Below are 72089 nucleotides of genomic sequence, written 5' to 3' on the forward strand. Positions count from 1 at the left end.
GATAGTTATATAGATAGATAGATAGATAGATAGATAGATAGATAGATAGATAGATAGATAGATAGATAGATAGATAGATAGATAGATAGATAGATAGATAGATAGATAGATAGATAGATAGATAGATAGATAGATAGATAGATAGATAGATAGATAGATAGATAGATAGATAGATAGATAGATAGATAGATAGATAGATAGATGATAGATAGATAGATAGGTAGATAGATAAATGGTTGAGGGGGTTTTAAGCAATCGTTATGATGTGATGCTGTTAAATATATCAGAGTTGTTTGGCAAATTTATCACCCAAACGATAACATTAGGTTCCTTCAATGACCTTGCGCATTTTTTCCTCAACATTTTGCCCAAACCAAGCTTCAGATAAGCAGAGAGAAATGTTCTGCTTATGGTAATTTGCGTCCTTCCTATCTGTTCTGTAGTGGATTCTGAATCATTAAAATGCATGCATTTGGCGAGTGACAGGTCATTTAAGATGTGACGTTGGTGATAGGCAGTACACGTGCGCAATAAAAGCCAGACACAGGCAGGATTGCTGAAGCCTTCTTCATCTTTCTGCCCCAAGGCACACCCGACACACAGCGACACAACTTCCATCACTGGTAGCACAAGCGGCAGGCCCCAATTCCACCCCAGCCAGAACCCCGTGCTGTCAGCTCCAATCTGATCCAAACCAGTCATCTAGCCAACTGGCCGCCAATGAATCCGAGTTGCAGTATTACATGTATGTTGTAGCCTGGTGCTACGGGGATGGATGATAGAGGCTTTAATTTCATTCCATCTCATGGCTGACTAGGAATCTCTCTCACTCTTATTGCCTGTCATTGGCGCAAGTTGTAAAGATTGAGCAGTTAATCCTGAACTTGGCTGGCCGCGTTTCCTTGGCCATCAAGTTCTGGAGTGGGGCTTGAACCCAGCTGAGAGGCAGGGAAGGTACCCAATGCCCCAGCAGACCTCCTACATCTACAGTACGGAAAGGGGAATGAAAAAAAGAGTATTCAACACTACACTTCATCCAGCACCATTAAGCTCCTGTTGTCGCCCGGGAAGGCATCAAGGCGGGCCGAGTGTGCATGCACAAACCATCCTGACGCATTTCCGGTGGGCGGCGGGCGTTCCAGTGAAACGCAAAGTACAAGGAGCACCCAGCTGGCTTGTTAGTATCTGTGAAGTGAGAAGAAGATTGAACGTTTCTGATCGTGCCCCTTGATCAGGGCTAGAAAAAAGAGAGGGATGCCACAAATATTATGCAAGCACCTAGGTAGACAAAGCTGGGGGATGCGAGAAAAGAATAGAAGGTCATGCCTACGACAGGATGGAGGGCTGGAGATATTAAATGACAGAAGTGGTGATGCTTCAACGCCAAATTTAATGACAATATGACAAATATAGGAGACATAAAGAATGCAATATGCGCCTGGAAGAGGGCTCAATGAGGACGAGAAATCACAGCCAACAGGAGCCGTCTAAAAGTTGAAACATAACAGGCGAAATGCAAAAATAAGCAAAAAAAAATCGAGGCATATCTTACGCTGTAAAATTGATGAATCGACGTTGAAGCCAACAGGAATTAAGGTGCCCAATAGAAAGGGCAGATGCTGCTGTTCGAGTTTGCATTGAACTGCAGTGCAACACTGTAACAGGGTGAAGATAGGAAGGTCAGAGTGGGAATGGGTTGATGAGCTAAAATTTCAGGCGATATGTTACCCAGGGGCAGGTTTGCGACTGCACAACGGCATTCTACAAAGCGGTCAACCAATCTGCATTTTGTGTCCCCAGTGTAAAGGAAGCCGCATTGTGAGCTATATAATAGTATAGTATCAAAAGGGGAAAAGAGTAGAAGCAAATTGTTCTTGCACTTGGAAGGGCCGAGGATGCTAAGTGGGTAGGTTTGTATCTCCCGCGTTTGCCTAGGGAATTGGGCTGGGAAGGGGACCAGTGGTTCTGTGTGACTGAGGATGGAGTAGGGTGTCATGGAACAAAGAATTTACCCAGAATGCGTCAATGGGAGGCGTGGGGGGAAATGGGTTTGGCGGTGGGTTAATACTGGAGCAAATGCTGGGGCAAATGCGGGAGGCTGATACAGTGAAGATAGAGCCCGGTGGGGTCTGAAGGTGAGGGAAGGCCTGTTGGAAAGGGACTGTGCACAGTCGAGAGCCCTGTCCACCGCAGCGCAGTGGAACTATCCGTTGGAGTCAACAGAAGGCATCTGGAAACCGCTGGCATGGAAGGTTGCCTCTTCGGAATAGATGAGGTGAACTGGGAAAAAGGAATGAAGTCATTGCAGGAAACGAGTTCTTAGAAATTGTGGTCGAGATAGCTCTGAGAGTCAGTGAGCTTATAGTAGATAAATGCAAAATATTGCGGATGCTGGAAATGTAGACAAAAACAAAAATACCTGGAAGAAATCAGCAGGTCTGACAGCATCTGCGTAGAGGGACACAGTTGACGTTTCGAGTCCGTATGACGTCACCAGAACTAAGGAAATAGAGAAATGAGGTGAAATATAAGCTGGTAGAGGTGGGTGGGACAGGTAGAATTGGACAGGTGGCCAGTGATAGATGGAGGCAAAGAAGAAATTGCCAAAGATGTCATAGACAAAAGAACAAAGAGGTGTTGTCGGTGGTGATATTATCTAAGGAATATGCTAATGGCGACATTAAGGGTAGCAAGCAGTACAAGTTAGTAATAGATGGCCCTAGTGGGGGTGGTTGGGGGAATGGATCGAAATTGGCTGAGAGGTGGAGATAAAACAATAGATGGTAATAACTTTAAAAATAAGTGGGAAAAGAAAAATGCATTTCTTAAAAAATGATAAATTATTGGAAAAAGAGGGATTGGAAAGGGGGTGAGGATGGAGGAGAGAGTTCATGATTTCGAATTGTTGAACTCAATATTAAGTCCAGAAAGCTGTAACGTGCCTAATCGGAAGATGAGGTGTTGTTCCTTCGATTTGCGTTGAGCTTCACTGGAACATTGCAGCAGGCCAAGGACGGACATGTGGGCATGAAAGCAGGGTGGTATGTTGAAATGGCAAACGACAGGAAGGTCAGGGTCATGCTTGCGGACAGACTGAAGGTGTTCTACGCTTATAGTAGACATTGCCCATCCCTGGAAATGCATAAAGAGAAGGCAGACCTGTCATACGAGGATGGGAAGCGATGAGTTGGAGATGGGTCAATGTAAACATGCACACGTGCAAAAACCATCATATGATTGCATCAGCTCAACACCTCTCAGTTCATATAAGCTCAAAGATGCTGCATTCCCACCACTGCCATTAACTTCCCCAACTCTACCTCAACCTGAGGTTGACCCCCTTCTTCGCATGATCCATTTCTCATCAACCTGTTCCTTTTGCTTAAAAGACAGAACGTGAGAACAGATTTGCAGGAGTAATAATATGAGAACTGAAGGCACGTTGTAAATTGGGATAACAAAGGAGCAGAGGGCAGTGAGTGAAATATTTGTTTATGGGATGATAGGGCTTTGCAGGTAGGAACATTTATTACGGCAGTAAGAAGGTCATATGAAACACTTTCAGAATTCTGGTTTAACTCCAGTTGGAGCCTTGTATTTCAAATTTGGCACCACACTTTTGAAAGAGATATCTATTTTTGGATAGGGTAGAGCGGAGGCTTATGAGGGAGAGTATTTATAAATTGAAGACAATGGCACGCAGTTAGAGTGTGAATAATACAGAAATGCGCTCGGCAGTTGAGATTGCTGCCAAAAGGCATGAAGAGTGAGACAGATTTAACGTTGTAAGTTGTCCAATGAAGATCATTATATATTTATTTAGATAGAAATAAAGAAACGAGGGCTCACAGCTCAGCCTTCACTGCATCAGAATTTTATTTCTGAGGGTGTTGGGTTCAGTTCCCGGTGTGGAAAGTCCTTTAGAATGAAGATGATCAGTTCCTATGAACACGTATTGAAAATAAAATACTACAGAAGCTTGAAATCTGAAATAAAAACTGAAAATGCTGGAAATTCCCAGCTGTTTATGCAGCACTTTTGCAGAGAAACAAGAAGTGAAGTCTCAGGTCGATGACCTTTCTTTGGCTCCCCATGGGGTGCTGATGAAGGGTCCACCGACCTGAACCATTAACTCTGCTTCTCTCTCCACAGATTGTGCCTGAAGTGCTGAGCATTTCAACCTTTTAACTGTACCCCCACCCCCCACCCCCGCCCCCCCCCCCCATTATGCTTCCATCATTTAACCTCCTGTCATTATTATTTAGTATCTTCCTGTGTTAGTGCTTAATTCACAACCACTTCACTTCTGTGAATGCTAATTTTGAATGATTCCTGTCCTTCGCTCGGACGGGATTTCGGTTTGTCCCCTCTTGCTTGAACAAAAGCCCAACAAACCTCGCTGATATTTCCACCGCGTCTTTAAAACCCTTTAATATATGCAAAAATGAACTGGGTTTGACGGATCAAAGAGGCTGCAGGTAAGGAAGGGGCACTTGAAGGAGTTAGCGGGTGGAGCAGCAGAGCCCAGAGAGAATGTGGAGCCCCAGGGGCCAAATCATAATAGGGACTGAAACGAGGTGAGCACAAGGGGAGGTGCTTATCGGTGAGTCACTGGCGAGTGTTTGGATGTTACGTTTTTTAAATCTTGTTTCTTTTAAGTTTAGTTCGTCCAAAGCATAGAGCCAAAATGGGGCACCACATTTCCGTGGAAAAGGCACTTTTCTTTTCCACGTGAAACTCCAGGGCGCTCCTTGAGTCCTGGATAACAAAATGTTCAGGCTGGGTCACCTGGTGAAAGATTTTGAATCTTGAATTCAGTGATTGCGCGGCATTGACATGGTTCGAAGTTTCGTGGAAAGGACATTTCTAGACGTGCTCATCTCGCAGTTCATGTGTGTGTGTGTGTGTGTGTGTAGGAAGAGGGGGAATGGCTGACGACCAGACAGAACACGCAGGATTAAGGCAGGTAGTGCAGGGCCCCTTGGAGTGCATCTGGCTCTCCAACCTGTTATTCAGTTTCTTAAAACAGGTCAGGGCAATGGTTGCTCTGGTCAGAACTAAGGCTACTGCTCCAGGGGTGGTTCAGCTTATCAGGTGGGGAGTTGGAATGGCAGGAAAAAAATAATAATGATAGGGGGTATGAAACGGGCAAACATTTGTGCGGCTACAGGCTTGACTACAGGGTGCTTCCCTGTGTGCCACGGTCACGGATGCCACTGAACATCTGCAGAATATTCTGAGAGAGGAATGTGAATGTGAGCAGCCAGGCGCCACGGTCTATGTATCATCATCTGCCGAAAGATGACGTATTCAGGGAGCTGGGATATGAATTAAAACAACTACAACAACGAAAATGGTATCACAAAGCCAGTAATCGCTGGATTACTCCCAGTTCCAGGTGACAGTGCGTACAAGGATACGAGGACAGTGCAGCTGAATGCGTGGCTGCAGCGATGGTGGAGGAGGCGGGGAGAGATTGCTTTAGAGCCCTGAGGAATGGCGACTGGCCTTGGAGTTGGGGAGGCCTGAGAAGGTCTGCTCCTTCAGAGGGCTAAGAGGCTTGCTAGAGATGGTTGTGCGGGGGGATGGGGTGGGGCCTGCGGGGGGAAAGTAGTAGGGCGGAGTTTAAACTATTGGCAGATTGCGGAAGGCAAGAAGCAACGCTGGAAATCAAAGAGTGTGGGGGAGGGAGGTGGAGAAAGATTAATGAGCCAGCATGCAATTCGATAAATCTTTAAAATAGACAAGCAAGGAATTGTCACATACAAACATGCATATATACCATTCAGTAAAATTTATAATTCTAGGTATGTCGAATGGGAGGGGGGTTGGAATTGAAAATAGTTAGGCAAGCGAAGAGGGGGCGTGAAATAAAAGGAGAAATGAATCAAATATATCCAAAGAATTTTAATGATTGCTTAAAGAGCAAAATAATACCGTAAAAGGTAGAGAAAATTAAATACTTCAAAGCAAATCGGCTGTTTATTTAGAAATCGCGGGCTTGGTTCTTAATGAATACTTAGCGTCTGTTTTCTCAACCGCTTATAACGAAGCAGGCCTGGTCGTTCAGGAATTCACTGGCACTCGTAGCTGGAGTACGAGGGGGGACACATGAACCCGAGACGCAATAGGCACCCGAACCCTTTCCGTCACTGGATGAGATCACGGCCGACCAATGACCTCACCCCATATATATTCCCCCACCATAGAAATAGAGAGTTTTGGCAACTTGTGGGGCGCCATTCCACAAGCTCGGGACCAGGCCTGCACCACATGGGGACTGCAGCAGCTAAAGAAGGCAGCTCACCACTCCCTTCTCATGGGCAACTAGGAATGGACAATGAATGCCGGCCTAGCCAACGACGCCCACATCCCATGAACGGGAGAAAAAAGGCACAGCCGGTACGGGGACTGAACGTCAGTCCGCATCACACTCTCGGCATCGAAGCTGAAGTATGCCTTCAGCTACATTAATTAGTTAGAGTCTGCCCAGTTGCAGAAGGGCTAAACACCGGTGGAGATCGATTTGATGTAATTACGCAGCGAATTGTTATGAAGTGGCGTGCACTGCCTGAAAAGGCGTTGGTTGCAGTATAAATAGTAACTCTGGAAAGCAAACTGGATATTTAACTGAACGGGGAAATGTTCGGTGTTAAGGGGTAGTAAAAGAGCTTCTACACGCAGAATGGCCTAAATGCTTTCGTTTTGTGGTATATCTTTCTATGATCCATTCTATACACACTAAAACCATTCAGTGAGTTCCGAAAGGCTGCACCATGGTTATGGCCGACAGCGTCAAGGGATATGATGAATTTCATGGGAGCACGTTCCCGGGAGAAAATTTCACTGCTGCGTCATTGTTCATACCAGACCACCAATGACCGACCTTAGCCTGGTCCTCAATACAGGACCTCATTATAGCCTTGGTCTAAATATGGCCCAAAATGATTCATTCAAGAGGATAAGGCTGCATTGACTGTTCTTAGTATCAAGGCAGCATTGGACTGAGTGTGGCATTAAGGAGCAGTGGTAAACTTGAAATCAATAGGTATCTCCACTAATTGAAGTCATACCTCACACAAAGGAAGATGATTACAGTTGTAACCTTCCCCACACTAGTCCCTGCAGGCAATTGAAATCTCTGGTATAATTGGAGTAAAGCTCCCATTCTGCTGCTTTGAATCCCTTTGCAGCTTGGCATGTTTATTGCGGGCCAACCACTTCAAGCCCAGGAGGTCGCTCGGAAATTGCACAGAGTTCAGTTCAACCAGTGTTCACTTCAATTCGTAACTCGTCAGGTACTAAAACCAAAACAGAAAACGCTGGAGATATTAAACAGGTCAGGCGATGTCTGTGGAAAGAGAAAGGGTGTAAACATTTTTCGTAAACGATTTCCAGATCTCCAGCATCCGATTCTTCTTCTTCTTCTTCTTCTTCTTCTTCTTCTTCTTCTTCTTCTTCTCCTTCTTCTTCTTCTTATTGTTATTATTATTTTGGCTTAGATACTGAAGCAGGCAGTGCCTATTGCATAAAGTCCTGCACCAATTTCAGGATTGCATTGACAATTGGCAAATAACATTTATGCTGCACAAATGCCAGAAAGTGCAAAACTGCAAAAAACTATAATCCAACCTCCTCTCCTTATATAGAAAGTATTACCATCGAAAAATACCATCTACATCCTGCGAGCTCACTATTGACCAGAAATAATAGTTTAGTAGGACATGACTTGAGTATTGCTCAAAAAAAAACATTTTGTCAAAGCTTTTCGCCTTGCACTCATCAGGACAATTACAAGAATACCAATGTCAGGGGAAGCAACAACTTTATAATGTATGAGATGCGAGTGTTCTTTGGTTGGCAAGCGGACTCTTCTTGGTAGAGGTGTTGCCATGGAGAATGCACCAGTTACTGGTGAATGCCTCGACCAATCAGAGTCAAGCTGCCTGGTTTAAAATTTCAAACAATCTTTGGCAGTTAACTGTCAGTTACCATTAACTGGTGGATTCTCAATGGCAACGCCTCTACCAATTAGAGTCAGCTTGACAACCAATCAGCACTCTCTTCCCATGTAGTATAAATTTGTGGCCTCCCCTGACGTTGGTATTCTTGCAATCGTCCTGATGAATAGCAAGACAAAAGGCTTCGACAAAATGTAAATTTTCGGCAATTAAACAGAAACTTAAACAGGATAAACCTGATAAATCCTCTGGCTATCAGAACAGGTCAGTCTGGCTACTCCGTGGTGGACGGCCGAAACGGTTCAACAGTGAGGAAGCACAATTGAGGAATGTGATGAAATATTCTCCAATTGCCTGGATGAGGCTTGATCCACAATAAATACTCAAGGAGTTCGAGAGCGTTCAGGACAAACCATCCCATTGATAGCCAACCCATCCATCACCTTAGAATACTGATCTAGCACAGATGAAACTTACTTTGTTCAGTATTTCCTAGAAACAAGGCGACATGCAGCAACTCTCCAAGGCGTCTTTGACAGCACCTTCCAAACTTACGATCCCTATCATCAAGCAGAACAAGTGCATTGGCTGCTTTCTCCCCACAAGTGATGCCAGATATGCTGGTATTTCCGCTATTCTCCGAAACTCTAAACTTTTCGTGACAGGATGCCTTCTCACTTGTTCCTCACCCAAGTCCCTATCAGAAGGAAGATAATTTATCTGGGATGTGTTTCGATGTAGATCCTACTGAAATGAGTACGAATTGAGCAACTATCCTCACAGTTCTCAACAGACCAAAGAACACTTCACCTCCCAGTTAGGCTGGAGTTGAATCCGGATTTTCGAGTTGAAATGGCAATATTAGACTCCCTTTAGCACACGTATCCTATCAAGGAGTGGACACTTCTTGTTCCCTGTCAGATGAACCATTTAACGTGTTGTTAGAGGTTGTGGGGGTGGCATATCTAATGTCTGAACCATTTATTAGGTCAAAGAATGAAGTAGAGCAGATGGAATCAGTTCGGTTCATCATGTCTGCCCCAGCTCGTTGATAGATCAGTTCGAATAACTCCATTCTCCTATGTCCGTCCACATGGTTAAAACTTGTTCGCCTAATGTATTGATCCAATTCTGTTTTGGAAGCTGCTTTGAACCTGCTTCAACTTCCATTCCGACAGTACATTCCCGATCACAACCACATGCTGTGTAAAAAACATAATAGTAATGATACCCATGTTGTTTCAGATTCTGTTGTCAATCATCTTCGATCTCCGTCGCCTATTTACAAGCATTTCTTTCACTGGAGACCGTTTCTCCTTATTTACAATGTCCAAATCGCTCATGATTTTAACATCTCGTTCAAATTTCCTCTGAGGCTTCTTGGCTCTAATGAGCATGCAAACATAGGAAGAGGAGTAGGACAATTAGCCCCAAGAGCGTGTTATGATGTTCGAAGGGATCGTGCTTGTGCCTGGGCACACTAATGGCTTTTTACAGCCACTCTCTTTAGCTTTTAACACCCCTAGTTTCTCCAATACATCCACATAACCGCAGACCCCAGTTCCATCGGCATCACCCTTGGAACCCTCTCAAAGAAATGTTCCCCAGAGTGTGCTATCTAGAATTGAAAGCTTTATTCCAGCTTGGCCTTAATCTGTATTTTATCGAGGGTTGTTATACTTCATTCTAGTTCACCAACAGAGGACATAGTTACATACCACTTGGGCCTGAGCAGGATTGAACCACGTCACAGAATGAAAAAAAGTCCCTTTCTGTTTTCGAGTGCCAGTGTTTATCCAAGTCTTAATCAAGTCTGTTAGTTGCTGTTTTATGACGCATTTTCTGCAGAGCCCACGAACCACAATCTCCAAAATCAGATAGGGCATTTTCTGCAGACATCCAGAATATCCGGGGGATTTTAATGTTTATTTTCAAATCCTAACTGCACACTGAGTGCAGAAGATAAACGCCCAACTTTTTTAAACTGAATAAATATTGCCATTTACCAAAAACCAGAGAACCAAATACAGCTTATCTTCAGGAAACAGGGGAAGGTGAAAACATGATAATATTAACTTCATAGTGCAAAGCTTAAAAGTCAGTAAATAAGTCCACTTGTTGAAGTTTGTGTATGCTGACGCTTTGCAGCACTCCTCAATAGGGTAAGTTTACATTTAAACTCAGAAGCTTAGCCTGGTTATTGTTTGTAGTGGAAAGTTTATAAAGGCTAATGTTGTAAAAAAAGAAGTGAAAGATTGTCTAATCTGGTACAATTGAACGACAGTGATATTAAATGCATTTTAGCCTCTTGCCTTGCACATGTAATAGAGAATGAAAAAAATAAATAAAAAGAAAATCTTTAAACGGCGAATGGAGAAATATACATATATATATATATATAGGGCAATCGAAATCTTTAGGTACTTTTGAAGCCGTTTACCAATGAGGCGCCATTCAAGGTAATTAAGTATATGATTGATATGGACTTTGGGATACTGGGCTAATTTTCCAAGTTTTCAGGTGATTTTAATTTCGAAAACGGAATGTGCATTCGGGTAGATAGTAAGAGATTTCAGGAGGAGTGGACAGGCTGGTGAAATGGACAAAAACATATCAGCTGGAATTTAACTTCCAAAAATATTGAGTATTGCAAGGAAGAAGGATAACTGGCCACACAAGGTACAATGATGCTAACTTAGATGGGAAGTAGGGGAAACAGGACGCCCCAGGTTGCATGTACGCAAACCGTTAAAGTCGACAGGAAAGTGTGATACATTCGCTTTAAAAAAGTCCTTAAGCTTTATAAATTTAGGCATAGATGACAACGTCAAATAAGTTATGGAGAACATTCAGACATCTCTGGTTAGTCGTCAGCTAGGGCCTTGCTTTCAATTTTGGGTGCCTGACTTTAGCAGGAATGTGAAGCCTTACGTTGTGTTCAGAGAAATTTGTTAAAATGATACCAGGGATGATAGGTTGCCATTATCTGCGAAGCTCGGATCAGATGGATGGAACCCTTCTTGCAGCACGGAGGCTTAAGTGACTATTTAATAAATGTCAGACATTGAAGCCTTTTTTGGTTGCCTAAAGGGGGAGAAACAGTTTCTACTGGCAGGAGGATTGGCAAGCAAGGGACAAAGAGCCAAGAGGATTACCATCGGAGCTAGAGATGGAGAAGACGAGAGTTTAATGCTGTTCTTGTGATTTGCAATGCAATGGCAGACAGGGCGGTTAAAGTAGACTTATTAAAAGCCTTCACGATAGCTTTGGATGAATACTTAAAAGGCAAAAGAATTACCGGGCTATGAGGAAAGAGAACCAGGGTTTGCAACTGATCAAGCACTTTAAACAATCGACACAGGCATGTTTGAATGGCTTCCCGCTTTGTCTAATGACGCTCATCTTTTACAAGATATAATGTTTTACAAGTTTGCAAGTATAGCCGTTTTCAGATAAGGAAACCATAACAGTATATGTTACACCAGATGTTGTGACAGTAAAGGTAGATAGGATTACAGCATACCATCTTTACATTTATACACCTACCCCCTGTGAAATGAGGCGAGAATACTTTTGCTTTCCTCATTGCTTATTGTGCCTGCATGCTAAGTTTATGCAATTTGTTTGCAGCAATATCCAAGTCCCTTTGAATTCAAACATTCAGCGCCGTTTCTTCGACTAAAGTTATAAATTTCACGCTTCAACATTTAACCCGTTCACCTCTTTTTTCCAATCAACTGAATTATCCATCTCCTTTTGCAGATTATTTGCGTCCTGCTCACAGCTGGCCCATCGAGCTTTGTATCATCAGAAGCTTGTAGATATTGCATTGGGTCCACTCATCTTCCTCACAGCCTTCATGCTCGTGTTAGGATGGCGTGTGCCCCTCGGTGTGAGAGAAAAAAGCATCCCCAGGAGTGGCTCAGGGAGCTCCTCCTCTGGCATGGCAGACTTGGCCACTTTTGCTGGTGAAGACAGTGGGTTGAGAAGGTGCAGATTCATTGGCCAGGCATTTTGGGCCCCATTCTCAGCAAAGCAAGTTTTCACTGCCTCCTTTGCCCCGGCTGCTGTCTCCCAGTTGTGGGTGACAAGGCCGTCCATCTTCACATCTCGCGTGAAGATTTCCTTGCTGCTGTGCCATGGACGTCAATCGGGTCGTGACCCACTGGATTGTGCACTGTACAGAAGGTCTTTGGCAATATGGTTATGATACATGACCGAGCCATCAAAGATGTCGTTGGCTTGGTAATGAGTGCATGCCGACAGAATTATGATGCTCCGGGACCTCTGTGATGGTAACGTTGTCCCACCAATAGAAGCATATGCCCCCAGTGCGCCCTTGCACATTAGTGACGCCTGGGCAACATATGCTGGCCCAAAAAAGTGTTAACTTATTTTTTCCCCCTGATCTAAGCTACTGCTGTAGCTTGAAAAGTTCTGTTGCCAATGCACTGTTAGTTATGACACCTCAGTAGTTACACTGCAAAGTCCTGTAAATGAGCTATTTTTTGCGACTCTGTTTTCTGTTCCTTAACCGATCCTCAATCTATCATAATGCATGACCACCCAATTTGAGAGCCCTAATCTGGTGTAGCAACCTCTTTTGTGGCACATTGTCGAAGCCCTTCTGAAAATCCCCAAAAATTATTGAATCCCACTTATCTACACCGTCATTGACATTCTTAAAACGATCTATAGATTTAGCACTCAGCATTTCTTGTCCATAAAAGCATCTTTTCCATGCATAATATTGTTATGATTTTCTAAGCGCTCGGTCAGCACTTTCTAAACAATAAAGATTGACATTTTCCATTCTGCTGATGTCAGACTGACAGGCCTATAATTGCTTGCTGGATCTATCCCTCCTTTTTGAACAGCAACTTTACATTTTCCCACATCCAATTAAACACCCTAGTATGTAGTCCATTAACAGCAGGTACTTTCAGTGCCTGCAATTGCTCCAATATGTTTTCATTGTGAACATCAACAAATTTAAATTTTTCAGACGTTTTGGTCCCGCCAACTCACAAAGTTGACCAGAGAGGGGCACCATAGGGTTGCAACCGCCAGGCCATCAATAATCAATCGATTTAGGAAGTATGCAACGTTGTACACAATGGTGTGTCTGCGGGCATAACGTGTAGGGGCTTCCAGAAAACATTGGGGAAAGGTCTCCACATAGGAGATGGTTAACTCAAATGAGAACACTTGGAATTGTTAAAGGCCTATTGGTTTATGTAAAGATTTGGCTACAGTATCGGAGACATATTGGAGGGACAATGGGTACACATTCAGATATAAAGGATATAAATAGTGGTGTCTCCAGGGGCCTAAGCTTTCGCCTTTTGTTGAACTTGTAAGTGAATTAATAACTCGCCACATGCCTATGTTTGTTGACGATGCTACCTTAGTGGCACAGTAATAGAAGAGCATAAGAAATGGGAGCAGGAGAAAGTCATATGGCTGGTTGAGCCCACTCAATTTATAGGGTCCAGGGAATTTTTGTAAATCAAAGCCAGTGCATTCGTGACCCATTCAGCTATCTTTTTCACAACCCTAGGGCATAGGCCATCAAGCCCTGGGGGATTGGTAGAATTTGGTCTCTTGCATTTCTCCAGTATCTTTACTCTGTTGAAACTAGTTAACTTAATTCCCTCACTTTATATGTCCTCTATTTCTGGTATCTGACCGGTGTCCTCCACTGTGAAGCCAGACATATTAGAATCATTCACTCTCTGTCATTTCCCGACGTAATTTCTCTTGCCTGTGCTTGTAACGGACTAACATATACTTTAGTTATTGTCTCCCCTTTTATATATCTGCAGTACCTTTACGATATGCTTTTTCATGTTTCTAACTAGTTTACTCTCGTATTCCATCGTCCACTTCTTATTAGCTCTTTGGCGGCCCTTTGCTGCTTTCTGACGCATACCCAACCCACAGACTCACTGCGATGATATGCAATACAGATGGGCTCAGAAAGTTACAAAGGGACATTGATAGATTAGCTCAACGAGTAAAGCAATGGCGGGTGGAGTTCAGTGTTTGAAAGAGCAAAGGCAACCACTTTGGGATAAAGAAAGATGGATCGGGGTAACTTCTAATATGCCATTCCCCAGGACCTGTAAATTCGCAAATAGATTTACGATTTCAAGCACACAAATCACGAAAAGCTAGTTGGCACGTACAGAATGGAATTCCAAATGTAAGTGCAATGTCATCCTTTACCTCAATCGGATCTGAGTCTAAAGCCAAGAGGGTGTTAGAATTTTCGGGTGTCGGAGCCAACTAATCCCTTAACTTCGTCACTCTCAATTTTTGAAATTATTCAAAGTGCCTCACTTATTTGTGACAGTAGCTACGTTTTATTTAATACAATCGATACTTGACACACTCCAATGTTTAAACAATATCAAGGCCTGGGCTGACAAGTGGCAAGTAACATTTGTGCCACACAAGTGCCAGACAATGAACATCTCCAACAGAAGAGAATCTAACCATCGCCCCTTGACATTCAAGACATCACCATTGCTGATTTCCGGACTGTCAACATCCTGGGGAAATCAGCATCGACCATAAACTGAACTGGGCGAGCCATATAAATACAGTGGCAACAAGAGCAGGCCCGAGGCTAGAAATGTTACAGAGAGTAACTCGCCTCCTGACTCCCCAAGGCTGCCCACAATTTACTAGGCACAGGTCAGAAGTGTGATAGAATACTCCCCACTTGCCTGGATGAGTGCAGCTCACACAGCGCTCAAGAAGTTTGACACTGTCCAGGACAAAGCAGCCGCTTGATTTGCACCACATCCACAAACATTCACTCCCTCCACCATCGATGCACAGTAGCAACAGGGTGTACCATCTAAAAGATGCACTGCAGGAACCCAGCAAGCCCCCATCAGCATCATTTTCCAAACTCACGACCACTACCACCTAGAAGGACAAGTGTAGCAGCCATATGGTAACTCCACCACCTGGATGTTCCCCTCCAAGCTAATCACCATTCTGAATTGGAAATTTATTGGCTGTTCCTTCACTGTCGCTGGGTCAAAACCCTGGAACTACCTCCCGAACAGCACTGTGTGTGTACATACCCCACAGGAACTGCAGTGGTTCCAGAAGGCAGCACGCCACTACCTTCTCAAGGACAATTAGGGGTGACCAACCAATGCTGGCCTAGCCAGAGGCACGAACATCCCACAAATGAATAAAAAAAATGCTGTATTAAAGTGGAAAAATTACCATTACACACAACGGCTAAGCACAGTCTCTGCCAAACTACTCCACGTTTGTAGTCCAGGTAAGGCTGCATCAGTCAATGTGACACGCGATACCTCTACAACCCTGTTTTTGGGGAATCTCTTCTTTATACTTTCTTGGGACAGCATAGCCGCGGAGGGCGATTTAACATCACTGCTGTTACACAATCATTTCAATGGCTCAATGACGAAAGATGTCACATCAAGGTGGCATTTGACTGAGTGAGGCAACAAGGTGCCCTGAAAGAAACTGGAGTCAATGGGAATCAGGGGGAAAACTCTCCGCTGGCTGGAGTCATGCCTAACACAAAGGAAGATGGTTGTGGTTGTTGGAGGTCAACCACCGCAGCTCCAGGACATCGCTGCAGGAGTTCCTCAGGGTTGCTTGCTGGGCCCAAGCATCCTCAGTTGCTTCATCAATGACCTTCCTTCTGTCATAAACTCAGAAGTGCGGTTGTTCACTGATGATTGCGCAATGTTCCGTGACTCATCAGATACAGAAGCAGCCCGTCTCCAAATGCAGCAAGCCCTGGCCAGTATCCAGGCTTGTGCTGACAAGTGGCAATTAACATTCGTGCGCCACAGAAGTGACAGGCAATGACCATCTCCACTAAGAGAGAATCTAACCATCGCCCCTTCACGTTCACTGGCTTTAACATCAATAAATCCCCCACTAACAACATCCTGGGGGGTCGCCATTGACCAGGAATTGAATTGGAATAGCCGTATAAATATTGTGGCTGCAAGAGCAGGTCGGACAACAGAAATTCTGCGATGATCAACTCATCTCCTGACTCCCTCAAGCCCGTCCTAACTCACCGCTTGACTTTGTAAAGCCCATCGGCCATCTACAAGGCACAAGTCAGGAGTGTGATGTAATACTCCCCACTTTCCTGGGTGAATGCAGCCCCTACAACACTCAAGAAGGTTGACATCATCCAGGACAAAGCAGTCCACTTGATTGGCACCAAATCCAGAAACATACTCTCCCTCCACCACTGATGCACTTTAGCAGCAGTGTGTACCATCTACAAAGTGCACTCCAGGGATTCACCAAGTCTCCTTCGACAGCACCTTCCAAACCCACGACCGCTACCATCTAGAAGGTCAAGGGCCGTACACACATGGGATCACGTCCACCTGGAATTCCAATTCAAGCCACTCACCATCCTAACTTGGAAATATATTGCCATTGCTTCACTGCCACTGGGTCAGTGTCCTGGAAATCTGTCCCCTCCAAACAGAAGTGTGGGTGTACTTACAGCACAGGAACTGCAACAGTTCAAGAAGTCAGCTCACCACCACCTTCTCAAGGGCAACTAGGGATGGGCAATAAATGCTGCCTCAGACAGCGAAGCACACACCCCGTGAATGAATATAAAAAATGTAAGGCTTCATATTCGTGCTAACGTCAGGCGCTGAGAATTGAAAGAAAAACCATAGCTGGCGACTAAGCAGAGATGTCTAAAGGATTTCCATAACTTTTTTGACTTTGTCATCTATGCCAATGCTTATACAGCTCAACATTTACTTTTATTTAACGAATGTAGCAGCGGTTCAATAAGGTTGGCCACGACATTCTCAAGGGCAGCTAGGGATGGGCAATAAATGCTGGCCTAGCGAGCGAAGCCCATATCGCTGAATGAATAAAAATGAGTAAAAAATTGTCCCTCTAAGACAGGCCAGAGTCTCAGGATCTGATAATAACTCTTATTAAATTGTCAACACGCTGATATCAATTTTGAACAAAACAATTAAGCAAGGCGGCCTTGGTACGCAGCCAGTTTCGTCAGACGTATGGATAACTGGGCCTAAGTTTCGACTAAGTTTAGATCTCATTCGGCCTTTCCTCAGCCTCTGCTGTGTTTCTGCTGCCGTTTTCAGACGTTTGGCATCAAAATAAAAAATTTACTATCTAGTCCGTCTCAGCTGCTTTTACCCAGGGTTAATTGCAAGAAGGGTTAAAAAGTGTAGTTCAGAATAACACCAAGCCATATCACATCTCACAGAAAAGTAACAACTAAATTATAAAATCAGCTAGTCGCATTGAGATTCCTGCTGGCAGGCAGGCCATTGCCACCTATTCGTCGAACTACAACAAAGTGACCACGACTGGGAACTGAATGTTCGAGGATATTCGACGTTTATGAAGGACAGATGAGAAGGGAAAGGAGGTGGAGTTGCGCTGACAATAAGGGCTTGGGTCAGTGCATTAGTAAGGGAGGATCTCAGATCGGTAGATCAATGCGTGGAATCTGTTTGGGTGGAGCTAAGAATCAACAGAGGGCAGCAGTCATTGGTTGCAGTTGTTTCTTGGCCACCAAATAGTAATGTTAATGAGTGCACTAATCAGGAGGTGAAGAAAGTATGTAGCATGGACCATACAGTAATCATGGGTGATCTGAATCTGCATATAGACTGGTAAACCATTTGAACACTAATGCTGTGGAAGACGTGTTTCTGGAGGCTGTTTAGGATGATTTTCCAGAGCAGCATGTTGAGGAAACGCCTAGGGGCCAGGCTATTTTAGGTCTAGTATTATGTCATGAAAAAGGGCTAATTTATAAACATGTTGCAAAAGAATTATTAGGGATGAGTGACCATAATATGGTAGAATTTTACATTATGATTGAAAGTGAGGTCACTCATTCTGAAGCAACGTTGTTAAAGTTGAATAAAGGAAATTATGAAGATGTGAGGGTCAAATTAGCTGAGTTGGATGGGGAAAATACGTTAAACGATATTACTGTGTATTGGCAATGTATGGTTTTCGAAAAACTATTGCATAGCTTACAGCACCTTAACATTCCGTTAACGTGCAACACCCCCAAAAAGTCTGTCAACCGTGGCTGACAAAGGAAGTTAAGGATTGTATAAGATGAAGAGAGAAGGCTCATAAAGATGCCAGAATTATAAGCAAGCCTTCCGGTTGGCAGGTTTTTAGAATACAGCAAAGGGAGGCCAAGAAACTGGTAAGAAAGGGAGAACAGAATATGAATGTAATCTAGCATAAATATAAAAAAGGACTGTAGAATCTTCTACAGGTATGTAAAAGGAAGCTTTTGGCCATGACAAACGTGGGTGCAGTGCAGGCAGAGACAGGAGAATTCATGGTGGAAAATAGAGAAATGGCAGATCAGCTAAATGATTACTTTTTGCCTGTCTTCACTGAGCAAGGTACAGGAAAGAGCCCAGTTTTCGAGACCCAAGGGACTAGGGAAAATGAGGAGTCGAAGGAAGTTTGTATGAGTAAGAAGGTTGTATTGGAGAAATTAATAAGAATGAAAGTTGATCGTCCCGGGGACCTGATATTCTGCATCCCAGAGTGTTGAAAGAGGTTGCTATAGATATAATGGATGCACTGGTGATCAACTTCCAAAATTTCACAGATTCTGGAATGGTTCCTGATGATTGGAAAGGAGCAAATGTCACCCCGCTACTTAAGAAGGGAGGGAGGGAGTAAACAGTAAACTACAGAGCTGTTATCCTTACATAAGTAGGAGGGAAATGCTAGAATCTCTTATAAAGCATCTGATAAATGGATACCTGGAAAATGATGCCCTGATTGAGCATAGTCAGCCTGCATTTGCGAATGGGAAATCATACTTGACGAGCTTATTGGAGTTTTATGAGGATGTCCTGATGGGTCGCCATTGACCAGGAATTGAACTGGAATAGCCGTATAAATATTGTGGCTGCAAGCGCAGGTCGGACAACAGAAATTCTGCGATGATCAACTCATCTCCTGATTCCCTCAAGCCCGTCCTAACTCACCGCTTGACTTCGTAAAGTCCATCAGCCATCTACAAGGCACAATTCAGGAGTGTGATGTAATACTCCCCACTTTCCTGGATGTTTGCAGCCCCTACAACACGCAAGAAGGTTCACACCATCCAGGACAAAGCAGTCCATTTGATTGGCACCACATCCAGAAACATTCACTCCGCCCACCACAGATGCACTTCAGCAGCAGTGTGTGTACCATCTACAAGGTGCACTGCAGGGACTCACCAAGTCGCCTTCGACAGCACCTTCCAAACCCACGACCGCTACCATCTAGAAGGTCAAGGGCAGCATACACATGGGAACACGTCCACATGGAATTCCAATTCAAGCCACACACCATCCTGACATGGAAATATCTTGCCAATGCTTCACTGCCACTGGGTCAATGTCCTGGAAATCTGTCCCCTCCTAACAGAAGTGGGGGTGTAACAGTTCAAGAAGTCAGCTCAACACCATCTTCTCAAGGGCAACTAGGGATGGGCAATAAATGCTGCCTCAGACAGCGAAGCACACACCCCGTGAATGAATATAAATAATGTAAGGCTTCATATTCGTGCTTACGTCAGGCACCGAGAACTTAAAGCAAAACCATAGCTGGCGACTAACCAGAGATGTCTAAAAGTTTTCCATAACCTTTTTGACTTTGTCATCTATGCCAATGCTTATACAGCTCAACATTTACTTTTATTTAACGAATGGAGCAGCGGTTCAATAAGGTTGGCCACCACATTCTCAAGGGCAACTAGGGATGGGCAATAAATGCTGGCCTAGCGAGCGAAGCCCTTATCCCTGAATGAATAAAACTAATGAGTAAAAAATTGTCCCTCTAAGACAGGCCAGAGTCTCAGAATCTGTGGCCTTGCATGCTCTTAATAACTCTTATTAACTTGTCAACATGCTGATGTCAATTTTGAACAAAACAATCAAGCAAGGCGGCCTTGGTACGCAGCCGGATTCGTCAGACCTATGGATAACTGGGCCTAAGTTTCGACTAAGTTTAGATCTCATTCAGCCTTTCCTCAGCCTCTGCTGTATTTCCGCTGCGTTTTCAGCCGTTCAGCATCAACATAAATAACTTCCTATCGAGTCCCTTTTACCCAAGGTTAATTGCAAGAAGGGTTAAAAGGTGTAGTTCAGAATAACACCAAGGCATATCACATCTCACAGAAAAACAACAACTAATTTATAAAATCAGCTAGTCGCCTTGAGCTCCCTGCTGGCAGGCAGGCCATTGACACCTATTCTTCGAACTACAGCAAAGTGACCACGACTGGGAACTGAATGTTCGAGGATATTCGACGTTTAGGAAGGACAGATCAGACGGGAAAGGAGGTGGAGTTGCTCTGACAATAAGGGCTTGGGTCAGTGCATTAGTAAAGGAGGATCTTAAATCGGTAGATCAATGCGTGGAATCGGTTTGGGAGGAGCTAAGAATCAACAGAGGCCAGCAGGCATTGGTTGGAGTTGTTTATAGGCCACCAAATAGTAATGTTAATGTGTGCACTAATCAGGAGGTGAAGGAAGTATGTAGCATGGACCATACAGTAATCATGGGTGATCTGAATCTGCATAAAGACTGGTAAACCATTTGAACACTAATGCTGTGGAAGACGAGTTTCTGGAGGCTGTTAAGGTTGATTTTCCAGAGCAGTATGTTGAGGAACCGACTAGGGGACAGTGTATTTTAGATCTAGTATTATGTCATGAAAAAGGGCTAATTTATAATCTTGTTGCAAAAGAATCTTTAGGGATGAGTGACCATAATATGGTAGAATTTTAAATTATCTTTGAAAGTGAGGTCATTCACTCTGAAGCAAGGCTGTTAAAGTTGAATAAAGGAAATTATGCAGATGTGAGGGTCAAATTAGCTGAGTTGGATGGGGAAAATACGTTAAAAGATATGACTGTGCATGGGCAATGTATCGTTTTCGAAGAACTATTGCGTAGCTTACAGCACCTTTACATTCCTTTAACGTGCAACACCCCCAAAAAGTCAGTCAACCGTGGCTGACAAAGGAAGTTAAGGATTGTATACGATTAAGAGAGAAGGCTCATAAAGATGCCAGAAGTAGTAGCAAGCCTTACGGTTGGCAGGTTTTTAGAATACAGCAAAGGGAGGCCAAGAAACTGGTAAGAAAGGGAGAACAGTATATGAATTTAATCTAGCAAAAAATATAAAAACGGACTGTAGAATCTTCTACAGGTATGTAAAAGGAAGCATTTGGCCATGGCAAACGTGGGTCCACTGCAGGCAGAGACAGGAGAATTCATGGTGGGAAATAGAGAAATGGCAGATCAGCTAAATGATTACTTTGTGTCTGTCTTCACTGAGCAAGATACAGGAAAGAGCCCATGTTTAGTGACCCAAGGGACTAGGGAAAATGAGGAGTCGAAGGAAGTTTGTATGAGTATAAAGGTTGTATTGGAGAAATTAATAAGAATGAAAGTTGATCGTCCCAGGGACCTGATATTCTGCATCCCAGTGTGTTGAAAGAGTCTGCTATAGATATAATGGATGCACTGGTGATCAATTTCCAAAATTATACAGATTCTGGAATGGTTCCTGATGATTGGAAAGGAGCAAATGTCACCCCACTATTTAAGAAGGGAGGGTGGGAGTAAACAGTAAACTACAGAGCTGTTAGCCTTACATAAGTAGGAGGAAAATGCTAGAATCTATTATACAGCGTCTGATAAATGGATACCTGGAAAATGATGCCCTGATTGAGCATAGTCAGCCTGCATTTGCGAATGGGAAATCATACTTGACGAGCATACTGGAGTTTTATGAGGATGTCCTGGGGGGTAACCATTGACCAATAATTGAACAGGAATAGCCGTATTAATATTGTGGCTGCAAGAGCAGGTCGGACAACAGAAATTCTGCGATGATCAACTCATCTCCTGACTCCCTCAAGCCCGTCCTAACACACCGCTTGACTTTGTAAAGCCCATCGGCCATCTACAAGGCACAAGTCAGGAGTGTGATGTAATACTCCTCACATTCCTGGGTGAATGCAGCCCCTACAACACTCAAGAAGGTTGACATCATCCAGGACAAAGCAGTCCACTTGATTGGCACCACATGCAGAAACATACTCTCCCTCCACCACTGATGCACTTTAGCAGCAGTGTGTACCATCTCCAAAGTGCACTCCAGGGATTCACCAAGTCTCCTTCGACAGCACCTTCCAAACCCACGACCGCTACCATCTAGAAGATCAAGGGCCGCACACACATGGGAACAGGTCCACCTGGAATTCCAATTCAAGCCACTCACCATCCTGACTTGGAAATATATTGCCATTGCTTCACTGCCACTGGGTCAATGTCCTGGAAATCTGTCCCCTCCTAACAGAAGTGTGGGTGTACTTACAGCACAGGGACTGCAACAGTTCAAGAAGTCAGCTCACCACCACCTTCTCAAGGGTAACTAGGGATGGGCAATAAATGCTGCCTCAGACAGCGAAGCACACACCCCGTGAATGAATATAAAAAATGTAAGGCTTCATATTCGTGCTAACGTCAGGCGCTGAGAATTGAAAGCAAAACCATAGCTGGCGACTAACCAGAGATGTCTAAAGGTTTTCCATAACTTTTTTGAGTTTGTCATCTATACCAATGCTTATACAGCTCAACATTTACTTTTATTTAACGAATGGAGCAGCGGTTCAATAAGGTTGTCCACCACATGCTCAAGGGAAACTAGGGATGGGCAATAAATGCTGGCCTAGCGAGCGAAGCCCCTATTGCTGAATGAATAAAAATAATGAGTAAAAAATTGTCCCTCTCAGACAGGCCAGAGTCTCAGGATCTGATTATAACTCTTATTAACTTGTCAACATGCTGATGTCAATTTTGAACAAAACAATCAAGCAAGGCGGCCTTGGTACGCAGCCGGATTCGTCAGACCTATGGATAACTGGGCCTAAGGTTCGACCAAGTTTAGATCTCATTCAGCCTTTCCTCAGCCTCTGCTGCGTTTCCGCTGCCGTTTTCAGACGTTTGGCATCAAAATAAATAAATTGCTATCGAGTCCGTCTCAGCTGCTTTTACCCAGGGTTAATTGCAAGAAGGGTTAAAAAGTGTAGTTCAGAATAACACCAAGGCATATCACATCTCACAGAAAAATAACGACTAATTTATAAAATCAGCTAGTCGCCTTGAGCTCCCTGCTCGCAGGCAGGCCATTGACACCTATTCGTCGAACTACAGCAAAGTGACCACGACTGCGAACTGAATGTTCGAGGATATTCGACGTTTAGGAAGGACAGATGAGAAGGGAAAGAAGGTGGAGTTGCGCTGACAATAAGGGCTTGGGTCAGTGCATTAGTAAAAGAGGATCTTAAATCGGTAGCTCAATGCGTGGAATCTGTTTGGAAGGAGATAAGAATCAACAGAGGCCAGCAGGCATTGGTTGGAGTTGTTTCTTGGCCACCAAATAGTAATGTTAATGTGTGCACTAATCAGGAGGTGAAGGAAGTATGTAGCATGGACCATACAGTAATCATGGGTGATCTGAATCTGCATATAGACTGGTAAACCATTTGAACACTAATGCTATGGAAGACGAGTTTCTGGAGGCTGTTAAGGATGATTTTCCAGAGCAGTATGTTGAGGAACCGACTAGGGGACAGTGTATTTTAGATCTAGTATTATGTCATGAAAAGGGCTAATTTATAATCTTGTTGCAAAAGAATCTTTAGGGATGAGTGACCATAATATGGTAGAATTTTACATTATGTTTGAAAGTGAGGTCATTCACTCTGAAGCAAGGCTGTTAAAGTTGAATAAAGGAAATTATGCAGATGTGAGGGTCAAATTAGCTGAGTTGGATTAGGAAAATACGTTAAAAGATATGACTGTGCATGGGCAATGTATCGTTTTCGAAGAACTATTGCGTAGCTTACAGCACCTTTACATTCCTTTAACGTGCAACACCCCCAAAAAGTCAGAGAACCGTGGCTGACAAAGGAAGTTAAGGATTGTATATGATTAAGAGAGAAGGTTCATAAAGATGCCAGAAGTAGTAGCAAGCCTTACGGTTGGCAGGTTTTTAGAATACAGCAAAGGGAGGCCAAGAAACTGGTAAGAAAGGGAGAACAGAATATGAATGTAATCTAGCAAGAAATATAAAAACGGACTGTAGAATCTTCTACAGGTATGTAGAAGGAAGCATTTGGCCATGACAAACGTGGGTCCACTGCCGGCAGAGACAGGAGAATTCATGATGGAAAATAGAGAAATGGCAGATCAGCTAAATGATTACTTTGTGTCTGTCTTCACTGAGCAAGATACAGGAAAGAGCCCATGTTTAGAGACCCAAGGGACTAGGGAAAATGAGGAGTCGAAGGAAGTTTGTATGAGTAAGAAATTTGTATTGGAGAAATTAATAAGAATGAAAGTTGATCGTCCCCGCGACCTGATATTCAGCATCCCAGAGTGTTGAAAGAGGTTGCTATAGATATAATGGATGCACTGGTGATAAATTTCCAAAATTTGACAGATTCAGGAATGGTTCCTGATGATTGGAAAGGAGCAAATGTCACCCCACTATTTAAGAAGGGAGGGAGGGAGTAAACAGTAAACTACAGAGCTGTTAGCCTACCATAAGTAGGAGGGAAATGCTAGAATCTATTATAAAGCATCTGATAAATGGATACCCGGAAAATGATGCCCTGATTGAGCATAGTCAGCCTGCATTTGCGAATGGGAAATCATACTTGACGAGCTTATTGGAGTTTTATGAGGCTTTCCTGGGGGGTCGCCATTGACCAGGAATTGAACGGGAATAGTCGCATAAATATTGTGGCTGCAAGAGCAGGTCGGACAACAGAAATTCTGCGATGATCAACTCATCTCCTGATTCCCTCAAGCCCGTCCTTACTCACCGCATGAGTTCGTAAAGTCCATCAGCCATCCCGAAGGCTCAAGTCAGGAGTGTGATGTAATACTCCCCACTTTCCTGGATGAGTGCAGCCCCTACAACACGCAAGAAGGTTGACACCATCCAGGACAAAGCAGTCCATTTGATTGGCACCACATCCAGAAACATACTCTCTCTCCACCACCGATGCACTTTAGCAGCAGTGTGTACCATTTACAAGGTGCACTGCAGGGACTCACCAAGTCGCCTTCGACAGCACCTTCCAAACCCACGACCGCTACCATCTAGAAGGTCAAGGGCCGCATACACTTGGGAACACGTCCACCTGGAATTCCAATTCAAGCCACTCACCATCCTGACTTGGAAATATATTGCCATTGCTTCAGTGCCACTGGGTCAATGTCCTGGAAATCTGTCCCCTCCTAACAGAAGTGGGGGTGTAACAGTTCAAGAAGTCAGCTCACCACCACCTTCTTAAGGGCAACTAGGGATGGGCAATAAATGCTGCCTCAGACAGCGAAGCACACACCCCGTGAATGAAAATAAATAATGTAAGGCTTCATATTTGTGCTAACGTCAGGCAACGAGAACTTAAAGCAAAACCATAGCTGGCGACTAACCAGTGATCGCTAAAGGTTTTCCATAACTTTTTTGACTTTGTCATCTATGCCAATGCTTATACAGCTCAACATTTACTTTTATTTAACGAATGGAGCAGCGGTTCAATAAGGTTGTCCACCACATTCTCAAGGGCAACTAGGGATGGGCAATAAATGCTGGCCTAGCGAGCGAAGCCCATATCCCTGAATGAATAAAACTAATGAGTAAAAAATTGTCCCTCTAAGACAGGCCAGAGTCTGGGGATCTGTGGCCTTGCATACTCTTATTAACTCTTATTAACTTGTCAACATGCTGATGTCAATCTTGAACAAAACAATTATGCAAGACGGCCTTGGTACGCAGCCGTTTTCATCAGACCTTTGCCTATCTGGGCCTAAGGTTCGACTAAGTTTAGATCTCATTCAACCTTTCCTCAGCCTCTGCTGTATTTCTGCTGCCGTTTTCAGACGTTCGGCATCAAAATAAATAACTTCCTATCGAGTCCCTTTTACCCAGGGTTAATTGCAAGAAGGGTTGAATAGCGTAGTTCAGAATAACACCAAGGCATATCACATCTCACAGAAAAACAACAACTAATTTATAAAATCAGCTAGTCGCCTTGAGCTCCCTGCTCGCAGGCAGGCCATTGACACCTATTCGTCGAACTACAGCAAAGTGACCACGACTGGGAACTGAATGTTCGAGGATATTCGACGTTTAGGAAGGACAGATGAGAAGGGAAAGAAGGTGGAGTTGCGCTGACAATAAGGGTTTGGGTCAGTGCATTAGTAAAGGAGGATCTTAAATCGGTAGATCAATGCGTGGAATCTGTTTGGGAGGAGATAAGAATCAACAGAGGCCAGTAGGCATTGGTTGGAGTTGTTTATAGGCCACCAAATAGTAATGTTAATGTGTGCACTAATCAGGAGGTGAAGGAAGTATGTAGCATGGACCATACAGTAATCATGGGTGATCTGAATCTGCATGTAGACTGGTAAGCCATTTGAATACTAATGCTGTGGAAGACGAGTTTCTGGAGGCTGTTAAGGATGATTTTCCAGAGCAGTATGTTGAGGAACCAAGTAGGGGACAGAGTATTTTAGAACTAGTATTATGTCATGAAAAAGGGCTAATTTATAAACTTGTTGCAAAAGAATTTTTAGGGATGAGTGACCATAATATGGTAGAAGTTTACATTATGATTGAAAGTGAGGTCATTCACTCTGAAGAAAGGCTGTTAAAGTTGAATAAAGGAAATTATGAAGATGTGAGGGTCATAGTAGCCGAGTTGGATGGGGAAAATACGTTAAAAGATATGACTGTGCATGGGCAATGTATCGTTTTCGAAGAACTATTGCGTAGCTTACAGCACCTTTACATTCCTTTAACGTGCAACACCCCCAAAAAGTCAGTCAACCGTGGCTGACAAAGGAAGTTAAGGATTGTATACGATTAAGAGAGAAGGCTCATAAAGATGCCAGAAGTAGTAGCAAGCCTTACGGTTGGCAGGTTTTTAGAATACAGCAAAGGGAGGCCAAGAAACTGGTAAGAAAGGGAGAACAGAATATGAATTTAATCTAGCAAAAAATATAAAAACGGACTGTAGAATCTTCTACAGGTATGTAAAAGGAAGCATTTGGCCATGACAAACGTGGGTCCACTGCAGGCAGAGACAGGAGAATTCATGATGGAAAATAGAGAAATGGCAGATCAGCTAAATGATTACTTTGTGTCTGTCTTCACTGAGCAAGATACAGGAAAGAGCCCATGTTTAGTGACCCAAGGGACTAGGGAAAATGAGGAGTCGAGGGAAGTTTGTATGAGTATAAAGGTTGTATTGGAGAAATTAATAAGAATGAAAGTTGATCGTCCCCGCGACCTGATATTCTGCATCCCAGTGTGTTGAAAGAGTCTGCTATAGATATAATGGATGCACTGGTGATCAATTTCCAAAATTATACAGATTCTGGAATGGTTCCTGATGATTGGAAAGGAGCAAATGTCACCCCACTATTTAAGAAGGGAGGGTGGGAGTAAACAGTAAACTACAGAGCTGTTAGCCTTACATAAGTAGGAGGAAAATGCTAGAATCTATTATAAAGCGTCTGATAAATGGATACCTGGAAAATGATGCCCTGATTGAGCATAGTCAGCCTGCATTTGCGAATGGGAAATCATACTTGACGAGCTTATTGGAGTTTTATGAGGATGTCCTGGCGGGTCGCCATTGACCAATAATTGAACAGGAATAGCCGTATTAATATTGTGGCTGCAAGAGCAGGTCGGACAACAGAAATTCTGCGATGATCAACTCATCTCCTGACTCCCTCAAGCCCGTCCTAACACACCGCTTGACTTTGTAAAGCCCATCGGCCATCTACAAGGCACAAGTCAGGAGTGTGATGTAATACTCCTCACATTCCTGGGTGAATGCAGCCCCTACAACACTCAAGAAGGTTGACATCATCCAGGACAAAGCAGTCCACTTGATTGGCACCACATGCAGAAACATACTCTCCCTCCACCACTGATGCACTTTAGCAGCAGTGTGTACCATCTCCAAAGTGCACTCCAGGGATTCACCAAGTCTCCTTCGACAGCACCTTCCAAACCCACGACCGCTACCATATAGAAGTTCAAGGGCCGCACATACATGGGAACAGGTCCACCTGGAATTCCAATTCAAGCCACTCACCATCCTGACTTGGAAATATATTGCCATTGCTTCACTGCCACTGGGTCAATGTCCTGGAAATCTGTCCCCTCCTAACAGAAGTGTGGGTGTACTTACAGCACAGGGACTGCAACAGTTCAAGAAGTCAGCTCACCACCACCTTCTCAAGGGCAACTAGGGATGGGCAATAAATGCTGCCTCAGACAGCGAAGCACACACCCCGTGAATGAATATAAAAAATGTAAGGCTTCATATTCGTGCTAACGTCAGGCGCTGAGAATTGAAAGCAAAACCATAGCTGGCGACTAACCAGAGATGTCTAAAGGTTTTCCATAACTTTTTTGAGTTTGTCATCTATGCCAATGCTTATACAGCTCAACATTTACTTTTATTTAACGAATGGAGCAGCGGTTCAATAAGGTTGTCCACCACATGCTCAAGGGAAACTAGGGATGGGCAATAAATGCTGGCCTAGCGAGCGAAGCCCCTATCGCTGAATGAATAAAAATAATGAGTAAAAAATTGTCCCTCTCAGACAGGCCAGAGTCTCAGGATCTGATTATAACTCTTATTAACTTGTCAACATGCTGATGTCAATTTTGAACAAAACAATCAAGCAAGGCGGCCTTGGTACGCAGCCGGATTCGTCAGACCTATGGATAACTGGGCCTAAGGTTCGACCAAGTTTAGATCTCATTCAGCCTTTCCTCAGCCTCTGCTGCGTTTCCGCTGCCGTTTTCAGACGTTTGGCATCAAAATAAATAAATTGCTATCGAGTCCGTCTCAGCTGCTTTTACCCAGGGTTAATTGCAAGAAGGGTTAAAAAGTGTAGTTCAGAATAACACCAAGGCATATCACATCTCACAGAAAAATAACGACTAATTTATAAAATCAGCTAGTCGCCTTGAGCTCCCTGCTCGCAGGCAGGCCATTGACACCTATTCGTCGAACTACAGCAAAGTGACCACGACTGCGAACTGAATGTTCGAGGATATTCGACGTTTAGGAAGGACAGATGAGAAGGGAAAGAAGGTGGAGTTGCGCTGACAATAAGGGCTTGGGTCAGTGCATTAGTAAAGGAGGATCTTAAATCGGTAGCTCAATGCGTGGAATCTGTTTGGAAGGAGATAAGAATCAACAGAGGCCAGCAGGCATTGGTTGGAGTTGTTTCTTGGCCACCAAATAGTAATGTTAATGTGTGCACTAATCAGGAGGTGAAGGAAGTATGTAGCATGGACCATACAGTAATCATGGGTGATCTGAATCTGCATATAGACTGGTAAACCATTTGAACACTAATGCTATGGAAGACGAGTTTCTGGAGGCTGTTAAGGATGATTTTCCAGAGCAGTATGTTGAGGAACCGACTAGGGGACAGTGTATTTTAGATCTAGTATTATGTCATGAAAAAGGGCTAATTTATAATCTTGTTGCAAAAGAATCTTTAGGGATGAGTGACCATAATATGGTAGAATTTTACATTATGTTTGAAAGTGAGGTCATTCACTCTGAAGCAAGGCTGTTAAAGTTGAATAAAGGAAATTATGAAGATGTGAGGGTCAAATTAGCTGAGTTGGATGGAGAAAATACGTTAAAAGATATGACTGTGCATGGGCAATGTATCGTTTTCGAAGAACTATTGCATAGCTTACAGCACCTTTACATTCCTTTAACGTGCAACACCCCCAAAAAGTTAGTCAACCGTGGCTGACAAAGGAAGTTAAGGATTGTATAAGATTAAGAGAGAAGGCTCATAAAGATGCCAGAAGTAGTAGCAAGCCTTACGGTTGGCAGGTTTTTAGAATACAGCAAAGGGAGGCCAAGAAACTGGTAAGAAAGGGAGAACAGAATATGAATGTAATCTAGCAAAAAATATAAAAACGGACTGTAGAATCTTCTACAGGTATTTTAAAGGAAGCATTTGGCCATGAAAAACGTGGGTCCACTGCCGGCAGAGACAGGAGAATTCATGATGGAAAATAGAGAAATGGCAGATCAGCTCAATGATTACTTTGTGTCTGTCTTCACTGAGCAAGATACAGGAAAGAGCCCATGTTTAGAGACCCAAGGGACTAGGGAAAATGAGGAGTCGAAGGAAGTTTGTATGAGTAAGAAGGTTGTATTGGAGAAATTAATAAGAATGAAAGTTGATCGTCCCCGCGACCTGATATTCTTCATCCCAGAGTGTTGAAAGAGGTTGCTATAGATATAATGGATGCACTGGTGATCAATTTCCAAAATTTTACAGATTCAGGGATGGTTCCTGATGATTGGAAAGGAGCAAATGTCACCCCCCTATTTAAGAAGGGAGGGTGGGAGTAAACAGTAAACTACAGAGCTGTTAGCCTTACATAAGTAGGAGGGAAATGCTAGAATCTATTATAAAGCATCTGATAAATGGATACCTGGAAAATGATGCCCTGATTGAGCATAGTCAGCCTGCATTTGCGAATGGGAAATCATACTTGACGAGCTTATTGGAGTTTTATGAGGCTGCCCTGGGGGGTCGCCATTGACCAGGAATTGAACTGTAATAGCCGTATAAATATTGTGGCTGCAAGAGCAGGTCGGACAACAGAAATTCTGCGATGATCAACTCATCTCCTGATTGCCTCCAGCCGGTCCTAACTCACCGCTTGAGTTCGTAAAGTCCATCAGCCATCCAGAAGGCTCATGTCAGGAGTGTGATGTAATACTCCCCACTTTCCTGGATGAGTGCAGCCCCTACAACACTCAAGAAGGTTGACACCATCCAGGACAAAGCAGTCCATTTGATTGGCACCACACCCAGAAACATACTCTCCCTCCACCACCGATGCACTTTAGCAGCAGTGTGTACCATTTACAAGGTGCACTGCAGTGACTCACCAAGTCGCCTTCGACAGCACCTTCCAAACCCACGACCACTACCATCTAGAAGGTCAAGGGCAGCATACACATGGGAACACGTCCACATGGAATTCCAATTCAAGCCACTCACCATCCTGACATGGAAATATATTGCCATTGCTTCACTGCCACTGGGTCAATGTCCTGGAAATCTGTCCCCTCCTAACAGAAGTGGGGGTGTAACAGTTCAAGAAGTCAGCTCACCACCACCTTCTCAAGGGCAACTAGGGATGGGCAATAAATGCTGCCTCAGACAGCGAAGCACACACCCCGTGAATGAATATAAATAATGCAAGGCTTCATATTCGTGCTAACATCAGGCACCGACAACTTAAAGCAAAACCATAGCTGGCGACTAACCAGAGATGTCTAAAGGTTTTCCATAAGTTTTTTGACTTTGTCATCTATGCCAATGCTTATACAGCTCTACATTTACTTTTATTAAACAAATGGAGCAGCGGTTCGATAAGGTTGTCCACCACATTCTCAAGGGAAACTAGGGATGGGCAATAAATGCTGGCCTAGCGAGCGAAGCACCTATCCCTGAATGAATAAAACTAATGAGTAAAAAATTGTCCCTCTAAGACAGGCCAGAGTCTGGGGATCTGTGGCCTTGCATGCTCTTATTAACTCTTATTAACTTGTCAACATGCTGATGTCAATCTTGAACAAAACAATTATGCAAGACGGACTTGGTACGCAGCTGGTTTCATCAGACCTATGCATATCTGGGCCTAAGGTTCGACTAAGTTTAGATCTCATTCGGCCTTTCCTCAGCCTCTGCTGTATTTCCGCTGCCGTTTTCAGATGTTCGGCATCAAAATAAATAACTTCCTATCGAGTCCCTTTTACCCAGGGTTAATTGCAAGAAGGGTTAAAAAGTGTAGTTCAGAATAACGCTGAGGTATATCACATCTCACAGAAAAATAACAACTAATTTATAAAATCAGCTAGTCGCCTTGAGCTCCCTGCTGGCATGCAGGCCATTGACACCTATTCTTCGAACTACAGCAACGTGACCACGACTGGGAACTGAATGTTCGAGGATATTCGACGTTTAGGAAGGACAGATGAGAAGGGAAAGGAAGTGGAGTTGCGCTGACAATAAGGGCTTGGGTCAGTGCATTAGTAAGGGAGGATCTCAGATCGGTAGATCAATGCGTGGAATCTGTTTGGGTGTTATTAAGAATCAACAGGGGGCAGCAGGCATTGGTTGGAGTGGTTTATAGGCCACCAAATAGTAATGTTAATGTGTGCACTAATCAGGAGGTGAAGGAAGTATGTAGCATGGACCATACAGTAATCATGGGTGATCTGAATCTGCATATAGACTGGTAAACCATTTGAACACTATTGCTGTGGAAGACGAGTTTCTGGAGGCTGTTAAGGATGATTTTCCAGAGCAGTATGTTGAGGAACCAACTAGGGGACAGTGTATTTTAGATCTAGTATTATGTCATGAAAAAGGGCTAATTTATAAACTTGTTGCAAAAGAATCTTTAGGGATGAGTGACCATAATATGGTGGAAGTTTACATTATGATTGAAAGTGAGGTCATTCACTCTGAAGCAAGGCTGTTAAAGTTGAATAAAGGAAATTATGAAGATGTGAGGGTCAAATTAGCTGAGTTGGATGGGGAAAATACGTTAAAAGATATGACTGTGCATGGGCAATGTATCGTTTTCGATGAACTATTGCGTAGCTTACAGTACCTTTACATTCCTTCAACGTGCAACACCCCCAAAAAGTCAGTCAACCGTGGCTGACAAAGGAAATTAAGGATTGTATAAGATTAAGAGAGAAGGCTCATAAAGATGCCAGAAGTAGTAGTAAGCCTGAGGGTTGGCAGGTTTTTAGAATACAGCAAAGGGAGGCCAAGAAGCTGGTAAGAAAGCGAGAACAGAATATGAATGTAACCTAGCAAAAAATATAAAAGCGGACTGTAGAATCTTCTACAGGTATGTAAAAGGGAGCATTTGGCCATGACAAACGTGGTTCCACTCCAGGCAGGGACCGGAGAATTTTTGATGGAAAATAGAGAAATGGCAGATCAGCTAAATGATTACTTTGTGTCTGTCTTCACTGAGCAAGATACAGGAAAGAGCCCAGGTTTCGAGACCCAAGGGACTAGGGAAAATGAGGAGTCGAAGAAAGTTTGTATGAGTAAGAAGGTTGTATTGGAGAAATTAATAAGAATGAAAGTTGATCGTCCCCGGGACCTGATATTCTGCATCCCAGAGTGTTGAAAGAGGTTGCTATAGATATAATGGATGCACTGGTGATCAATTTCCAAAATTATACAGATTCTGGAATGGTTCCTGATGATTGGAAAGGAGCAAATGTCACCCCCCTATTTAAGAAGGGAGGGAGGGAGTAAACAGTAAACTACAGAGCTGTTAGCCTTACATAAATAGGAGGGAAATGCTAGAATCTCTTATAAAGCATCTGATAAATGGATACCTGGAAAATGATGCCCTGATTGAGCATAGTCAGCCTGCATTTGCGAAAGGGAAATCATACTTGACGAGCTTATTGGAGTTTTATGAGGATGTTACTGACAGAATTGATAAAAGGGAGTCGATGGACGTAGTACAGATGGATTTTCAGAAGGCTTTTGATAACCCCCACAGGAGGTTGATTAGCAAAATAAAAACATGTGGGATATGTAACTTGAGAGACCCTGAGCAGAATAACCATGGAAGTCCTAATAGCTGGTTAGCACTGGCTACCATGTAAATATTAGTCTAGAATAGGGACGGGGTAGAGAAGTACACATCATATTAATGCTCTGTTGTTTGGATAAGTAAATAGTTTGTGCTTCATTTCATATTTGTCTCTGTGTATTTCCATATATTGTAATCGACTCACCCGTTGACAGATAAGCATGTAACCGGCTCTTGGGTAAAGCGAACCATAGTCAAAAATAGCAGGACAGGAAGCAATATACTGGCATGGGTTAAGGATTGGTTAACTGGAAGAAAACAAAGTAGGAATAAACGGGTCATTCTCGAATTGGCCTGCTGTGGCTAGTGGGGTACCGCAAGGATCAATACTTAGGCTCCAACTGTTCACTGTATATATCAATGATTTGGATGTGGAGTCCAAATGTAATGTTTTCAACTTCGTGGGTGATACAAAGCTCGGCGGAAATGTGTGTTGTGAGGAAGATGTGAAACGGCGAATTTCTTAGAATTGGGAACGAAGTTACAACGATGACAACTCTCGGTAAACCCCATCCAGAATAGTGCAGTCAGTTCTGGATAACACACTGGAGGATGGATGCGAATTCAATTGACATAATGGCTCAACTTGTGAAATTCTCTTGAATCGAGAAGGCTAAGCGGGTGATCTAATTGACGAAGGTTTTAAGATGATCAATTTGTTGATGGTTTAGCCGCTAACAGGAGAATTTGGAGACACTTAGTGAGTGGGCAAGAACATGGCAGGCAGAACATAGTGTGGAAAATATAAGGTTATCCGCTTTGGTAGAAGGGGCAGATGTGCAAGGTATTTCCTAAATGGTGAGAGGTTATAAAGTGTAGATGTAAAAAGGGACCTGGGTGTCCTTGTCCATAAGTCATTGAAACCTCACATACAGGTGCAGGGGGCAATTAGGAAGGCTAATGGAATGGTAACCTTCATTGCAAGATGATTAGAGTACAGGAGTAGTGAAGTCTTGCTTCAAAGGTATTGAAGCTTGGTTAGACCGCAACTGGAGCACTGTGTGCAGTTTTGGTCCCCTTACCTCAGAAAGGGTATGATTCCCATAGAGGGAATGCAACGAAGTTTCACCAGACATGTTTCAGGGATGGCGGCGCTCTCCAATGGAGAGAGATTGGGGAAACTGGGCCTGCATTCTCTCGAGTTTCGAAGAGTGAGAGGTGATCTCAATGAAACTAACAGAACACTTAAAGGAATAGACAGGGTAGATGCAGGTCATCTGCTTCACCTGGTTGGCGAATCAATAACCAAGGGGCAAAATTTCAACATAAGGAGGAAGACATTTCGGACTGAGATGAGGAGGAATTTATTTACACAGAGGGCTGTGCATTTTGGGAATTCTCTACCCCAGAGGGTCGTGGGAGATCAGTCATTGATTATCTTTAAGGCAGAGATTGATAGATCTCTGATTGCCAATAACATAAAGGGCTATGGGGATTTTTTGGTTAAAAGACATTGGAGTGTTCAATCAACCATTATCGTATTGAATGGTGGAGCAGGCTCGAAAGACTGAATAGCTTTCTCCTGTTCTGAAGCACCTAAAGCACCATTTTGTTTGAATGCCGGTAGGACGAGGAGGTAGGCCCCAAGCTTACCTCAGCCCAGAATGGGCTCAAAGCACCTGCAGATGGCACTGATCTGATTCCCACGCTTGTTGTCTAGCCAAATGAGATAACCGAGAGCCCTGTACCCCAGTTAGCTCTCGCTAATTTGCTCTACAATCCACTGCCCGGGTTTTCCGTGATTCTTAGAATTGGGAACGAAGTTACAACGATGACAACTCTAGGTTGTCATTCAGAATAGTGCAGTCAGTTCTGGATACCACACTGGAGGATGGATGCGAATTCAAATGACATAATGGCTCAACTTGTGAAATTCCCTTGAATCTAGAAGGTTAAGCGGGTGATCTAATTGACGAAAGTTTTAAGATGATCAATTTGTTGATGGTTTAGAAGCAGGCAATTTATTTACTCTGGCGTGGGAGTCTAAAGCAAGGGAGTAAAATCTTATATTTAGATCAAGGACATTCAGGCTGATGTCCAGAAGCACTTTACACCTAAATTGTTAATGGAAATCTTGAACCCTCACTACAAATGGTTGTTGAGGCTGGGGCTTCCAAATGGAGATGAAGGTCCTTAGAATGACTAGGCCAGCATGAATATAGCGTTGTTCCTCGCAAGTATTAACGTGCAGAGAAGCATTGTGGGTAATTTCAGATGGAGGTCACCCATGATCCAATTGGATGGGGTAAACGGTTGTCGGCTGAAAGGCCCATTTTTGTTCGTAAGTGCATGTGTGCATGTTTTTGGAAATAAGGCAAAGTTACTGCTCCTAATTGGTATTACGTCAATATCTGCTTGTCTTGGCCCATGAAAAAAAAATAGCCAGTTTAAATTGAATGCCAGATCCTGGCATTTCAGATCATCTTCCAGTCGCTTATAGGCTCCACATTCTCATAAACCTCTCCTGGATGTTTGACCAGGATGGTGCCTAGCTGCAGAATGGTCAGAAAGAAGACACTTTTTTGGGCGGAGACTATTCTATTTTGTACCTTTACCATCAGTATGTTTGGGAATGTAGAGGTCATCATAGTGGTCTAGACAGCTCCGATGGAGGTTGATAATCATAAGCCAGCCGCCAACCTCACGGCCTTGGTCGCCGTGGGAATTCAACCCCTTGGCTGAAAATATAAAATTGTGTGGCGCAGTTAACCTATCAGCGAGGTGAATCTTCCCTGATGGCATTTGTACCTGCAGGACCCGATGGTTCAATAACTGAGTCATTAGAGGAATCGCGTGGAACACTTTGCAGGTCGTACAAGGTGCACCTGAATCGATGCATCAATTAAGCCTTGCACGGATCTCTGTCCAAAATACGTAATCTATTGGTGTGTGGCACAGTGCGCTAGAGCATCTGACTGTTTAATTCTGCATAGCACTTATTATTATATATCTCAACTCATGTATGCTGCTACCTCCATGAGCAGCCTTGGCCACTTCACCACTGCAAGGGGCCTACGGCAGGGAATCTTTTGCAAAACCCTTTGTGTGAGCAGAGGCCATCGTCAAGTTAAAAAGCTGCATTAGTTTGAGAGTGCTTTGACCAAAAGTTTCACACTGGGGAAAAGGTGGGAGGGGAAGGGTAGCACGAAATATTCAATCGCCTGCACAATTGTGAGGGGGAGGGAGGGGAAAGTTAATAATAGAGAGAGAGAGAAGGGGGGTGGTGGGGTAGGGGGGGGGGGGGCGGTGGGGTGGTAGTGGTGGGGGGGAGGGGATAGAGAGGAAGAAGGAGGGAGAGAAAGAGGAGAAATGCGGAGGGAGAGAGAGGGAGCAACGGGGAGAAAGAATCAAAGAGAAAATGAAAAACGGACAGGGAGAAACATAGAGAGAAAAAGGGTCAGAGACTGGAGTGAGAAAATAGAAGGAAGAGAAACGAGGTAGTGAGGGAGAAAGAAAAGGAGGTGCGGGGACTCGGGGTGGGTGAGAACGTGAGGGGTATAATGAACGAGGCAGAAAACTACTCATGAGGGAGAGAGAGAGAGAGATAAGGGACTTATCGGGCAAGAGAACTGATGAAGAAAACAACGAATGACATCCGGGGAGAAAGTAAATTTTAAAAAAGCCAGGGGAGGCGAGAGTTGGGAAAAGGAGAGCTAATCAGTTTCCCTTAATTGAAACAGACTTCCGAAAGCTAAAATCAGCAATCGCTTCACTGTTCCAGTTTGTTTAATTTCGGAGGCGACACATGTTGTGCTGCTCTCTGTGACGTCTACTAAGGTGCAGATTTTCCAGTGTCAAAAGACAGCGTTTGTGAGACCGCTGTGTGTGTGTGTTAGTGTGTGTGTGTGGGTGTGTTTTGTATGTTTGTGAGACGAGGAGGGGAAGTGTGTTGGGGGGTGGAGTTGTGGGTGGTGATAGGGGGAGCGTGTTGTGTCACAGATTCTAGAGGATGATAACAGGGGAATCGATCACTCCACCAGTTGTTTGGGACTAGGCTAACTGCACATTTCATGACAGCGAAAACACATTTGTATCCTCACAGTGCGGTGTTTAACGGACCCCACAACAAATATTTTTCCAATATATTCCCTATTTGATAAAGTACAGAGATCTGTGCAAAGCTCACCGCAGTGAACAGGCATCCGGTAAGAATTTTTAAAAATATTGATGCATTAGAGGCAACGGAAGTCCCACGTGTTTCCTGTGACCCTGCGCTTCGCAACACTGGCCACACTTAACCACAACCTGCCAGCAAAGCTGCGACTTTTTTCTTGTTAGATTCTAATCTGACGAAGCACAAGAGGAAACTGAGTGTTTTAAAGATAAACAGAACAATGAACTGTGGGACAAGCAACAGTCCTGTACGTGGTACGAAACGACGGTAGGTGCTGTTAAAAAGAACTAATATTAACTCAAGGGTGAAAAACAAACAATGCGTTCATTCTAAGGGAACAACTGGAGACAGAATGTTGCTTTGGGCTGATCACCTTGTGTTTTCTAGTTTATCAGGTTCAGATCTGAACCATAGCTACTTGGCTGCCTGGTGCAGCAGATGTTGTTAAAATGGAAGACACAACTTGCACTTATCAAGCAAAGGGCGCCATCCAAATACGTTCCAAAGCGCTTCGCAGACAAATAGTACTTTTGAGATGCATTTCCCATTGTTTTCTAAGAATCCCTACACCCAGACTGTGCACAGTAAGCTCTCACATACAGCACCGAAATAATGACTCAATGGTCTTGAAAAAAAAAATTATGTTGGTTGAGGGTCAAATGTTAAGCCGGTGTTACTGTAAAAAATCGGCCGCTCATTTTCAGAATAACGGCCATCACCTTTTGACATCCGTCTCAAAAGGACAGACCCGCCCTTCTATTAAGTGGCTCCTGCGACAGTGCAGCATTCTCGGGAGTGTTGCTCCTGAGTAAGGCAGCTCTCTCTCCCTGCTCCTGATCTCATGCCACATGTACATCCTTGGCCTGCTTGAATGTTCCAGTGAAGCTCAACGCAAACTGGGGGAACAGCATCCCATCTTCCAATTAGGCACTTTACAGCCTTACGGAAATAGCATTGAGTTCAACAACTTCAGACCATGAACTCTCTCTTACATCCTCACCCCTTTTTGATCTCCTTCTTTCAATGTTCATTTTTTATTTTTAAATTTTTACTTTCTTCCACTTAGTTTCATAATAATGATAATAATTATTATTATTACTTTTATTTATTTTCATTTTTATTGAGTGTTTTTTCCCACCTTTTAGCGTATTTTCCATCTTCTTTCCGAGCAAATCCCCTCACCCCACCCCATCTGTCACTTGCTCATGTTATTCTTTCCAGAGTGCTTGCCCTTGTCCAGCTATTATCACACTCTCCTTTCTATCCTTAATGTCACCATCAGCATCTCATTTAGCCAGTGCCACTACCATTAACCATTACCTTTCTTCTTTTGCTCATGACATATTTGTCATTCTCTCCTTTGCCTCCACCTATCTCTAGCCTTCTATCCAGCTTCACATGTTCCACCACACCCCTTTAAGCAGTATAAATTTCACCACATTTTTACTTCTCTTCAGCTCTGAAGAAGAGCCATACGGACTCGAAACGTTAAATCTGTCTTTCTCTCCACAGATGCTGTCAGACCTGCAGAGTTTTTCCAGCATTTTTGTTTTAGTGTTTTCTCCCTTCTACCCTTTGGAGAGTGCACCTATCATGAAACGGAGGGCTGGCTACAACCAGATCGTTGGGAGTGGTAGAGGTGTGCACCGGAGTTCAGGCTAGGGACATGCAATGCAGATGCATTGATGCCACGGTAGTGAGTGTGGTGTCGTTCCTGGGGGCCTACCCATCTTGACCCCTCACAGCCCCGGGCCCGCGGGAGGCTTTTCTAGGTTGCCATACATTTCATGCTTCCCTCCCCCTCCACTGTACCAACTCGTGCCAAGTCCAGTCAATCCATCACCTACTGTACTCACTTACATTGACTCCAGGTCCGCCGATTCCTTAAAAGGATGAATAAAACAGAAAATGTGGGAGCCAGTCAGCAGGCCTGGCAGCATCTGTGAAAAGGAAAGGAAAGCTATTGTTCTAGGCCGATGACTTTTCACGTCCATTACATAGGATTACATTGGATTGCAGTGGATATATGGCACAGAAGGATCCCTGTGCTTCTATTCCATTCGAGCCTCCTCTTATCTTTTCTCATCTAAATCTTCCATTGTAACCAGTTATAACGTTAACCCTTATTTGCTCGACTAGCTTCCTCTTAAATGCATGTATGTTTTTCTCTTCAACCGCTCCCCATGTTAGAGTGCTACATTATCATCATTCTTTGAGGAAAGACATTTCCTCTGAATTGCTTATGAAACATTTTGGTGACAATCATGTATTGTTGTCCTTTAGTACTGCTCTTTCCTACAAGAGCGACCATTCTCTCTGCGTCGATTCATGAAAAACTTTCATAATTAGTTGCCCCTCAGTTTTCCTTTTTGAAGAGAATTGGGAATATCCCGTCAGTACCTTCCTGAAAGGCACTCATGCACTTTCGTTATCATCTTTGTAAACCTGCTCTGTACCTTCACAAGTGCATCTATACCCTGTTACATAACATGCCGAACAGAACAACATGCAATAGATTAATGTGACCCAACCAAAGTTCAGAACTGGTTTAGTATGCCTTTCAGACGTTTCAATTCTGTCTTTTTCTATAAAGAAGACCTAGTGTTTGGTTTGCTTTTTATGACTTTGGCTAACTTGCGACACAACATTTGTACTCGGAGGTCCCTTTGCTCCTCCACCCCACCTAAACTTAACTTCCCAATTAATAAGTTACATGCTTATTATTCATGTCAAAATTCACTGCTTCACATTTTTGCTTTGTCTACCTTCATTTGACAATACTGTGGGTTTATTAAAGCCCTCCTTTAATTTGTTACAGTCCTTCTCAGTTTTAACTATTGTTATGACACAGCAGTTGGTGAAGGCTGAGTTGTTTAAATTCCAGAGGGAAACTTGAACAGCTGCCGTAACCTATATTTTCAATTGGTATGTCTGAGAAGTAGCTGTGAATTCAGGAATAAGGCCACCGAGCCTCGAAAGGTTTTTTTAAATAAAGCTACATTAAACATTTAATAATTTAACAACAAATACACATGTCTACAAATAACTGTCGTAATAACTTTTAAACAAATCCCCAAATTAATCATTCCTAGGTAAATCTCTACCAAGGCAATAGTAACCCATAGGGTGTAATGAGACACAAGGCAAAGCACATTTGAACATACGAATTCTAAATGAGGTTCCATTCAGTTTGATCCTTTGTAGGCTCATATATCGTCTTACAGGCTGGTTAGGTCTTAAATGTTCTGACTTACACACTAACTCCTTTCTGTTTGTACCTAGATTTTCCTTTGCATATAAATTTTCCATGGTATACTAGGCTTTTAACATCACATCTTCTAACAATAACATTTTCATCCAGCCAATTTTATTAGTACTATAAACAAATTGCTTGGCGTCTCCAGCTAGTTGAAAGATTTTGCTCCCACTCTTGAATGCTTTATTCAAAAAATGCAAATTTACACTTTACCCTCTCCCCCTTACGTTTATTTAATTAACATCTCAAAACTAATATACATCAAAACACCCACACTCGCTGGCTTTAATTCAATTAAACCACGAACAGACAAACACATAGACACAAGCCGTACTACAATTCCAAGTTAAAAGTAATTTCCAATAACATTATAGACATTAATATCCCTTCATGACAACTATCCCCTTCCCCCCCTCAACAATGTGGAATCGCCGGTGAAGTTAGGAATTGTGTTTTTGATTTCAAAATCAAAAATAATTTTGGCAGCAGTCATTCGAGCACTGATCCCCGTGAAACACTAAACTTCAGCTTAGACGACTTTCTGCTTTATCTGTTGAAACAAGGCAACAAGACATTAATCATGTTGTCCCCTTATTCTAATTCTCTGACCTTGCTCATTAGTCCATTATGGACCATCTCATTGCAGTTTTTTTTTGAAAGTCCAGATGAATTGCATCTACTCTGCCTGTTATTTCTCCAAAGACGTCAACAAGTTTCGTCAAGCAATATTTTCCCATCTAAAATCCATGCTGAATATTGAGCATTTAATTTCTTGTTACTACATGTTCCCATGTACGCTTTATTGGTAAGGTTACCATTATTTTTCACAGCATCGATGAAAGGCGGCAGGTCTAATGTTCCTTGGGTATATTGTTACCCTTTCTTAAATGTATTAATTACAGTAGCTCTCCAGCAGTTGTTTGGCATTGCCCATTTTAACTAATTATTAAATATGTGTAGTAGTGATTCTGCTATCTCTTACCTAGGTTATTTTTAAATACCTGGATGCATCTGCTCCAGGGGCATTTTAGACTTTGAGTTCGCCTTGTTAATCTAATACATCCTTCTGTGTCAAATACTCCTATGACATTACCAATCTCATCATTCAATATAATGTCCAACTGTTCGACGTTCCTTTTAAATATGGCAGCGGAGTAATTATTCAATATTTCTATCTACTATCTAACATTATCTGTGGTATTAAACGGCCTAACCATTCATGGTGCCATTCCTACCATGATCTTTAGTTCTTCTTGATGGGGCTGTAAAATATTTCTTTATTTTGTTTTATATACTTTGAACATATAATTTCGTAGTTCACCTTTGCTCTCCTTTTTTGATTCCCCCCGAATATCTTATTAACCTCTCTTATCCAGCACTGCTTACTATCTATGAAATTAATATGTACCACTTTGTTAAACCTCAATTAATCAATGGAGTTAGGGAGCGGCGAGGCCTTCAGCGATTTGCAATCAAGGATGGGAGCTCAACACTTTTCTTTTTGGTTTGCAGAACAGTCCATTTTATTTGCCAAGGTAATAATTTCATCATAATATCAGAATAACATGCCTTCTTGCAATGAAATTCGAGGGCCAGGCTATGGACGCTAAGTCAACAAGTCTATTCAAGGCAGAGGTCGATAAATTTCTCGTTGCAAAAGGTACAAAGGGATGTGGTTTATCAAATAGGCAAATGACATTTCAGACAGAAGAGTGCAGTGGTTAATTTTGTTGCAAAGAAAGAGCAGGCATAACATGACCTAAAGAATAGAAGAGAGAATCATACCATGCCCCCACCTCCCCCCACTTTGATATTAAACTGCATTATCATCACTGAATCCCTCACTACCAACGTCCTGAGGGTTTCCATTGGCCAGAATCTGAATTGGACTAGCCATATGAATACTGTGAATACATGAACAGGTCAGAGGCTAGGAATCCTGCGCTCTATAACTCACCTCCTGACTCCCCAAAGCCTGTCCACCATCTACAAGGCACAAGTCAGGAGTGTGATGGAATACTCTCTATCTGCTTGGATCAGTACAGCCCATACAACACTCAAGAAGGTCAACACCATCCAGGACAAAGCAGCTAGCTTGATTGACACCCCATCCACAATATTCACTGCTTCTAACATCGACGAACAGGAGCAGCAGTGTGCACCACTGTGGAAAAGATGCACTGCAAGAATTCACCAAGCCTCCTTTTGTACCACCTTCCAAACCACTACCTCCTAGAAGGACAAGGGCTGCAGGAAGATGGGACCACGGCCACCTGGAAGTTCCCCTCCAATTCACTCACCATCCTGACTTGGAAATATATCGCCGTTCCTGCACTGTTGCTGTGTCAAAATCCTGGAACTCCGTTCCTAACAGCACTGTGGGTGTACCTACATCATAGGAACTGCAGAGGTTCAAGGGAGAAGCTCACCACCATCTTCTCAAGGTCAGTATGGGATGGAAAATAAAATGTTGGCGCAGCCAGCGAAGACCAGACCCTGTAAAATAAATAAAAAACATTCCCTTTTACAGGAGAGAAGGAGCTGTTTGACCTGTGGTTCGATATCTTTGCCAGGACAGGCCACGTTGAGAAGCTTATTAAAAAATAATATCTGAAATTTGGCAATGTAAACTGAGGCATAACTACGAATATCAGACATGGAGGACGCGATGGCGTAGTTGTATTGTGGCTGGGCTAGTAATCCAGAAATCCAGAGTAATGCTCTGGGAACCCGGGTTCGAATTTGAATTCAATAAAATCTGGAATTAAGAATGCATGAAACCATTGTCGTAAAACCTCATGTGGTTCATGAATGCCCTTCAGATAAGGAAATCTGCCGTCCTTGCCTGTTCTGGCCTCCATGTGCCTCCATACCCACAATGAAGTGGTTGACTCTTAAGTGCCCTCTAAACAGCAATTAAGGATGGACAATAAGTGCTGGCCTAGCCAGCGACGTCCACATCCTATGAATGAAGGAAATAAACCGCTTTCTAATGGGCTAGGATATATCGTGCAAACCTGGGCATACACCTTCAGAAACCTGTTAAGGTGCAAAGAAGGTTTATTGGAAGGTTACCAAGAATGAAGGGCTTCACTATCAGTGCAAAATAAGAGAGCAGGTGTTGCTTGCCTTAGCAGAGAGAAGGTCAAAACAGAGATTTGATCGACTTATTAAAATTATTGAAGGCTCAGGTCTAGAACATGAAGAACAACGTTTCCCATGGTCAGAAACTTCACTACAAAAGGAAATTAGCCTAAGTGCCTTAGGTGGGTCGCAGAAAGCAAAATGTCGTCATGCAGAGAAGTATTATGGTGCATGTGTGTGATATAGAATACAAGGCATGGAAGAGTGATGGAAGTCTATTCAATTGTAACTTTCAATTGTCGAATTGGATAAAATCGGGATGAATGAAATTGTGCAGTAGCATGGGGAGGGAGCAAGGGCGTAGAACACTTTGGATTGCTCCTCCAAAATTACCAGCACACGCACAATGGTAAGAATTGTCTCCCGAGGCCCTGTACCGTCCCACGATTCTATCCCACTGCGTGGTCTAATTCCATTTCCTGGTTTGTGCTGTTTCAGGATCACTGCGCTCCATTGATTACTGGACTCCTGTGCTGGGACAGCGGATAAATCCCTCATCGGGAAAGTAACGACGGAAGTGGAACCACATAGGAATTCTGTTGGCACCATTAGGCACGAAAGGCGGGAGCAATGCAACTACTGGTTTACATGGTGCTTCTATTTCCCTATTGGGACAGTAAGTGTTTTTATTTTTGCATGGGGAGCACAAGGGAAGCATTGTTAATACAGGCAATTTTTAAAAGGTATTTCACCTTCCATCTGCAGAAGGATTTGTAAACAATGCACGTTTTTCACACTTGTCCACGCTGTGAACAGAAGAACTGGAAGAGGCAATTCAATCCACCGAGCACATTGCATAGGGGAAAGTTGAACGTCATTAGACCTGTTACATTAGCACCAGGTGACGGACATTCAACCATTCGAATCCCTTCCATTAGGTTCAGGTAGAGGCCATTCAGCCTTTGGATTCCCCCATTGGGCTTAGTATATTTGGAACAGGATCATGCGCACAGTCGAACAAAACAGTCACGTAGGAACAGGAGTAGGGCATTGAGCTCCTCGAGTGGTTGCATTGGAAAGGGGAGAACAGTTATCCCATGGAAATAAAAACAGGAAATTCTGGAAAAACTCAGCAGGTCTGACAGCATCTGTGGAGATAGAAACAGAGTTAACTTTTCCAGTCCGTATGACCCTTCATCAGGGCTAACGAGAAGTAGAAATGTGATGAAATTTATACTGTTTAAGAGGGGGTGGAGCAGATGGGTCAAGGTAGATGGTCAGGGATAGGTGACAGCTAAGGATAGATTGACAAAGATGTCATGGGTACAAGACAAGTGAGTGTTAATGGTGGTGGTAAAGAGTCAAGAAGATACTGATAGTGGCATTAATGTAAGAAAGCAGAGGTGTTAATTGCAGAACTAGGGTCAGCACACTGTGAAAGCAAAACATAAAAAAAGTGACAGATGACACTTTGGGTGGAGATTTGGGTTCGTTTGGGGAACAAGGATAAAAAAAAACCAAATAAATAAAAGGATCAAATGAAATTTATAAAGATATAAATAGATACATAAGTAGATAGATAGGCGCATAAATGAATGCATGAATGAATAAAGAAACAAACAGATAGATAGATAGATAAGTAGATAGATAGCTAGATATGTAGATAGATAGATAGAAAGTTTTGTAAAATAGGGTCAAGACGGAGGTGAGAGTTCATGATCTGAAGTTGTTGGACTCAATGTTAAGCCCGGAAGGCTGTTAAGTGCCTAATCGGAAGATGAGGAGGTGTTCCTCTGGTTTGCCCTGGGCTTCACTGGAACATTGCAGTAGTCCAAGGGCGGACATATGGGCATCAGAGCAGGATGGGGTGTTGAAACGGCAATTAACATGAAGGCCTGTGCCATGCTTGCCGAGTGAGCAAAGGTGTTCTGCAAAGCGGCCACCCAGTCTGCATTTAGTCTCCCCAGTGTAGAGGCGGCCGCATTAGGAGCAAATTGAAGGGGTATGCAATGCTACATATACACTATCATAGGCATGTAGGAAACCTATGGCACATTGCTCTGGGTCTGTGAGCAATATATTGCCTACTCCTAATCGGCCCAACCAGGAGCAGCTGGCCACTGCCCTTGGACTCCGGCCGCGTTTGCCCTGGATCTGCTTCAAGTACTGTGTTGGAATGGAAACGCGAGGATGTTAGGCGAGCTGTGCTTAACACCCGATAATATCAACCCAAACGGAAGTTGCCCGTGACTCTCTGACGTTGCTGCCCAGGCCTCATAGACGTTTACAGCACAGAAGGAGGCCCTTGGGTCCCTCATGACCGCGCTGGTCAGCAATGATCTGACTACATGTATCCCATTTTCCAGCGGTTGGCACGTAGCCCTGCAGGCCATGGCAACACAAGTGAATATCTAAATCTTAAATATGACGCTAGTTTCTGACTCAACCAGTCATTCAGGCAGTGAGTACCAGACTCCCAACGCCCTCTGGTTGAAAACATTTCTCCTCCACTTCCCCCTTAGCCTTCTACCTCTTACCTGAACCCGATGCCTCCTGGTTATCGACCCGTCTACTAATGGAAAAAAGTGCCTTCCTATCCACCCTATCTATGCCCTTCAAAATCATCTACATCTCTATCAAGTTCCATCTCAACCGTCTCGGTGGTAGAGCTTAGGAGATTCTGTCAGGCAGCTTAGCCACTGGATACATTTAGTCCAAAATCCGTATGAATTAAAAGAGCAACCTCGTTTGTTTCACAGACCCGAGTACTCTCGCTAGCAAAGCTGTCAACAACTATGTCAAACTGGACATGGCCACCGACTCTGCCGCTTACATATTCACTCAGACCCCGGAAGCTGACCAGGCGGCGATTGATTACATCACAAAGGAATGGGCTCGCAGAGGAAAATTCCTCCAAGTTTGGGATGAGGCACATCAAGCTTTGGGACCTCACGTCACCATCCCAGCCGGACTACGAAGGGAACACCTGATGGCCATACACGCTTACACTCAAGAATCCACATTGTTCAGGGAGTTCAACAAAGCCATCAGGCAGTGCGGCGTAAACGACACCATTTATCATATGGAGTTCCACTTCAAAAGTTTCCATTACCTGCTCTCCGTCGCCCTGGATAAGTTAAAGAGGCAAACTCACAGCACATTTAGAGGAGTTGGTATACTGTTCAATGCAACGAAGGGGGAGGCAGTCCGTTTGGGGCAATTTTCATCGACGTCATTGGATACGTCAGTTGCGATAGGATTCTTGCCAGCAAATTCAACGGGGAACACATTATTTGAAATAGAGACCAGATTGGGGGTCCCAATCAGGAAATTATCGGCGATATATTATGAGAACGAGGTCCTCATCCCGCCCATTGAGGTCTTTGAGGTCATAAACGTGCCCCATTGGCAAAAGAATGGCGAAACGAGTTGGGTCAGTATTAAACTGGCAGCGAAAGGATGCCAGGGCATTGCTGCAACCGTGGATACTTCTAACGGTGCATTCAAAGTGAAACGCGGGGATCAGGCGTGCCCTAAACATTGCCAGTGCCTTGACACTTAGAACCTCTGCAGTGTCACCCTGGAGAATTCAGATTCATGTCAAACTTAATGTTACATGATTGAGAATGGATAATGCATTCTTCATCATTGAATATTCCCGCTTGAGAATTCATAGGTAACGCTTGCTAATTTTTACTTCCAGCTTGATAACCGAACCATTACATGTCCCTATGAAACAAGATCTGGGCAACATTCAGGCCTAGGCTTACAAGTGGCAAGTAATATTCGAGCCGCGCAAGTGCCATCTCCAACAAGAGAGAATCCAACTATCTCCCCTTGACATTCAATGGCCTTACCATCACCAAATCCCCGGCTAGCAACAACCATTGACCAGAAACTGAACTGGGCCAGCCATATAAATACTGTGGCTACAACAGCAGGTCAGAGGCTAGGAATCCTGCAGCGAGTAACTCACCTCCTGACTCCCCTAAGACTGTCAATCATCTACAAGGCATAAGTCAGGAGTGTGATGGAATAGTCAACACTTGCCTAGAGGAGTACAGCTCCCACAACGCTCAAGAACTTGACACCTCCCAGAACAAAGCAACCTGCTTGATTGGCACCATATTTACAAACACTGACTCACTCCATCACATTCGAAATTCACTCCCGCCACTACCATGGCACAGCGATAGAAGTGTGCAGCATCTACAGGATGCAATGCAACAATTCACCACGGCTCCTGCGACAGCACCTTGAAACCTGCCATCTTTACCACCAAGAAGGACAAGGACAGCAGACAGGTGGGAACACCACCACCTGAATGTTCCCTTCTATGCCACTCACCATCCTGACTTGGAAATAGATCGCTGTTCCTTCATTAACGCTGGGTCAAAATCCTGGAACTCCCTGCCTAACAGGAGTGTGGGTGTGCAAACACCACATGGAGTGCAGCGAATCAAGAAGGCAACTCACCACCACCTTCTCAAGGGCAATTAGGAGCGAGCAATAAATGCCAGCTTAACCAAGGATGGCCACGTCCTGTGAAAGAATATTGAAAATGCTGCAAGCCTAATAATGATTGTGGCAGTTTTTTTAATAGATGATAAACGTTGCATATTTTACACAGTATGTTTGATGATTGATATTTGACACGCTTTCGAACTGAACATTCTCACAGGATAATTGTCAATTCATACTTTATATTTGGTAATGCACGGCTGATAATTAATTGCACTGGAATGATAATTAATATTAAAATCTTCCTAATTCACAGAATGACTGAATTTTAGCAGCACAAAAGGAGGCCTTTCGGACTATCATGCCTGTCACGGCTTTGCAAATGAACATTATGACCTAGTGCCATTGCCCTGCCTTTTCCCTGTACCCCTGCACATCGTTCCTTTCCAAATGAATATCTAATGCCCCGTTGAATGCCTCGATTGAACCTGCTGCAACCCCATTTCCAGGCAGTGCATTCCAGACCCGAACCCCACTGTGTGAAAAAGTTTTTTTCTCACGTCACATTTGCTTCTTTTGCAAATCACTTTAAATCTCTGCCCTCTCGTTTTGATCCTTTTACGAGCAGGAACAGTTTCGCCCCATCTACTCTGTCCAGTTCCCTCATGATTTTGAACATCTCTATCAAATCTCCTCTTAGCCTCTTTCTCTCCAAGGAGAACAGATCCAATCTCACCAATCATTTTTCAAAGCTGAAGTTTCTCACGTTTCGCAGCATTCTTGTAAGTCTCTTCAGCACTCTGTCCAAATGTGTTCACATCCTTCCAATAACGTGGCGCCCAGAACTGTACACAATACTCCAGCTTAGGTCTAACAAGTGACTTATATAAATTCAGTATAACCTTCCTGCTCTAGTATTATATTACCCTATTAATAAAGCCAGGATATTATATGCTGCATTAACTGCTGTCTCCACCTGCCCTGCCACCTTCAAAGATCTATGCACATATACACACAAGTTTTTCTGCTCCTGCACACCCTTCAAAATTTCACCACTTACTTTATATGCTCTTTCCGTGCTCGTCTTACCAAATTACATCACCTCACACTTCTCTGCATTTAACTTCATCTGCCACCTATCTGCCCACTCCACCAACTTGTCTATGAACCCTTGAGGTTCCACACCATCCTCTTCGCACTCCCAAGCTTCGTCTCATCCGAAAACTTTTAAATTGTCCCCTGCACACAAAGATCTAGATCATTAACATATATATGAGGAAAAGCAAGGGCCCCACTATCGAGCCCTGGGGAACTCCACTAGAAACCTTCCTCCAGCCCGAATAATACCCATTAACCATTACTCTCTAACATACGCTTGATAATTAATAATATAAGCTTGTTAATTGTCAAGACCAATTTGATTATTGAGTGCGTACTGATATAAAGCCTGATTAACAGGCTTTATAAATGATTTTACACATTTAATTATTGATTGGACATGATTAAAAAATGCAATTGATAATTGATAATACAGGCCTGGTAATTTATTTTACATGATGCGTAATTGGCATTGCTGGTTTGATAATTTATAGCTCACGATCAATAATTGTAGATACTTTCTTGGTTGCTAATGATATATGGTTGATTATTGTTTACTGATAATTCAAATTTAAGATATATAATACTCAGTTGATAGTAGACAATACTTGCTTGTTGAAAGATAATGTACACTTCTTTGATAAATAATCTTTCACATCGTTAACTGGCTCTGTCATTGTCAATATCTGTCCCTAAATTTCCTTATATATCCATGCCCTTTCTGCCCTTGTAATTGCCATTATGTGTACTTACCTCTCACCGTGTGTGTTACTGAATGTACCCGTCTGCTTCTTAATTGTTTGTATTTGTCTTTTCGTATGCCTGTGTATGTCAGTAGCTGTACTTATCTGTCACTCTCAATGTCAGAGCGTGCTGCCAATTGTCACTTTATGTGTTACCACCAGCTCCTATCTTCTGCTGTGTCTGCCAGTACATGTCCCTACCAATCCCTTTGTGTGCCCTTCTGTGTGCAGATAGGGCTTGGATATATAAGGAAATTTAGGGACAGATATTGACAATGACAGAGCCAGTTAACGATGTAAAAGATCAATTATCAATGCAGTATACAAAATCTTTCAACAAGCAAGTATTGTCAATTATCAACTGAGTATTATAAAGCTTAAATTTGAATGATCTATTAGTGCATGTTCCTGTGCATGTCAATACCTGGCTTTACCTTGGCTTTTGTATAGCAATTCCTGGCTTTCTGCACTGTACATGGTAATACCAGTCACTATCTGTCGCTGTGCCGAGCAGCACGTGTCCTTATCAGTCTCTGTGTATGGCAATATCTGTTCTGAAGAGTTCCTGTGCATCTCCATATGTGCACTCACCTCCTTCTTTGTTTGTCCCTACCTGCTACTGTAAGTCAACATCTGTCCCCAATTGCCCTGTTTGGCTTAATACTTGTCTCTATCTATCTTGAACCATGTCAGTGCGTGTCACAACCTATTCCTGTGCCACTGTCTTTTTTTATTAATTGGTACATGCGACTGTCTTTTTTTATTCATTAATGGGATGTGGGCTTCGCTGGCTGGGCCAGCATTTATTGCCCATCCCTGGTTGCCTTTGAGAAGGCGGTGGCGAGCTGCCTTCTTGAACCGCTGTAGATCATGTGGTGTAGGTAAACCCGCAGTGCTGTTAGGGAGGGAGCTTCTGAATTTTGGTCCAGCAACACTGAAGGGAGGGTGACATATTTCCAAGTAGGATTGCGAGTGACTTGGAGGGGAACTTCCAGTTGGTGGCATCTATCTGCTGTCCTTGTCCTTCTAGGTGGCAGTGGTCATGGGTTTGGAAGTTGTTGCCGAAGCAGCCTTGGCGGATTCCTACAGTGCATCTTGTAGATGGTACACACTGCTGTTACTGTGTGCCGGTGATGGAGGGAGTGAATGTTTGTGGATGTGCTGCCAATCAAGCGGGCTGCTTTGTCCTGGATGGTGTGGAGCATCTTAAGTGTTGTAGGAACTGCACTCATCCAGGCAAGTGGGGAGTATTCCATCACACTCCTGACTTGTGCCTTGTAGACGGTAGACAGGCTTTGGGGAGTCATGAGGTGAGTTACTAGCCGCGGCATCCCAAGCCTCTGACCTGATTTTGTAGCCACAGGGTTTATATGGCTCGTCCAGTTCAGTTTCTTTTCCTGTGTCTTTTTCACTACGTATCATTGTGCATCTTAACGTGTGTCTCTGCATGTCCCTGCGTAGCTCAGTACCACGTACCAGCGTCCGTTCGTATGTCAGTGGATGTACCCACCTGCACATCTGCAGTCAGCACCTGCTTCTCTCTGGTCTTATGTGTATGCCTGTGTGTCAGTACCTGCCTTTGGTTGGGTGGAGTCCTGTTATAGAGAGCGAGGCGGGGGAGGGTACCAAAGAGAGAGAGAGAGAAGTTCCTAGTGGAAGAATACATAGACAGCCTTGACTGAATTTTACTTGCATCTGCAGACGTGTTTACGGCGGGGGATGGGGTGAGGGGCGGAGGGGTGTGTGGGGTGGGGGGGGCGGGGGAGTACGTGAAATAGGGCGGGAGCCCAGACTACCATCCCCGCACCCACACCCGACATCGACAGCACAACGGCATGCTGGTTCTGCCATCTGCAAAGAAACAATTCAGGTCAATTCAGCTAGTTAGCAAGCCAATTGGCCCGGTAAACCGGCTTTCCACGCCATAACATGACCGGCATTGGCAATCCGGACGGGGGTGGGGAGGCCGTACGTCAAAACAAAACGTATGCCAAAGGGCAGAAAGGAAGGCGGTGCTATATTCTTAGGGCGCCCTTTGCGCATCGGAGGCAGATCCCCCTCCCCCACCGCTAAAAGCGTGCGCCCTTTCTTCCTACCCTCCTGCTCTCCAGGATCCAACAGCCCAACTCCTTCCCAAATCCGACAGCTCTCCCTAAGCTGATGAAACCCTCCGCGCCCCCGTACTCCAGACTTACCTCCCTCCGGGATTCATTGGCCTGATTTTTGGGCCTGTTTGCAGTCCCAGCAGTGGCCACTACAGAGCCATTGGCGCTGCCGGGACTGCTGGAACTGCTGGCCAATTCAATTCACCTAGAACTCCCGAAGGCGGGACTTCCTGCTCAGTGAGGGGCGGAAGTCCCAATGTGAGCTAATTTAGCCTGCCTGCCGAATGTTATGGCTGCGGGGCAGGCTGGTGCGGAGGGAGAGCAGGCGGGATTTTGAATGGGGCGGGGCGGGGGTGCAAATCTTAGTATTTGGTGAATTCGCACCCAAATAAAAAATGTTTCCAAACAGCTCCACGAATTCATTCTAATTATAATAGTTCTTCTAACTTTTGAAATATTGCTGGTTAAATGACGCACCCCATTAAAAAATGATATAATTCCGTCCCGAGGAGTGGAATTCTTCGATTTCAGAGATAGTGACTGTGTTCTAAATGCATGATTGTATTCATATAGCGCCGTAGAGCAATTACAGCCTATCGTGCCCGCTCCGGCTGAGGAAAGAGAGAAAAAAAAGAAACTAGCTGCTCAATTTTAATCTCAATTTCCAACACCTGGTCCGCAGCCCTGCAGGTTACAGAACTTCAGGTGCAGATCCAGGTACCTTTGAAATGAGTTGAGCGTTTCTGCCTCAACCACCAATTCAGGCAGTGAATTCCAGACGCCCACCTACCTTTGGGCTGAAAACGTTTTTCCTCACGTCCCCTATAATCCTCTTACCAATTACCTTAAATGAATGCCCACAGGTGATTTACCCCTCAGCAAAGGGACCTTTCCTGTCTACCCGTATCTAGGCCCCTCATAATTTTGTACAACTCAATTAAGTCACCCCACTTAGCCTCCCCTGTTCGAAGGAGAACAACCCAGCCTCGCCAATCTATCCTCATAGTTGCAATTTTCCAGCACTGGAAAAATTCTTGTCAATCTCCACTGTACTCCCCCCAGAGCAATTACATTCTTCCTGTAACGTAGTGACCTGAACTGTGCACACGATTCCAGCCGTGGCCTAACCAGCATTTTATACAATTCCATCATTATATCCCTGCTTTTGTGTTCAATACCTCGTCCAAAAAAAGGAAAGCATACCACATGCTTCCTTCACCACCTTATCCACCTGCCCTGCCACGTTCAGGTAACTGTGCACATGCATTCCAACGTCTCTCACTTTCTCAACCCCTCTCAGTATCATCCCGTTTATTGAGCATGTCCCCTTGCTTTGTTTGCCATCCCTAAATATCTTACCTCACTCTTTTTTCTGCATTGAATTCTTACCCTATTTTATAGATCGCCCATCTTTTGAAGAAACATTGGGAATGTGGGTTGCTGAGCAGTCAAATAATCTCCACGGCTGATAGATATCAGCGGGTCTAATCCCATCTGCCCTCTCAGTACGTTCCCCAGACTCAAAGTCCAGATATATTCCTCTAGCTAGAAGGTTTTGGAATTGAATCATGATTGACAAATTGAGCTCGAAGTCTGCATTGGCGGACAGTAAGCTTTAAATCTGGTTTGGGCGTTGAATGCACTGTAATCATTTAAAATAATAAATTAAAAATGTTCATTTGTCCTGCTTGATTAAATCAACTGGAAACAGGACTATTGGTGGTGTCAGTATCGTAATCTGTCGTTAGATAATTTCATTTGCACTGAAAGAGATGCAAGTATTTCGAGAACGTATTGAAGAAAGAAACGTTTATTTTCAAATTTCTCTTCACGGTGTACCATGTTAGCTAGAGAGCTCTAATGCCAGTAATTTTGTAGGTCACCAAGTTATTGTTGCCACTTGCATTCACTCAGCGAACTCCAGCGGGACATTTGAACAGAGTTGAACGCATCAATCATAGCTGTGCCTTTTGAAGTACAGGAAATATTTAAAGGTCCATGTCCATGTAAACGTGACCGTGGCAAAGTCACTAAAATGTGAAGCCCTTAAAACGTCAGCAGTCTTAGTTTACATTTTTCCCTTGCTGGGCTGGGGAAAAAAAAAACTATGAATACACGGCCTCACCTTCAGCAATCTTTCTCTGCTGGCTATTGTAATCATCACGCACAGTCACACTTACAAACTCTTTCACGCACTCACACACAGATACAGATACACACACAGGCACACACAAATTGTCTCTCTCTCGCGTACACACAAACACACGGGGAAACAAACTCTCTCTCTGACACACAAACACACACCCGTACAAGCGTACAAACTTTCTCTCATATGCACTCACAAACGCAGACACACGCTCAAACTCACACATACACTAAAATACACGTATACACACATAAACACATGCACACACATGCAGACTAATACACAAACGCACACACACTAACTGACACACATATGAACTCTCTCTCTCTCACACACACCCTCACATAAACACACACGTACAAACAAATACTGTCACACACGTTCACAAATACGCACAAAGACAACTCACACACAGCCAAACGTAAACTCACGCACGCATACACATCCACACACATGCATACAAATGCACAGACACAAGCTCTCTCTCACACACACAAACACACACACACAAACTCACATACAAACTCTCTTTCACGCACACAAGCACACAAACTCTCTCCCTCTCACTCAGAAAAGCACACACAGGCTCAGCTTCAGTGATCTCCCTCTGCTGGTAAGTAATTATACAGACGCAACGCATTAAGGTATTTCGCTCTGCAGGTAACTGTCATAATCACACACACACACAAAATCACACGTTCTCACATTCAGCAATCTCCTGCTGGCTAATGTCATGATCTCACTCAGTTGGATCTCACTCACTCAACCCTCAATTGCAATGATGTAAGAAACTTTTATCATTTCTTGTTGGATACTTGGATGACAGGTTGTCCTCGATTTTCACTTATCAACCATATCTCAGCTTGTTCACGATCCAGATATCAGTGTAGCTGACAAATTTAGGTCCCTAGTTTGGGAGATGTTTCGCGACGCTGCATTATGCTGTAGTTCATTAAAAACTTGTAGAGAAGTGGCTTGTTTTGTCGATCATCATTAAAAGCAATAGAGCATAAGTCTCCTGATGTTCTGTTTCAATATCTACTGTAAGATATCCTTGCATTCGATTCGCATTGAGAAGAAAAAACATCACAATATTCTGCGAAAAAGTTGGAAAATTAAAAATGACTTCCCGTCACCCCACCCCTCAAATTGTGCCATATCCATTAGCAAAGTACAGATGCCCGTAATTCTCCAGCGTCTCACCTAGAACATGGGCGGAAATCCCAAACACTTACACTAATGCTCACCTGAATCCTAACACTACCGGACTTTCTACATCACCTTTAAGATCCCTTCCGGCCAGCCTTAAACATTGTGTCGAAAGTAAAGAGCATGTTCATTATACACAAAGTTCCACTGTCACTAATGGACACACACCAAATTCGCTGAGGAGTTTCAGGCTAGCGGCAGTGACTGCATCTGCGGAGAGATCTGAAGTCGCTGGAGAGACCTGAGATGGTTCAATACCTTTTTTGAAAATCAATTACTTATTCATGGAGTGTGGGCATCGGAATTCATTGACCTTGTTCAGCAACGTGTAGGGCCAGATCAGATAAGGACGGCAGATTTCCTTTCCAAATATCAATTCATGACCATCATTTGACTTTCAATTCCAGGCATTTTTATTGAATTCAAATTCCACCATCTGCTGTGGTGAGATTCGAAGCTGGGTGACAGCAGCATTACCCTGGGTCACCAGTCCAGTGACAACACCACTGCGCATCCACCACCTCCCCTATGCGCATCCTCCATTCTGCCATGGGCAATTTGCATACTATTTGAAGGTATCAGCATTCACTCGATAGGTTGGTCCCTGTCGATTTCCGAGTCAACCTGAACCCCATCATCCGTTGTGCAAGTGGTGAGGGAGTGCTGCATTATCCAATGCGCAAAACTTTTTGTGAGATGTTAAACCGATGGCGATATCTGCCCTGGCAGCTGGATAGACATCGGCATGGCCTCGAAGGGAGTTCTCCCTCCTCTCCTGGGGCCGATATTGGTCCTTCCATCGACACCACTAAAGCAAAAGGACTTGTTCATTTTCACATTGCTATTTATCTTGCTGTGTTAAAATGGCTGCCATGTTTCCGATGTTACACGAGAGACTAGAATTAAATAATGCATTTCATTGCCTGCAAAGCACCTCGAGAGGCCCCAAGGTCACTTAACAGTAAACCTTCTAAACAGGCCATTACATGCCCGTGTGTCAGGTGTAATCTCACTCTCCACGCTCAAGTGGGAACAGCTTTACATTTACCCCATTGAGCCCCTGACATCATCACAAAACACTATCAGGTCATCCTAAAACTTTCTCCTTGACAGAGAAAAGAGCAGCTGCCGGTTCTAACTATCCCGCTCAGCATAACATCTGAATTATTATGTTCGGCTGAGTGTCCATTTGAAACTTTGGATCCAAATGACTCCCCTTGGGCCCAACGACCCAGAGTCAGGGAGATGAAAGAGCTTCTTTAAATGCAATTAATGTCGCACTTGCTAAATTATCATTTATGCCAGATTTACCCTTCCACCGTATGGAACATTAGCCAAGCTGTGCAATATGCAGTTTATTCCACAACACCCGTTATACACAATCACTCAGTTGAATCCACTGGACAAACGTCGGATATTACATGAAGGGAATGTCAGCAACCAGATTAAGTAATGGTTTGTCATGGAGAAAACCAAATGTAGCAGATATGCCTGCTTTCTTTTGCACAGAGACAGAACAAGAGTTAAGACGTTTGTTGGAGTAATTGATAGGCCCACTAATAATGGTTACACCATTGGACAGATAATTAAGCAAAAGGTTATTGGAGCTTGTAAAGAAGTACAGATAAATGTAAGAATTGTGGGGGAACGTAATCTTCATACAGGCTGGATTAGTCAAATTCCTATAGCTGGCCTGGGAACCGAGCTTGTGCAATGTTTGATTCAATTTACTGGGACTAGGCTTTGTGGGCCAACTGGGAAACGCTGTTTCAACTCTATCGTTGTGCAATTAGGCATGGTTAATTAGTAATCTCAATAAAATATCAACTTAGAAATAGTGATCATAATACAATTCAATTCTGCACTTGTTTTGATAGTGAAATATTCCAATCACATGCAAGAGTCTTAACTTTATACAAAGTCAATCACATAATTATGAGGGGAGAGATGGCCAAGCTTGGGTAAATAGACTAAAAAGTGTGTTAAATTAGCAGCGGGGAACATATAAACTACTCAACACATAAACATCCGTTAAAGAAAAAACAAACCACAGCAAGAAATATCCATCCATGGACTACAAAAAGGAATTTTAAGAAATCAATTGATGACCAAAAAGTTACTTATAGTGATGCAAACAACAGCAGTAAGTCTGACGATTTGGGATTGTTTTGGAAACGAGCAACATGCATCAAAGACTGAGGAAGGGAAAGGGAAGTAAATGTGAGAGAAACTCTGAAGGAATATTAAGAAAAAAAGTTGGCCGAGCTTTTGAAAGTGTATAAAAATGAATAAGTTAGCTAAAGTAATTGGGGAGGCGGTGACATAGTGGTATTATCATTGGACAGTTACTCTAAAGAGTAATGATCTGTGGCTACGGATTCGAATTCCACTACAGCAGTAAAAGCCTAGAATTAAAAATCACTGTGATTGTTGTAAAAACCCAGTTCACTAATGGAAGCCTGTCCTACATGTAACTTTGACTTAGAGGCAATATTTGGTCTAGCCAGCAGCACATGTGCCCTCATCCATGAACAAATGAAAAAAACAATTTGGTCCATTAGGCAAAGTGGAGAGGAATTGACATGGCAAATGTGGATCTGGCAGACACAAACAAATTAGAACAAGGAAGAGATTCAAAATATGGAACAGACAACATCGGTTAGGTGGGAAACAGAAGCGGCTGGGTAATACAGGGATAGAGATAGAGAAGGGAAGGGAACAAGTGCAGTAAGAGCTGCATTTTGGACTAATGTTTTCTGAGACCGTTCTGTGCGAGCTGTGCAATATCACCAACTCTGTGTGAGGAGGTGCTTCTTAACATACCCCCTCCCCGGATGGCCTGGCTCTCACAATCCTCTTGCGCCCCTCTGTCTTGGAAATGATTTCTCTCTAACTACCCCATCAAAGCCATTCATGTTCTCAAATACCTCAGTCATCTGACATAAACCAGGCTGCTCTGCAATTAATCTGCACGTCTGGCAGCACCTGTAGAAAGGGCGACACACAGACAAACACGCATTTAAATTTTCAGGCCTGTGGCCTTTCATCAGGTTCTGATGAATGTTATTAACTTGAACAATAAACTGCGTGCTCATCTCCCTGCCAGGCCTGCTTTTTATTTATTCATTCACGGGATGTGGGCATCGCTGGCTGGGCCAGCATTTATTGCCCATCCCTAGTTGCCCCTTGAGAATTTGGTGGTGAGCTGCCTTCTTGAAGCTCAGCACTCCCTGTGATGTAGGTACACCCACAGTGCTGTTAGGAAGGAGTTCCAGGATTTTGACCAAGCAACAGCGAAGGAACGGCCGATATAGTTCCAAACCAGTGTTTTGAGTGACCCCGAGGGGAGCTTCTAGATGGTGGTGTTCCCATCTATCTGCTGCCCTTGTCCTTCTAAATGGTAGTGGCTGTGGGTTTGGAAGGCGCTGAAAAGGAGCCCTGGTGGATTTCTGCCGTGCATCTGGTAGATTGTACACACTGCTGCCAATGTGAGTCGGTGGTGGAAGTAGTGAATATTTATAGATGTGGTTCCAATGAAGCGGACTGCTTTAACCTGGACGGCGTGAAGCTTCTTGAGTGTTGCCGGAGTTGCAATCATCCAGGCAAGAGGAGAATATTTCATCACACTCCTGACTTGTGCCTTGTAGATGGCTTTGGGGAGTCGGAGGGTGCGTTACTTGTTGTAGGACTCCTAGCCTCTGAGCTGCCCTTGTAGCCACAGTATTTTTATGGCTAGTCTAGTTCAGCTTCTGGTCAATGGTAACCACTAGGGTGTTGATAGTGGGGGATTCACTGATAGTAATGCCATTGAACATCAAGGAGGGATGGGTAGGTGATCTGCTGTTTGAGATAGTCATTGCCTGGCACTAGTGTGGTGCAACTGTTACTTGCCACTTGTTAGCCCAAGCCTGGCTACTGTCCAGTATCCGTTTTCCGTTTTGCATCCATTTAACCCCTTGTGCACTGTACATGTACACCAAATGACGCTGAAGTACACCAGATGACGCTGAAGTACACATCGTCAATACACTGAAAGATTGAATGATAAACATTTTACCTCCTGTGTACTGTAAATTTACATGAGCTGGCACTGTGGAACAAATTGGACTGTGGCAGGCGCGAGGGGATGGAACACTTACACATGCATTGTGTGCTATATGTGTGCAGGGGTTAACGGAGACGTACAGGGACAGTACAGGAGTGAATCATTTCATTTGACTCCATCATTTGCTGTTTTGATTGCAGATTTCCAGAGTCTGTTGTACGTAGCTTTCGTACCTTAATCAGTTTACCCTTTAATCTCTTATACTCGATGGAACACAAGCTTAGTCTCTGCAGTCCATGCTCATAAATTAACATTTGATCCCTGGTGTCATGCAGTCAGTCCCCCCTGGTATCTGCCTATTTTCACTATCTCACCATAAACCTGCATCCATATCATCTGTGAGGGAAGAGTTTCTCGTCCGCTTTGTGTGAAGAAGCATTTCCTGTTTTCGTTCTTAAATGGCCCAATGATAATTGATAAATTTATACCTGTTTTATGAACTGCCCAGCCAGAAGAATTAATTCATATTGATTGAATCAGCTCTCAACTCTAGTCAATACAAGCTGGTTTCATGCAACCTGCCCTCATGATTTTAGCTGCGATATCATTATTGGGAGGTACCTAATTGCGAGGTTCAGACAGAAACTGAAACTGGCTGATAGCTTTGTGTTACAGATTTGTCTAGCGTTGCCTGTAGCTCAGGTCGAGGTTGCGTTAAATGCATCTTCAACTCGGCAAGGGAATACTTGAGACATTGTCCAGTGCTACTGGAGGAATGATCTACGTTGAGAAGACACAAATGCAATAATAACCGAACAGTCTCTGTGCAGATTGAAAATATTATTGATATGTAAAATGTGGCTAGTTAGAAATCACCAGTTTCTCTGTTTTATCTGAATTTCCTGCAATCATTCTCTTCCCCCAAAAATGATACAGATGCAAGTTCATGGTGAATTAGCAGAAATATGCAGATTTTACTCCATGTGCTTCTGTGTAATTCCCTCTACTCTGCATTTTGCACTCTGTCATTACTTCTTTCTTCTTTCTTTCTCTGCATCTCCCCCTCTATTTATTGAAGCATCTCTCCCACGTTTTCTCTCTGCCCCTTGATTCTGTCCCTTGATTCTGAACGTGTGTCTATCTGCCTCTCCTTCCACTCCACACTCTCTCCCGCAGTTTGATTCTTTGCTTGTTTGGGCGTCCCCGTGACTATTTATGTATCACCAGCCACTATGTTCCAATTGAGGATGTCAATATAGTTGTCCCATTCCGTCTTTATTATGCCCAGGAGACTTTCCAGACTTTTCTGGTATCCGATTTCACGAAGATTGTAATTCTCCGTGAAATATTTACACAGAGTCCAGGATTTTTAATTGAACAGTAACTGAGAATTGAGAATAATTTTCCATTATCAGTTGTAGCTGTACATGTCAGCGAGATAACACTGAGACTCCAAATGCTGTTTAATATGGAGAGAGAGAGAAAGAAAAGTGGTTTTGGTTTTATTTTTAATTTAGCGTTTCAGCAATGAAGAGAGATTGAGTAGGCTAGGGCTGTTTTTCCTTGGAGCAGAGAAGGCTGAGGGGAGAACTGATTGAGGTGCACAAAATTATGAGGGTCATAGGTAGGATAGATAGGAAGAAAATTTTCCCCTAAGCAAAATTAATTTGTGGGTCTGGCAGCATCTCTGGAAAGGGTTAGACACATGCATACATTTAAAATTTCAGGTCTGTGACTTTTCATCAGGTTCCGATGAACGTTATGAAGTTGAAAAATCATCTGTGTGCTCCTCTCTCTCTGCTAGACCTGCTTATTATTAATTCATCCGCGGGCTGTGGGCTTTGCTGGCTGGGCCAGCATTTATTGCCCTTTCCTAATTGTTCTTGAGATGGTGGTGATAAGATTTCTTCTTGAACCGCTGAAGCACATGTAGGTACACCCACAGTGCTGTTAGGGAGGGAATTCCAGGATTTTTACCCAGCGACAGTGAAGGAACAGCAGATATATTTCCAAGTCAGGATGGTGAGTGGGTGTGCGTTTGGAAAGTGCTGCCTAAGGAGCCCTGGTGCAGTGCATGTTGTAGATGGCACCCACGGCTGCTACTGTGCGTCGGTGGTGGGGGGATTAAATGTTTGTACATGTGGCGTCAGTCATTTGGGCTGGTTTGTCCTGGATGGTGTCAAGCTTCTTGAGGGTTGTGGGAGTTGCAATCATCCAGGCACGTGGAGAGTATTCCATCACACTCCTGACTTGTGCCTTGTAGATGGCGGACAGGCTCTGGGGAGTCAGATGGTGAGTTATTCGTCGCAGGATTCTTAGCCTCTGAACTGCTTTTGTGGCCACAGTAGTTATATAGCTCGTCCATTTCAGTTTCTGTCGAATGGTAACCCCCAGGATGTTGATAGTGAGGGATTCAGTGATGGCAATCTATTGAACATCAAGGGGCGATGGTTGGATTCTCTCTTGCTGGAAATGGTCATTGCCTGACCCTTGTGTGTCACGAATGTCACTTGACACTTGTCAGCCCAAGCTGGGTCCACCTATGTTTTCAGTTTTAGTCTCCTTTTTGCCGTTCAATCTATATAGCCTTCCATTGTTCCAGCTATCTCTCGCTCTCTATCTCTATATATTGTTTGCCACCATTTTATCTTTTTGTTTTACTATCTGTTTTGCTGTCTCTACATCTCTGTTAGAATAAGTATCTAAGTTCCTTCCGCTGGCTCTTTGTCTTCCTGACTCCTTCCCGCTGCAACCTCCCTGTGATTAAAGATTGTGAGCTCAAATCGTTCAAGCGGTTTGTGTGAACATTTGACCATATTGACAATTCAGAACCAAACTATGATTGTGTCACAGCATATTTACAATGCCGAAGGAGGCAATTGGGCCCATTGATTCTGCACTCGCTCTCTGAAGGTGCATTCCATTTTGTCCCACTCCCCTGCCTTTTCACCGTAATTTTGTACGTTCTCTCTTTTCAGGTAGCAATACGATTCCCTTTTGAATGCCTCGATCGAACCTGCCTCCACCACCCTTTCAGGGATAAAAACAAAAAACGACTGCGGATGCTGGAAATCCAAAACAAAAACAGAATTACCTGGAAAAACTCAGCAGGTCTGGCAGCATCGGTGGAGAAGAAAAGAGTTGACGTTTCGAGTCCACATGACCCTTCAACAGAACTGAGTGTAGTTAGGAGAGGGGTGAAATATAAGCTGGTTTAAGGTGGGGGGCGGGGGGAGAGAAGTTGAGGGTGGGGTGGTTGTAGGGACAAGCAAGCAGTTGATTATCTGCTCCTATCACTGCTTGTCCCCTGTTGAGTTCTCTTGAGTGGGAATAGTTTCTCACTATTTACCATGTCCAGACCCCTCAGGACCTTAAATACCTCGATCAAGTCTCCTCTCAGCATCCTTTTCTCCAATTGAAACAGTCACAACCTCTCCAATCTATTTTCGTAGCTGCAGTTCTTCACCCCTGGAATCATTCTTGAGAATCTTCTCTTCACACCCTTCCTCGAGTAGGGCGCCCAGAACTGGATGCAGTACTCCAGATGAGAACTAAGTAGTATCTTACACAACTTTGAATATTTTTAAATTTCATTCATTCACGGGATGTGGGATTCGCTGGCTGGGCCAGAATTTATTTCCCATCCATTGTTGCCCTTGAGAAGAGGGTGTTGAGCTGCCTTCTTGAACCGCTGGTAGGAAGGGAGTTCCATGATGTTGACCCAGCGGCAGTAAAATAACGGCGATATGATTCCCAGTCAGGATGGTGAGTCGATTGGGAGAGAACTTCCAAGTGGCGTTGTTCCCATCTATCTACTGCCCTTGCCCTTCTATTTCGTTATGCTCGTGCGTTTGTAAGGTGCTGTCTGAGGAGCCTTGGCGAATTCCTGCAGTACCTCTTGTAGATGGTACACACTGCTGCTACTCTGCGTCGGTGATGGAAGGAGCAAACTGTTGTTGATGTGGTGCCAATCAAGCGGACTACTTTGCCCTGGACGGTGTTCAGCTTTTCAAGTGTTGTAGAAGCTGGACTCATCCAGGGAAGTGGGGGGTATTCAATCAGACTCCTGACTTGTGCCTTGTAACTGATGGATAGGTTTTGGGGAGTCAGGAGGTGCATTACTCGTCGCAGGATGCCTAGCCTTTGGCCTGCTTTTGTAGCCACAGTATTTATATGGCTAGTGCAGTTCATCTCGTGGTCAGTGGGGGGGCTCGGTGATAGTAATGCCATTGAACATCAAGGGGCGATTGTTGGATTCTCTCTTGTTGTGGGCGGTCTTTGGTTGTCACTGGGTGGATTGATTGTTACTTGCCCCTTGTCAGCCTAAGCCTGGATATCGTCCAGATCTTGCTACATTTGGACATGGACTGCTTCAGTATCTGAGGAGTCATGAATGGTGCTGAGCATTGAGCAATCATCAGCGAACACCTCCACTTCTGACCTTACGATGGAAGGAAGGCCATTGATGATGCAGCTGAAGATGGTTGGGCCCAGGACAATACCCTGAGGAACTCCTGCAATGATCTCCTGGAACTGAGATGACTGACCTCCAACAACCACAACCATTTTCCTTTGTGCTATGTATGAATCCAACCAGTGGAGAGTTTTCTCCCTGTTTCCCAGTGACTCCAGTATTGCTAGGGCTCCTTGATGCCACACTCGGTCAAATGTTGCCTTGATGACAAAGGCAGTCACCCATACCTCTGCTTGGCAGTTTAGCCCTTTTGTCCATGTTTGAACCAAGGCTGTAACGAGAGCAGAAGCTGAGTGGCCCTGGCGGAACCGAAACTGGGCATCAGTGAACAAGTTATTACTTAGAAAGTGCTGCTTGATAGCACTGTTGGTGACCCCTTCCATTACTTTACCATGTTCAACATGACCTCTTGTACTCAATGCCCTTATAAATCCAGCCAAAGATGATGCATGCTTCATCAGCTGCTCTCTCAACATGCCCTGCCATCTTCACTAAGCTTTATACGCATACCCCGAGGTCCCTCTGTTCCTGCACTTCCTTTAAAGACTCTCTCTTAATTTTATGCTTTCTCATCATATATTTCCTGCCAAAACGAATCACCCCACACTACTCTGCATTGAACTTCATCTGCCTCTTGTTTTCTCAAGGTCTGTGACTAGAGGTTGCGAGTGCTTCTGTGCCAACCTCACAACAAGACCCTATCGGAAATGTAAGACTTTTCAGTCCCTGTCTGAGCTGTGTTTCAAACAGGTTCCACGTGAAAGGCTAGTGGATGAAGAACTAGGCTGCATAGCCCACAGCAGGGGAAGGAACCTTTTGTCTTTGTGTATGTGTTTTCAGCTACCGTTGAATCTATATCTGCAATGCCAAATGGTAATTTTAAAGGCCTTTCATGGAACTTTCCTGTTATGGGATTACGGGGCATTTGGAGGGAGGAAGGGGGCAGCACTCGAACTTTGTCAGTTCAATCTGATACCATATCCAGAGGTGGAAAATCACTTTAATCCCACTCTTCTAAGACCCACTCATGCTAATGAAGCATGCATCATCTTAGGCTTGATTTATAGGGGCATTGAGTACAAGAGGTCATGCTGAACATGGTAAAGTAATGGAAGGGGGTCATCAACAGTGCTATCAAGCAGCACTTGCTAAGCCATAACTTGTTCACTGATGGTCCATTACGAGAGAGTCAGAGAACACCTTCAGCTCTTGTGTCTGAGCAGACCCGGAATTCCAGGGCCCAGGCTGTACTTGCATTTTTTTCTTCATTCACTGTTTATAAGAATGTGGAAACAAACAATTTTTCTTAATATTTGATGGAATGCCCACCTCAGATCCCAGTAGTCACAATCAACTAAACTAGTTACGTTTAGCCTACAGACAGGAAGGATCGGCATTGACTTTGTGTTGTTCAATTTCACACCCTGGCCGAAATTTAAATAATATCCTTCAATATTTCTGCCAATGAATTATCGTTATCTGACCAATCTGCAGACAACAACTGGGAACGTGTTATCAGGATATCTCGAATGGTGCTTAAATTCTGTGAAGATAAGATGAACCCTCACAGCGTAATACTGAAATAACAATAGGTTAGTTCTCTATTTGAAGGTTAGGAGTATTCTGGGGATTTGTCGTGTCCTTTACTGTCGTAAGTTTACAGTTTCACTTAGATCCTTAAGCTGATGTCGGCCTGTGCTTGAAATTATGTTAAAATGAGTGTCACACTGGAGCCTAATAAGGGAGAAAGTGTCAACTATGAGTTCAGCCGACGGAGTGGGAGGCATTGTCAATGTTATTCTCTTACATATAATATATGCCGAGGGCAGAAAATATAAGGTAGATGATAGGAAAGCTAAATAGACTGATGGAGAAACAACGACATATACAGCAATCAATGTGGCCTTTTAAATGGCTTATTACTGATAAGAGAGCTGTGGAAGACAGTAATTGGACCTCAGATGGGGTACTGTGTACAGTTATAGGCACCGCACATTAGAAAAGACCTGAAGGCATTGGAGGGAATGAAGAAAATGATTCATAAAAAAATGTTACAGTGACGAGGGCCTTTAGTTACAAGATGGAATAGAAAAGCTGTGGTTGCTTTCCTTGGAGAAGGGAAGGCTGAGAGGAGGTTTGATCGAGGAATTCACAAACATGAAGAGCTTGGGCAGGATCGATAGGGAGAAACTATTCCCACTTGTGAGAGAATCAAGAGAGAGAGGGCACAGATTAAATCAGTTGCCCAAAGAAGCAACGGAGTCATTAAAAGGGGCTTTCTCACGCAGTGGTCTGGAATGCGTTGCCTGAGAGGCTGGTGGAGGCAGGTTCAATCGAGGCATTCAAAAGAGATTAAATTGTTTCTTTTTTTTTGAAGAGGAAAATTGCGCTGGGTTACATGGAGAAGACGGAGAAATCGCACTCGGAGAGTTGTTCATTCAGAGAGCTGTTGCAGATATGATAAGCGAGATGACCTCCTTTTGTAACAATGTTGTTAATGGTTAGGCTGAATGGCTTGTTTCTGTGTTGTATATCCTACGTAAGCATATATATCACATTTAATCATATATAACCCTGTGTAATTTCCTGCTGTGACTTTTTGTTAATTATCTATGATTTGTATTTAAGTACAGGCGCATCAGGGTCTTAATATCAACATGTATTTGTCTCTCACCATTTAAGAAACACATTTCTCTTTACTATCCGTCCCACTGAAGTGGTTCTTTCCTTCGTCTATATTGCCCACATTGTTGATTAATCATTTCGTGCCTGAACTCTCCTTTGTGTCTTCCCTTTAGCTTACCATCCGACTTAAGGTTGGATCATCAGCAAAAATAGATGTAGTACACTCGGTGGCTTCATCGAACCTAATGAACTCATTTGTAAATAGCTGAAGCCCAAGTCCTGACCCCTGCAGCTCTCCACAACCTGCCATCGCCTCCTGCACTATAAAATTAACTCCCTGCTTCTGCTATTTGTTTTCTGACCATCAACCAATTCTCAATCGATTCTAATATATTATTTCAAATACGTTGAGCACCAATTTGTGCAACAACATCTTGTGCGCCACGTTAATCGAAATTTACCACACCCGTTGCTTCTGTCCTGAGCTTCTCTGTCTGATTCACCATCAAGACATTCTAATAGGTTTGGAAAATAACTTTCCTCTTCATAAAGCTATTCCTTACTTGCATCACTTTTTTTTTCCCGCAAGTGCACATTACCGACTACTTAATATACACTCTAGCATTTCCCCTATTATTGATGTCACGTGAACTGGCATTTTGACCTCCCTTTTCAAATCTTTCTCCATTCTTGAACAGTGGGGTGCCATTTGCAACTTTCCAGCACTTCTAGAAACGGAGAAGTTTAAAACAGCGAATCAATTATCTCTGCACACACTTTATTTTGGACATGGGAATGTAAGCCATTATCCCCAGAAAAAAATGTCGTTTTCTGTTCCATTCACCTCTCGAGCGCATTTTTCTTCACGGTAACAATTATGTCCGGCTCTCCCATTGGTTTGCCTCGACCTCCTGCAGCAATGATCGGAGAGCCAGCAGGAATTGGTAAAAGGTTTAATCATCTCTATTGTGAAGGCAACAAACGGTAATTATGTCCCTGGAATTTTTTTGTATGGATACCTAGAATGCAGTTGCCTATTCTTCTGAAAACAGATTGTTAACAACAACGAAAGTCCATGGAGCGGGAGGGATTGAAGGGTAGGGAATTGCTTACAAGTTCCGAAACAGGGAGTGGGAATGTTGGCTATTTGCAAAACTTGGCGGGTGTCAGTCGTGACCTGCACTGAGGCCTCATTGCATCACTATATTAATGAATAAAATGGATGAAGGATCTGTCTAAATTTGATGAGCTTTGTTGCCAGGAAATGGGACAGACAGGGGGAGAATGTTGCAACTTATAAATTCAGTGAGTGTGCAAAAGTGTGGCAGACGAAATTCAAAGGGGTAAAATCTGAACCTAAGAAATAGAGAAGCAGAAATCAGGGTAAGTTGGAGGACAGATATAAAAAAAATAGTTTTAAAGCGGGAATATAATGTTGCTGCTTATCTCATGAGGACTGGAATGTGAAAAGCAAGCTGTACAGAACTCTGGAAAAAAGACCATTAGGATAGCGAAATCATATTGACACCACCCAGGACAAAGCAGCCCACTTCATTGCTGCCCCATCCACAAACATCCACTCCCTGCCACACTGTGGCAGCAGTGTGCACCATCTACAAGATGTACTTCAGGAATTGACTAAGGTTTCTTCGACAGCAACTATCGAACCCATGAACACGGCAATCTAGATGGACAAGGGCAGCATACATATGGGAACACCACCAGCTGGAATTTGCCCTCCAAGCCACTCACCATCCTGACTTGGAAATATATAACAGTTTTTTCATTGTCGCTGGGTCAAAATTCTGGAATTAACTCCCCAACAGCACTGTGGGTATATCTAAACCATAGGGGTTGCAGCAGTTCAAGAAGGCCGCCACCACCTTCTCAAGGGAAATTATGGATGGGCAATAAATGTTGTTGCAGCCAGCTCTGCCCACATCCCGTAAGTGAATAAATATGAAAAAAGAACAAAAATCTCCTGGCACCAAAGCTAAGGGATGATAGAAGAAGTTTGCAGGGGATGCAATGGAAATGTACCAGAATAATTTCAGGGCTAAAATGATTACATTTCCTTGAATAAGGAAGATTATGGGTGCTGTAATTGATGTGTTTAACATGATCATATGAGCTGACAAGTTAGACGTCAAGAAGCTAGTTGGCCTGTTTTGCAAGCCTAGAACAAGGAACAATAATCTGTAAATTGGCGCTCGGTCATTCGGAGTGATGTCAATCGAAGGAATGTACAGAACATGGGAGATGGAACAGTCAAAGGGAGAGAAAGATTGAGAAATAGAGAGGGGGAAACATAGAGAGTAGGAATAGGAAGGGGAAGAGATTAAGAAGGAATAGAACAGGATAGATAGAAATAGATAAAAGGTAAAATCGAGATAGAAGGCTTAAAATGAAGGAAGGAGTGACATGCCAGAAACAGAGAGAAAGAGTGTGTGTGAGAGAGAGGGAGAGAGAGAGAGAGCGAGAGAGAGAGAGAGAGAGAGAGAGAGGAAGAGAGATTAAGATAGTGTGAGAGTAGAGAGGGAAAGGGAAAGGTGGCGGAGAGGGAGCGGGGGTATGCACTTCTCCTTATAATTTAACACAACTTTCAAGGCATGGACAATGGCTGAATCATTGTCGAAGTCCCATGGGAGGATGGGAAAGAAAATGTGGCCTATCAATTATTTTACTACGAAGATTCCCGAGGCTGAAATGACGATATGTGACACATTCCACCATCAAAGAGACTGAAAGAAGGGGAAACAAGTCACTCCACTGGCTATGATGGATATAAACACGCCTCTCATCACCCTTCCCTGAAAAAGCAATTTTAGTATTCTTGCAGCTTGATGTTAATTGATCTACAGTAAATATTCTTTCATACAAGTTCCCTATTTTAGAAAACATTTAAATCCTTGCAAACTTCTCCACAATGGGCACATATCCGATTAGGTTGGATTGTGTATTTGGCTCAGGTAGAAGCACTGGCAGTCACACGCTGAGCACATTTAACCACAACCGCCCGGCGAAGCTGAGACTATTTACTTGTGAACCGTGCAACGCTTATCTGACTACACACACAGGGAAATGAGCTCCCTATCAATTAAGAAAAAGACAACACTTAAACTTGACACAATCTGCAACAACAGGCCTCACATTCATTAATCAAAGCGGAATGGCACTGATAAGTATTGTTTGAAATAACTCCATCAATTTACATTACCCTCCAGGCCAGGAAGCATCTGTGGAGGGAGAAACAGAGTGGGCCATTCAGGTCGATGAGAGGCTACAGGTTTTAAACTTCATTTTTAATCAGGTACTGAGCAAGGGAAAACGTAGGCTGGGGAGACAGGGAGTGAAGGAAAGGTCTTGCAAACGGTCGTGCACAGGGATAACTAAGGGAAGCGGCCACATTGTGACAAGTAAAGGGAGAAAATTCGTGTTCAGAAGAGTGGTTAAAGCTGCTTAACAATAAGAACAATTTCTAGCTTTTGTGACACCGGTAACACAGTCTATCGAATCAAGCTGCTTCACAGGGGCTTCGCTTAGACTAAATTCGACACCAAGTCTCATCACTAGATACCGGGTGAGGTGTTTGTAAACCTGGCCAAAGCGACAGGTTTTTAGAAGCGCATATAAGAAGAGATTTAGATGTTTGGGGAGGGAATTCCAGGACCAGTGGTTCAGTGGCGAAACTCAGGGCCTGAACAACAGTTCAGAATCGGAGGAGACCACCGGTCTCGAGTGGGGGTTGTGGGGTGGGGGTGGGGGGGGGAGGCTTGGGCCGGGAAGTGCCGGTGTGGGGAGTGGCTGTAGGCCCACTAAGGTTACAAAGACGGGGAAGGGCAGGGCCGAGGAGGGTTTGGAAGGTAAGAATCAGAGCGCACAGTAGTCTCGCTTCCTAGCACTTCGAAGCAGAATTTGTCGTTCGAATGCCGTGCCTTGTTACCCTTCACTGAAACGGATTGCCGGCCCTCTGTTCCCACCAAGAGAGTCTATTCTAAAGCGTCATTTTCCCATGGTCACTCATTGTCAGCTGTTCCTACTTTGTTGTACCCCAGGGTTTCCATTGCATACAGATTTCGGTAAATGGCCAGGCAACATTCTATTTTAACTGGCGCGGAAACAACACCCTAAAGTTATCAGAAGAAAATGCAGCACAGGCACGATGGAGCAAATGGATTTTCGCTGCGATGTGTTGTTCAAGAAATCGGTTTATTTGCTATTAACCAATCCATTGAAAAGTCTAAAAACCCTTATAGCATTTTGCAAAAGAGGCTGCAGTGGCCTCACACTCCACAGGGCTTTTCCCCTTCAAGATTCTATCCAGTTCCCTTTTGAAAGTTAGTGTTGAATGAGCTTCCATCGCCCTTCAAGGCAGCACATTCCAGTTCACAATTACTTGTTGCACAATTTTATTTCTTCTCATGATGTTGCTTCTGGTTCTGTTGCCAATTACCTTGAATCTTGATCCATTGGTTACTGACACCTCTGCCACAGGAAGCAGTTTCTCCTTATTTTCCCCTATCAAAATAGTTTATGTATTTGAAAACTTCTATGAAATTTTCCCTGAGCCTACTCTGCTCTGGCAAGAGGAACTTTTCAGTCACTGAAAATTAACTGAAGTATCTGATCTCTGAGATAATTCTAGTAAATATCTTCTGCACACTCTCAAGGCCTTGACATCCTCCCTAAGATGTGATTCATTGAGCACAATAGACCAGCTGGGGCCTAAGCATTGTTTGATGAAAATGAATGACTAACATTAATATATTAATATTAATAGCAATCTTTTATGCAATATCTCACTTAGTTTTTGGCAATGACTTAATTTTTATTTTCTGTTCCTTCTTAAATCCAGTATCTCCCAATTCCATTTTATACTGCTGGTAATCGACTAGCATTAGGGCCCCATTCCTGTGCTGCTGTCGCTCTTTCCTTTATCTGTGCACA

General features: G+C 43.6%; 1 protein-coding gene across 1 annotated transcript; it reads left to right on the forward strand.

The window, feature by feature from the left end:
* Nucleotides 1-44762: 44762 nt before the first annotated feature.
* LOC144672004 (ecto-ADP-ribosyltransferase 5-like) lies at nt 44763-48115 on the forward strand. The gene is made up of 2 exons (XM_078533939.1): nt 44763-44912; nt 46996-48115. Exons 1-2 carry the CDS (start codon nt 44867-44869, stop codon nt 47796-47798), a joined length of 849 nt encoding a protein of 282 aa, XP_078390065.1. The 5' UTR covers nt 44763-44866; the 3' UTR covers nt 47799-48115.
* The last annotated feature ends 23974 nt before the right edge of the window (nt 48116-72089 follow it).

This window comes from Cetorhinus maximus, chromosome 35 (assembly GCF_964194155.1).
Source record: "Cetorhinus maximus chromosome 35, sCetMax3.hap1.1, whole genome shotgun sequence".
Taxonomy (NCBI): Eukaryota; Metazoa; Chordata; class Chondrichthyes; order Lamniformes; family Cetorhinidae; genus Cetorhinus; species Cetorhinus maximus.

Bases quoted from the DNA above. Each gene is read 5' to 3' on its own strand.
- LOC144672004 (XM_078533939.1), top strand. From the start codon at position 44,867: ATGCAACTACTGGTTTACATGGTGCTTCTATTTCCCTATTGGGACA. The intron at 44,913-46,995 runs GTAAGTGTTTTT...TTTGTTTCACAG, and splicing joins TCTATTTCCCTATTGGGACA to ACCCGAGTACTCTCGCTAGC.